Below are 72089 nucleotides of genomic sequence, written 5' to 3' on the forward strand. Positions count from 1 at the left end.
ATGCCAGCTATGCTTAATTATTAAATGTGACCCTTGTTTTTCCAGATGTTTTAGATATTTTGTTTTCAAGGCCATCTTCTGTTAGATTTTATATAGACTATTACTCTGCATCCAAACTCACTTGAATGATAGCTTTTGATATCTGCAAAATGTCTAAAGAAAATATTAATCAAGTATTGCCAGGAAACAAAACAAAAGTCCTTGTGTATCCTGGTTTAAAAACCACAAATTCCTCTCTCCAATATGGCATTACTATGAAACGTTAACTTCCAGAAAGTATTGTTCTCAAAGGATGGAAAAAAATAACATTCCTGAAATTCAAAAGGGAGAAACATCTAGTTTTATTTTTTTTATTTTTTATTTTTGCAGGCAGCAAAACTCCCTGCACCTCCTGATATGGGGGAAGGGGCAAGCCCCCAACATTATATATACCAAGTCTTGAAAAAGGGAGAAATCTCCATAAAGAAGTGAATCATTGTCAGCACACACATAGGAACCACAGCAGAAATGATTTCCCTTGGGGAAACAACATTCAGTATTATACTTTTCATCTGTTTATTTCTCCATGCTATTAGAGCTTGAGCAATTTCACTTACAGCATGTGTAGGAGAATCCTGATATATAGTTAGTTTTCCAAGAAAATTATTTAAACTCCTTTCTGTTTCACACCTTGTCTATTTTTTTCTTTTCTTTGTTTAGTTCTATGAATACACATTTTTTTATATATTTATTTATTTAAAAAAAAGTTTATTTGTTTTATTTATATATATATATATATATATATATATATATATATATATATATATATATATATATATAATTTGAAGTGCCATCAAGTAAATCAAGAAAGGAAGATGTGTTACCACCTAACAGTGTGAAGTAATGTTTAAATAAAAAAATAAAAAAAAAGTGAAATGCTTTATCCACTAGAAATGAACCAGTAAACCTCTGTGGAAGGATCTTCTTACATTTTGGGTCCTGAGTAATTAAATCTCAAGTTTTTTGAAACATCTTTATGATTTACTTACTAAGTGTTCTGTATTTAATTGTGTTCCTTATTACATTCAAAATAAGAGTTGGACTAAAATTCAGAGATGTTTTGGGTATGAAAACCATATTTTAAATACACTGTGCTATCTGATAACATTTTTTCCAGTATAGCCTGACAGTATTGTCTTCCTAATGCTATTGAAATTAATTTTTTTCAAAATATTTAGGGTAATCGATAGTGTTTTTTCTGACACTTGTTTGTGCTTTAACAAGGCTGTTTAAAGGGAGGGACTGACTCTCAACTGTATGCAGGCTGCACAGTTTTCTAAGCTGCACCACTTCTCCTTCTAGAATTCAGGTGCTGTAGAGCCTAAATTTAAGTATCAGCATTTATTCTTACAGACATGACTGGACTTTAACACAGTAGAGAGTCCTTATCCAGAACAACCCTGAGCCATCACAGAGACACATGTATTGTACCAACTACTGCTTTCTACCCTTATTTCCCACCCACGGCAGCTGAATAGGAGACCACCCATTCAATTTTCCCCTTCTAGAACTACCCGACTGATATTTGATCAACAACTCTATCCGAGTTCAGTACTGGAATGGGATGATACACCATTACGTATGGAAATCCAATCACTTTATTTTTGCTCTAAATCTACAGTAATTTAATACTATTAGGCCCACTCCTATTTTCCGTTTATATTGATGATCTTCAAACAGCTATTCCACACACCAACTGCATTCAATATGCGGATGACTCTACTATAATTTGTTCTGCCACTTCTCAATCTGAACTTCAGTCTCTTACCCAAAAAGCTTTCAATACTGTCAAACAATGGTTCTCGCACCACTGCCTCCTTTTAAACCCCCAAAAAACTAAACTGTTACTCTTTATACCCACCCGAAAGTCCACCCCCTTACATTTTACTCTCACATCCAACAATGGTACTCTTATTTCTCCTGACCCAACCACTAAACTCTTAGTAATAATAATCGACAACAACCTCAACTTTGATACTCACATAAACACCACAATAAAATTAGTTAACAAAAAACTAGGATCCCTTTACAGAATCAAACCCTTTCTTACACCAGTAGCCAAGACCGCTATAGCCAGAACTCACTTAATCTCCACTCTACTCTATGCTTCTCCTATATACACCAATCTCTCCAAAAACAACCTCAACAAACTAGTAAAATCCTATAATAATATTGCTAGATTTGCTACAGGCTCTCCTTTCAGAACCCATCACTGTTTGAATCTAAAACAACTTGACTGGCTAGAATTTTTTAACCAGCTCCAATTTCACCAACTTACAATAACCCACAAGACCCTTTATCAACCCAGCAACACTCCAATACTGTCTAGCCTCATTACCCCTTACAATAATCTCAAGACTCTATGCTCCTCAAATAAACTGCTGATCAATACGACCAAATCTAACAACTCAGCAGGTGACTCCTTGTTCTCTAACTCTGTTGGTAAACTATGGAATCAACTACTCTCTGAACTCACCACTCAGACTTCTCTCTCACTTTTCAAAAGGAATCTAAAACTATTTCTCAACAAACACTGGCTATGCTCCTGTACTAACCCTGACTAATTTTTTCCTTTTACTAATTTTCACCCCACATCCTTCACAATCTTCTCTTAATGTTTCAATTTACTATGTTATTGTATCTAAAACTTATGTATATATGTATAATGCACCCTCTCTTATACATTACTCTCTATGGAATTAATGCTTATGTTATTAATCACTACAAGTATTATAATTTGTACTAAAAAAAAAATTATTACTTATATACTTGTAAGAATTGCTGTTTTTTTTATATATTGATCTGTTATAACTTCTATATTAATTATTTTTTGTATGTTTCTTGGAGCTTTTCTCCCTGGGCCTCTACTGAAAATGGACATGCATCCAGCTAGACTAGCCCGGTCAACAAATGTAAAATAAAAAATAAATAAATAAGTATCCATTACACTGAACAATATTCTTCACTATGTCATTGGTAGACAAATTCATTTATATGTGATGCATTATTTTCTGACAAATCAGTCAAATCAGTGTTTTGAAATGCTGTATTAGTTTTGGACTAATTCTCAAAATATTCTCCCCTTATATTTACATAAGCCTAGTTTTTGCTTGAAGTGAATCCTGAGTGATGTGAAAATTTGTATTCTGGATACTGTTTTCCTTATTAGCAGCACCTTTTTCCCATTTTCTGATCTTGGCTGCTGTTATCAATAATTTGAAGTCATTAGTTTATTTAGGTGTATAATTCTGCAGTTTTCATCTGTATAAATAGTGACTATGAACAGTTTCAAGGTCACACACTAAACATTTGCTCTGTGGTGTCAGTGACCTATGCAGTTCCGTGGTGTCAGTGACCCATGAAGCTCAAATTATATGTTGTCTGGTTTTCTTCTAGGTTGTTTCTCAAGTACACAGCCAGTACTAGCCAAGCATTACTTCTCTGTTTGCATTTCAATCATACTGACTGCAATAATCATTAATAATCATTGTAGAAATTCCTACCTCTCAGGTTCTGTGATTTTTAAACAACTTGAAATGTATATCACAAACATTGCTAGCTACATTAGTCTGATGTGTGAACTGTGTTTTAATTAAATAACCATGTAAGTTACTTTTTCTCTGAATAACAGCAGTTACATTATTTTAAGTAATGGTTTACATTCTCGCACTGGTCTTGTCAAGATTTAAAGTTACACATTGAAATGCATCTTCAGCATATAGTAATAGGTTTCTTCTTAAAAGTGAAGACTGGGAGACAGAGTTAATTTGTTTTAATATCACAAGTTACTCTGAATCAAGCAAAATAAGTATTGTAAATACAAACATGAAGAAAGTAGTTACATATGTGGAAACAAATGCAGACATTATCAATCTTGTCTGTACAGCAGGACAGCAAAAGAAGCTATCCAATTCCGATTGCATTCATCCACGTTATTAAGATGTTAAAGTCAGGCACAAAATATAATGTAAGATGAAGAAATGTATTCGAAAAGAAGGAGACAAATGGAATGAGCTAATCTGCCCAAATTTCTTGTCTCTTCAGCTTAGATGAGTATACTGTTCTGAGCATATTAAAAATGGCTAATATCTTTAAATCTGTAAAATTGCTTGTACTTACTCTTGAGAATGTTCATGAACTTAATTAACTTTGAAAAATGTGATAAGACTGTACCTACCGAGACTGCCAAGAAGACAATGTTAGCTTAGAAGAAACACAGGAAATAGTTTAAAATGCTGTCATATATATTTTGAAAAGATTAAATGATATCCTCTCAGTAAAATATTATAAACTGCTGCAGAAAAATTTCTACATCTTGTAATAACTGGATGTAATAATAAAAAACTGTATAGAAAATCATTGGGATTAGATTGCTCAATCAGAATTTGCAAAATGAATTAATCGATTACATCGAATTTTATAAATTGTTGCCTGAATTGGTTTCTCTCTCTCTCTCTCTCTCTCTATATATATATATATATATATATATATATATATATATATTTTCTTAATATGCAAATATTATATTTCTTATGATGACTTAAAAAAACAGTTTAGATGCAGTATTAATGAAAGTGAAAGAACATTGGTATGAAATCCAGACCCTGAAATTCAATAAATGGATCAATAATATGCAGTACTCAATCACTATGACTTAACTAATAGAAAACAAGTAATTACAAAGGTGAAATTTTATTTTTTGTAAACAATCTTAAAAATAAATCAGATCTTAGAGTATAGTTCCATAAGTTAAGATGCAGTCCCACTCCAGTGCATACTCTGTAGATTAAATATGTTGCCTGTTTTTTGGCACTGCAAATATTATCAGACTACTTTTTCACTTTTAAAATAAACTTTCTATACCTCATCAGAGTACAACACTATCCTTTTTAGCAGAAATCTGACGGCTATTTGTCTATAGCTCATGCTAAGATTTGCAAGCTATGATTCCTACAGAGATCCCTGTAATAGCAGACAATTGGCAGAAGAAAGCTTAATGTGAGAAAAGACTGCAAAAAGTGATTACTAACAGTATACTACGTAAAAATTGTATACTGAAGGCAAAAACAAGGGTAAGAAAGTATTTAAAACAAACAAATAAAGCCTCATTGTACTTAATGTGTTGATAGTTTCCCACTGCTAGTCTGTCTGGATTGGCTGGTTTCTTTGCATTGCACCTGATTCACACCCTTTTGCTACCTCACACCCCCAATACTAAGTCTATATTAGATTCCTGCTTTTTATGGAACCATCTTTAAATTACTAGGCTCCCATCAGGGCACAAGTGCTCAACAGCAGTTGAATTCTGCTCACCGGTAAGCCATTAGACCTCCAGAATGTCTTAGTGTGTTTTTAGCTAATTATTTGGATGTGTACAACTGGTATTCATGTTTCTAATTCTTGACTACTGCTGTGCTTATTTGTTTATTTCACTGGTTTGACTCTGCCTTTCACCAACAGTGATTTACTGGCATTACCACTGCAGCTATGTTGTCTTTATGCAACTATGCTGTATTAAAACTGCTGTTTTAAATATAATTAATTTGGCGATTGGCTGCTTTTTTTAAACCAAATTGACACTATTTTATACTATGTAGACTGCGTTACTTCTTAAATACATGACTGCGGTGATGGTGCTGCGGTAGCGTTGTCGCCTCACAGTTAGATGTTGCCCATTCAATTCTCCGTTAGAGCGTCTTCTGTGTGACGACATGCGTGAACGGGCATTCCTTCGTTGATGGTTGTGCGTTAGGCCCGGCAAGCCAGCACGTAAAACTCTACTGCCAATCATTAGCGGACCGGAGTTCCGCTGTAGTGACCCCTAACCAGGAAAAGCCAAAAGACACAAACAAACTTCTTAAATAGATGGCTGCATTTAATAATACATGGCTGCATTTAATAATACTACCATTATGCTTTGAAATGTGTTAACTGCTGGGCTGCTCTGACTGTGTTATGGCCATTTTCTATGATTATTGCTGCTGTGCTGTATAGAAAATAAATGTTCTTAATAGTGCTATATTCTACTGGCTGAAGGATCTGCTACTTAGCACATATACTAACATATGTATCTATCATCAGGTTGTATCCACCTCTATCTGCTAGATCCCTGAAAGGTTTGAACACCAGAAGGACACCTCCCCTGCTGAAACCTAACTGGAAACTTTCCTGCACTGTCCCTCAATTCTGAAAAGATCTGCCAAGGTTAATATTATCTTATCCTGTCTGTATGTACTATATTGATTAGCCATACCGGGTCTACAGCACTACCAGTAATCCCTCAAAGACCCACAATCAACCCTAAAATACTAAACTGGGTTACTCCTATATCTAAGGATTACCTAGTGAACATATCTACGTTTCTAGGTATATTACTAGCATAAATTAATTCAGACACACAGAACAAAGCTCCTTTTTACTGTAGGGTCTGTAGCCCAGCTGTCTGCCTTAGATTTTAGCACTCAGAAACTGAGCTTAATCATACTAACTAAGGAAAAACAGTTGAGCTCCCTGCATAAAACATATAAAACTAGAAATTACATAGCATAAACCTGAAGCAGGGGTTTAAACCCTTGAGCTCTGTACAAAAATAGCAGACAATTGGCAGAAGAAAGCTTAATGTGAGAAAAGGCTGCAAAAAGTGATTATTAATCGTATACTACGTAAAAATTGTATACTGAAGGCAAAACCAAGGGTAAGAAAGTATTTAAAACAAACAAATAAAAAAATGCCTCATTGTACTTAATGTGTTGATAGTTTCCCACTGCTAGCTGAGCTGGTTTCTTTGCATTGGCCCCGCTACACTTTACCTTGCTCCGCAAGGCTCGTTCCGCAGCCCAACCCGCCCCTAAATTCTTCCCGCCCCTAGATGTGCTAAATTTATAGCCAAAACTGCCACTCCCTTAATTATAGAACCACTCAGTAATTGTTAGACCCACCCTAACCACACTATCCTCCCAATTTCTCTACTCTACCCTCATCTACTACCCTCCCACTCCATTCTTAAACAATTGTAAGTTGCAAAACCTCTTCAATGCCTCTACAAGCCTCAACCCCACCTTTCAATTCAAAGCCCTCCTACTACCTTTTACCCATGCTGATAATTACATATTTTATCACAGTTTATGAACATCTCTCCCTTCCAGGCTCCCACTACCCCAGATCACAGACCAGTACTCATGCTCTTTCACATAACTGTAATCAGCCACTACTCCCCCTCCCTTCCAACTGCAATATTACAATAACTCAACAGCTCATTCCAGTCAGTTATGTTAACCCTGGAACTAAACACTACTACAAACTATTATTCAAACTTCAAAAATGAATAATCTATTCTCAAATTAACCTCACAATGGATGGGGACATCCACCCCAACCCAGGACCAACCCCATCAGAAGCATCCAACCCAATATATAACATCCCCTCTAGCCTGCAAAACTTAAACATCTCCTCTACCTCTCTCCTCATCTGCCACCTAAACATCAGAAGCCTAAATAATAAAATCCACTACCTGCATGCCCTCTTAGCCATACACTCCCCAGATATACTATGTCTTACAGAAACCTGGCTTAAGCCATCCACCACTGACAATGAAGTTACTCCTCCAGGTTACAATATAATACGACTGGACCGCACCTCAAAAAAGGGAGGCGGGGTAGCTGTCTTATATAAATCTTCAATTAATGTAACTATTTCCAACTCTCCACAAGTTTCTCAAGCTGATAAAGCTGAAATACTCTTTACAAAACTACAAATTAACCAGCATAAATCTATAAACATCGGCTGCATTTATATCCCACCTGGCAACAGCACCAATATCCTTGAAGACATTCTACAGTGGCTGTCCATAAACTCCCCTCAAGAAACTATTGTTTTAGGTGACTTTAATATAGACTGGAACACCTGCTCCTCAGACTTCCCTACTACCCACATAACTCTATAAAAGTATAAGACAGGCACCCAACCTGAGGAAATAAGTGATCACTTCCTAACATATATACTCCGACAAAAAAATTATATCCCTCAAATACTTAGCTTCTGAACTATCAGGAACAATAAGAGCTTCAATCAAACCAAATTCCAATTAGAACTTCAAACATGTAACTGGAATAGACTAAAACTACTCCCACTAGATGAGGCAGTATCACACTTTAACTCCAGATTTCTTACAATCCTTAACAATCATGCACCCACCTGGACCATCAGAACAAAGAAAAAAGTAGCACCGTGGCTGTTTAAAGAAACTAGACAAAAAATCATGAATAGAAATAAAGCCTGGTCACCTTGGAAAACCAATAAAAATCCTAAGGAACAATTAGTATATAAACAGCTAAGAAATGATACTAAGAACTCTATAATGTTAGACAAAAAAGACTATTACTGTAACCTGCAACATAAACATCAAAATCAAACACAAAAATTTTGGTCCGGCTTAAATAATCTTCTCCATCCAGGTAATACTACTACCCCTACCCCTGCATTGATCCTCCAAAAACCTCCAGAAAATATTGCCAACACCTTCTTTATGGAAACTATACAATCCCTTGCCAACCAACTAGGCCCCAAAAACCTAGACCCTATTAACCCCATATCCACCCATCCTTTAACTTTCAACCTGTACCAACAGCATTTATCTGATCCTTAATCAAGAAACTGAAACCCACCACCCTTTCAGCAGACCTAGTCCCGGCTGAATATCTTCAAAGTGCTGCAAATGCAATAGCGAATCCCATCTCAATATTAATTAACAGAACCATCTCTGAAGCATATATCCCCTCCATCTGGAAAATTTCCTATGTAATTCCTCTCCATAAAGGGGTAACTCCACTGATCTATCAAATTACTGGCCCATCACCATTCTGTCCCCTCTGGCTAAAATTATGGAAAAATGTATCCACAAGCAACTCCTTCATTACCACAATTTGCACAATCTCCTAGCTCCCTCCCAGCATGGATTTAGACCCTACCATAGTACCACCACAGCCCTTCTATCCTTCTGTCAGACAATAAATCAAATCTGTAATAATAATACGCCCTCCTCTGCTGTCTTTCTTGACCTATCTAAGGCATTTGATATGGTAAACCACCAGCTACTCATTCAAACACTAAAACCTCTTGCCATAGACAGCCTAGCAATATGCTGGTTTCAGTCCTACCCAAGTGGCAGACAACAAGCTGTGCTATGGAAGGATAGCCTTTTTTCCCTACTGCCAGTCACCCTTAAAGTTCCTCAAGGGTCTATACTAGGACCTCTCCTATTTTCCATCTTAATTAATGATCTTCATATAGTTATCCCCAAAGTAACCTGCATTCAATATGCAGATGATTCTATACCCTAATCTGATGTTCATTGTGTTTCACTGTTGCAGTCATTACATTTGGGTAATCTGCTGGCAGGTTGCCCTCAGTCGGCCTGATTAACAAAGTCTTGGGTCCTGCATTAGTTGCTGTCACTTCTTCCATGACGTCAGGGGTATAAACATGCAGCCGATGCCATTACATCAATCTTTCTTGCCGTGCGGTGCCCAAAGCAGAAGCAGTTCGCAAGTGCCGGTTGGCCGACTCCTGAAATTTTGTTTTCGAGTTTCAGAGCAAAAGTCTTCAACTAAAAGCTAAGTACCCCATTGGGGAAACTTTTTCATGCTCCTTTCCGATGTCAGTAAAAGTTAATAATTGCGTTACTTGTGGGAAGCAAATACCACATAAGGATCTTCATTTGTACTGTATTCCTTGCCTAGGCCCTGACCACAATGTACCTTGCTGTCGGTTTTGTGCTTTATTTAACCAGCACACTATTTGTCGTCTACATTTTTGCTTCTAAATATTTCGGATCTAGGTTTAATTATCCAGAAATGACGTCAGTTAGCCATCCGACTACCGGAATACTGAAAAAACGCAAAGAAAAAGACAGAGACAGGCAGTTGAGGTCCAAAACTACCGACGATGCTTTTCCTAAGCCAGTCGCCAGTTCACCGGTACTCAGTGAGGCGCTTTTACAGCCCCTGATACCTGCTTCTTCTGATTTGCAGCCCTCTACTGAGACCCATTCAGAGTCCGGAATGCCATGAGATGCTTCACATATGGAACCTGTGGATGCCTCTATCTTGGATGGGTCCAGAGCCGCTGAGCAGGCACCAGCTTTTAAGGGTGTATTCAGGCCTACAGACTTGCATATTAAACCGACTCCAACTTCATTAGTAAGGCCTAAATCCTGATCTATGTCTAAAAAACTGACACTCAGGCCACATGTTCAAGCCCCTATGCCTAAAAAACAAATGATCAAAATGGCTGAAGATTTAATTACTCTAATCAGGGGTAGTCAATCCCCCCCTAAGAGGCCTAAATTTGAACTTGACTATGAATCTTCTGAACAGGACTCTGTTTCTTCTGACTCTTCTAATGATCTGGATTTGTCCATACATACTTATGAGGACTCTGATGCAGAGGATTCCATTCCCTCTGCCTCTCCGCCTGAGGATTTCTCTTTTGGGGAAACTTTACTTACCTTAAGGGAGCATTTCCACTGGGAAAGTCAGGATTTCTCTGAATCCAAAAATAAGCTTAGGTATTTCCTTCTTCTTCCACAGCATAGGCCTTTGGCTATACCTCCTGCAGTAGACATTGTTGATGTGTTTTTGGAATCCAGTATGGCCCCTGATTCCTTGCCTCCAGCTGCTAGCAAACTAGACTGGTACTACAGGGTTCCTGAGCCCCACAAATTCCTTTTCAAGAATCCTGTTGCGGACCCTGAAACCATTTCTCAGGGACCCAAGGGCATTAAGGCTTCTACTGCTAAAAATCCTACCCCTTCTGATAGAGACTCCAGGGCACTGGATAGATGGGGTAAAAAGGTTTATATTTCTGCAACCTTGGCAATCAGGGCTTTAAACTGTCAGTTCCATATGTTAAAGTATCAACAGAATATCATGGGACTGCTAAACAGAAAATTACGTGTGGAGAATAAAGATTTACAGGACTTATTGCATTCAGCTGAACAATTTGGCAAACATACTTTGCAATGTGGTTTTGATTCTTTAGAGGCCTCTTGCAAGGCTGATGTTACTGGGTCTGTGCTTAGAAGGCATGCTTGGCTTAAGGAGCAATCTCTGCCAGATCATGTTAAAGCAAAACTTTTGGATGCTCCTTTACAGCAGGACCACCTGTTTGGCAATAAGACTGAATAAGTTCTAAAAAAGATGGAAGATAAAGCTAAATCTCTGCAAACTGTGAAAGATTTCTTACAAGTACAACCTCCTAGATTTAGTAGGCACTGACCTACTAAGAACTGGTCCTTTCCAGCTCCTTCCAGAGCCACTTCAGCCAAACCAGACATTCCAAAAGCACCAGATTTCAGTCCCAAGGGACTTTCAGAACTAAGCAATGGGGTGCTTCCACTTCCAAATCTGGAAACAATAAGGCACCACCCTATGGTAAACAGTCTCTTTGACTTCCCTTTAAAATTACCAAGCACTTACCTCTTAGCCGCCCCTTTGGGGGGAAAACTGGCTCTTCATTCAAGCAACTGGCAACTTATAACTCAGGACAAATGGGTTTTAAATATAGTGTCCCAGGGATACAGATTTCATTTCCACACACTGCCAACTCCAAATGGGTGGCCAGACCTGCCCCCAAATCAGTGGGCAGAGGCTCAGAAACAAGTACTTTCCCTCCTAAACATGGGGGCTATTCAACTAGTACCAGAAGAGGAAAAGGGACAAGGTTTCTACTCCAGACTTTTCCTGGTACCCAGAAAAGATAAATCATGGCATCCAATTCTGGACCTGTCTAAACACCTTTCTGGACATTCCAAAATCCAGGATGCTGACTCTTCACCAGTTACTTCCTATGCTAGGCAAGGATGCCTGGTTGGCAACTCTAGATTTAAAAGAGGCTTACCTGCATGTTCCAATCAGGGAATCTTGCAGAAGATGCCTATGCTTCAAAGCAGGCTGCATGCATTATCAGTTCTCTGCACTGCCCTTTGGCTTGTCTACTGCACCCAGGGTATTCACAAAATGCCTGGCTCCAGTAATTGCCTTTTGCAGGCAAAGAAATATTCAAATATATTCATACCTGGACTATTGTCTAATTCAGGCAGAAAACCAGGCCATTCTTCTAAAACATCTGACATTTGTAAAAAGACTTCTAACTTGTCTGGGATACACCATAAATGAAAAGAAATCTCAACTGGTACCCTCTCAAAAAATTACATTCCTGGGTGCAAGCTTGAATACAACTGCCCAGATGGCTTTCCTTATGCCAGAAAAGCAAATTCATTTGGTGACTTACTTCAAACAGGTGGCCACAAAAACCCTGCTATCTGCAAGGCAAATACTGCAAGCCTTGGGGTTCATGGCCTCCTGCATTCTTCTAATTCCATATGCAAGACTGCATATGAGGAAACTTCAGTGGTACTTAAAAAGTTTATGGAGTCAACATTATCACAGCCTGGAAACAATGATTCCTATCCTACCTTTCCAGCACCTAGAGTTCTTATGGTGGGCAGAGGCTTGCCACCAAAACAAGGAACTGCCATTCACACCACCCCCTGCTGCCCAAACCCTAACTACAAATACATCAGACTATGCATGGGGGGCTCATCTGGCAGGGAAGTGGATTCAGGGCAAATGGAGCCCAAATCAAATGCACCTTCATATCAATCAAAAAGAAATGATAGCTGTACAGAATGCACTGACAGCCTTCAAGGACTACCTTCATCCAGGACAATTACCAATAAAGACTGACAACACCATGGTTATGTGGTACGTAAACAAGCAGGGGGGTACACATTCCTACCCCCCTCTGCAGACTAGCCATGGCATTGTGGAACATGGCCTTGAGCTACCAAGTACAACTACAAGCTCAATTCCTGCCAGGAAAGCTGAATGTTCTGGCAGACGAACTTAGCAGAAATCTCATGGACCCACATGAATGGAAACTGGAACCACGGATTTTCAACATGTTGACATGCAAATGGGGGAGCCCAGACATAGATCTTTTTGCTTCACTCCAGAACTACCAGTTGGACAAATTTTGCACAACAACTCATCAAAAAATGCCTGGAAAGTGGATACTCTGTTCTTCAACTGGAAAAACCTATCAGTCTATGCCTTTCCCCCTCTGCCTCTGCTCCCCAAAGTTCTACTAAAAGTCAAACAGGACAAACCAGAAATGATTGTGATTGCTCCGGACTGGCATTGCCAGCACTGGTATCCACTCCTGCACAGTGTGTCACACATTTCACCGTGGCACCTGCCTCAGACACCTTCCTTATTGTCTCAGCTGGAGAGCCAAATTCTTTACCCTCAGCTCCAAACATTGAATCTTGCAGCTTGGCTAATCACTTAAATTCCCCCTTAGCATCCCTCAGCAAACCTTTGATGGATGTCATTTTGGAGGCAAGAAGACCTAGTACTAGAAAATCTTATGTTGACAAATGGAAAAGATTCTGTGCCTGGAATCAATCTCAAGGGATGAGCACAGCAGTGCCCAATTTACCTCAGATTTTGCAATACTAAACTGAGATGCTTCACAAGGGCCTGTCTTTTTCTTCTATAAAAATCCATGCCTCAGCCATTTCATTTCACTACAACACAGAACCCCCCCCTTCTCTCATCCTCTTCTAAAGCGGTATCTCAGAGGGGCCAACAACTTGAGACCACCCAGAATTGCTCCAACCCCTGTCTGGGACCTTAGCTTTGTATTGGAGAAATTCACTCTACCTTCTTTCGAGCCAGCTGCTACTGCAGACTTAAAATTTCTTTCCTGGAAAACAGCCTTCCTTTTAGCAATCACTTCAGCTAGAAGGATATCTGAATTACAGGCCCTTATGGCAGTGGAGCCGTTCATCATCTTTCATGCGGACAGGGTGTCTCTCAGGACCAATCCATCATTCATGCCCAAGGTGGTATCCAGTGTGGCTCTTAATCAGTCCATTCATTTGCCAAATTTCTTTCCCAATCCACAGAACAAGGGGGAGCAGATTCTGCATTCATTGGATGTACACAGACAACTTAGATTCTACTTGGACAGGACTAAATCTTGAAGAAAATCTGAACTGCTGGTAGCATTTGCTGCAGGGGCAGAGGGGAAGGTTATTTCAAAGCAAAGCATTTCTTAATGGATAAGCCATTGTATTCATTTCTGTTATAAGCACCATGGAAAACCTATCCCCCAGGAGATCAGATCTCATTCCACCAGGGTTGTATCTACTTCAACAGCCTTTCTCAGAGGTGTTCCTACCAGGGATATTCTAGAAGCTGCTACCTCGAGTTCAGTTCATACTTTCACCAAACATTATCACTTACCAATTTTCTCTAAATCCAGAGCTGGCTTTGCCACTGCTGTTTTACAGGGCCTTATAGCTGGTCCTAATGCTGTATAAATCCATCCTCCCAACCATAGCTTTGGGAATCTACCCAAATGTAATGACTGCAACAGTGAAACACGATGAACATAGTACAGTTGTGTACACTTACCATAAAATGTAGATGTTCGAGTGTATTGACTGTTGCAGTCCTGGTTACCCTCCCTCCAGCCCCCTGTTTTTCTCTTACTACACCTCTACTTTCACCTTTTTGGTGTATTTGCTTTTGTTTGGAGGTATATTTTTGTGTTTCTTTATATATATATATATATATATATATATATATATATATATATATATATTTTGCTCCCCATTTGGGGGGCACCTGACATCTGAGGCAAGAAAAACTAATGTAATGGTGCCGGCTGCATGTTCTATACCCCTGGTGACCTGACGTCATGGAAGATGGGACAGCAACTGACGCAGGACCCAAGACTTTGTTAATCAGGCTGACTGAGGGCAACCTGCCAGCAGATTACCCAAATGTAATGACTGCAACAGTGAATACACTCGAACATCTACAATTATGGTAAGTGTACACAAATGTACTTTCTGCCAGCTCCCCATTAGACCTGCAGACCTTAACCCAAAATACTTTCAATGTAGTAGAAAACTGGCTCACTGACAGGCGTCTTCTATTGAATCCAAATAAAACAAAACTGCTACTCTTCACCCCCACCCGGAAAGCTACACTTCCATCATTTACCATAACATCTAATAATGGCACAATAATTTCCCCAGAAAGTAATACAAAACTATTAGGTGTAATTGTTGACAATAGCCTTAAGTTTGATGCTCACATCGACAAAACCATTAAAACAGTCAACAAAACGCTAGGATCTCTATATAGAATTAAGGCATTTCTAACCCCAACTGCTAGGACAGTTATTGCCTGAACAAATTTACTTTCAACCCTTCTTTATGCCTCTCCAATCTATACAAACCTGAGTAAATCTGACCTCAATAAACTCAATAGCTTTTATAACACCATAGCCAAATTTGCCACAAGCTCAGCATATAGAACCCACCACTGTATTAACCTACGATCTCTAGGCTGGCTAGAGTTTCCCTCTCATATCCAGTATAATCAATTAATAATAGCCCACAAAGTCCTCCATCAGCCTGAAAGCAAACCCATACTCAAAATATAATTACCCCTTACAGTAACCTAAAAACTCTCTGGTCTTCTGACAAAATACTGGCACAAACTGTTAAATCTAAAAACTCAGCAGGTGACTCATTGTTTTGCAACTCTGTTGGAACAATCTGGAATCGGCTCCCTGGCGAACTTACAGAAAACCAGACTATTAACCAATTTAAAACATCTCTCAAAAAATTCCTAAAAAGTCATTGGCTGTGCCCCTGTACCAACCCTGACTAACCAGCTTACCACTCTCTTCACTACCTGGCTATCTGTAAAATAGTCAATGTTTCAGACTTAGTCTCATTCTCATATGTATTGTACTACTGAATGACATGCTACCGTTTTCAGCCTTGTACCACTAAAAATGTCTAAGTTCGAATAAGAAAACTACAGTGTTAAGTTTAAGTATGTATGTATTCCAAGTATGCATATAATCCTATAATTCTGTACTGGTATCTATATGTGACTGTATAAAACTGCTACTGTTTAACTCTTGGGTAATTTTACACATGTGGAGCTTTTCTCCCCGGGCCTCCGCTGAAAATGCACCTGTGTCCTGTCGGACTATCCCGGTTAACAAATGTAAAATAAATAAATAAAAATAAAAATACTTACAGCAGCACCACTGCTGGGTGTTCCATGTAGTATTCTGAAGCATTCCAATTAAATAAGACTTGCACGATATCCTTTGTCCAGCACTGAATGTCACCATGATGTGATCGATGCATGGGGTGGGGCAAAGGTGCCTTGCCAAGAAGATTAATGATTAACAAGGCCTTTGATACGATTCCCCACTCAGGAATCCTAGAAAAACTCAGTAAGTTAGGCATCAACCCCCTATATCACTAGGTGGGTTGCAAACTAGCTCACAGATAGAATCCACAGAGTGAAAGTAGCTGACTCCAAGATAGACTGCTGACCAATCACAAGTGGAGTCCCACAGGGTTCAGTCCTGGGTCCTCTTCTTTTTGGTATCTACTTCTGTGAAGTCCAAGCCAACACAAAGGGACTCTGGCTGACAAAGTTCGCAGACAATTGCAAGTTGGGAGCTATTATTAACTCTTTAAGTGATACAACAAACTCGAAAATGTATTCAACCAGCACACATAAGCCAGCCAACAATCCAAGAAGACTTTAATATTTGAAATTAAAAGTTTAGCGCTTTCTTCCCCTTTAGGGACTTCCTCAGAAGTCCCTAAAGGGGAAGAAAGCGCAAAACTTTTAATTTCAAATATTAAAGTCTTCTTGGATTGTTGGCTGGCTTATGTGTGCTGGTTGAATACAACTCTTTAAGTGATGTTGACATCTACAGAAAGGCCTCACTGAGACCAACGACTGGTGTCAGAACAATGGCCTTAAGCTCAATGCCAAAAAATGTGTCGTCATCCCCTTTGGAAAAAACCTGGTTGCCATGAATTACCTTATCAATGGTAGTCCACTGAACACAGAATGCATTATAAAAGATCTGGGAACACAAGTTGACAGCAACTTCTCTTTCAACCACCGCATTGCCACTGTGGTCAGAAAGTCATTCTGTGCGGCACATCTCATTACTAAGGGTTTTGCAACCAGGAAGAAAGAGGTCATTGTCTCAGTCTACTCTTCCCTCATTAGGCCAATCACTGAGTACAATGCCCCATTTGGCATGTACTTCACTAGACATCTGCAACAACTGGTGAGACCGCAAAAGTACCTCACAAAGAGGATTATTGGCCTTAAACACTTGTTCTATGTGGACGGACTAAAAAAACCGCTAACTATTCTCTGTCTCATATCGCCTACTTATCTGCGTGACTTACAAAGCTATGTCTGACCCATCTCTGTTAGAAATGCTACATCTAAAGAAATCCCAATCCCTCCACACCACATGCTCCAGAGACCTCAACATCATTACCACAATCAACAGAACATGCTGGAGGGACAGGTTCATAACCCAGAGACTGCCCATGCTATGGAATAGACTTCCCATACATGTCAAACAGAGCACCTCACTGGCCCTCTTCTAGAGAAAACTTGATGAGTGGATGGGAAATAGAAAATTCACCCCGGGGAGCACTCCGGTGACTCTACTTGATAGAGGCACTGGGAACTAAGGTCGGGTGGCAGTAGCTCATTAGTGTTTAATGGTATAGAGAAAAATATATAGCATGATGTATAATGTTGATCAGCCAAAATCTCAATGGTATGTTTCATTGAGACAAGTGACTGGGATTGGAGGAGATAAGTGTCTGTGCTTCTGTTTGAGTTTTGGGGTTAGAGTCAATGGTAGTTGAAGAGAGAGGTTTTGTATGTTTCTCTGCGAGTATGAGCATTTTAGGGTTAGGGTCACAGTTAGGTAAGGCAATGTGCTGGCAGTGTGTGTTTGTGTGCCTGACTTTTGTGTAGTGGCAGTGTTACGGGAACTTTTTTTAAGGTAAGGTTTGGGGTTAGGGTTGTGGAAAAGGGGAGGGTTAGTGTTAGGGTTAGCATCCCTTACTAAGGTGGTGCAAGGGTATACTATGCACACATCCATAGATTTTGATAAAATTAAATCAGTTTCTCTTGCAAGCTTGCCTTTTCTTTTATAATTTCCTGTGCCACAAATTATTTAATATATGTTTAGAGAATTGTGCAGCTCACAAAATTCATAATGTTTGGATCCTTTCTTCAGCTGAGTAACACATGCACCTACAGTATGTGTAAAATCTTGTGATTCAGTAATGATCACATGTCTCATGAGTGGCAAGTCCTTTTTAGACTGGCATTGATCACTGGATTGTTCTCTAACAACTTTGCTGTTTGTTTTTGCCTTCATCATCACAGAAAGTAATAGCATTAAATACTTTTGGGTGTTTTCCAAGTAACATGCAGGCATGGTGTCTACTGCAACCATTTAGAATCATCAGCTAAGCCATTTCTCCTGAGGCTCATTTACAATTTCTAGAGCTACGATTTCATTCGAGTTTCCTTCTGACATTAAAAGTATTCCAGGTAGTTACAGATGTGCCATAATGCAATTATGAATTTTATTCCTGTAGTTTTTGGTATAATGTCTTCATAGCAAGCATATTTCTTTATTTGTGCAGAGGTATTTTTCAGTTTTGGTAATTTTCTTTCCACTTTAACTCTGTGACATTTAATAACGCAGAGCCAACATGTGTTGTTTGAACTCCATGTGGTTTAGATTGAAAATCTGGAACTAGCTTTCTAACAATTACATTTATATACTACACATCTAACACAGAACAATTAAAACATAGAGGCCAAATACAAGGTATACATAATGGCTTATAACAGCAAATATGAACCAGTGTGCTTCAAATGCAGGTCTGAGCTCTATTATAGTAGTTGTCAAGCAATTTTAATCAGCAGCAAGAATATCAGAATATCAAAGCAGGTGGGAAGTTTCTATAATATGAGCCCATATAAAATTGCCAGACATAACTACCATCCCATCAATGAAACTGTTCAGTTTAGCAAAACATAACAAAGTGATTTAAGAACCAAGATGCTTATAAAGTACATTAGTATACTACCATAATAGAGACCTTATCTGCCACCAAAGAAGGTATAGTTTAATGTTTTGCATTATTGTATGTTTATCCTCACCTTTGTTTCCACTTAATTCTTGTATTCTGTTTTGTATTACTTAATTTTCATAAATATTAATTGATCTTGCATCTATTAGGTTCATATTTTGAGTGCAGGCTTCAAGAAAAGTTGGGGCACCGATACATTTTATTAGTCTAATATTATTGCTTTCTGAAGTTTGAGAAAATCAAAGCAAAAAAAAAATATATCTCACAATACCAAAATGACTTAAACAGCTTCAAATATCTACAGAAGTGATTATACAAAATGTGCTGAATATTGTGAAAATGGTAGTTATATCAATAAGCCTGTAATTCCAGGTTTGCACAACTTAATTTCACTTATATAGCAATACAAGAAGTTTGTGTCAGATCAGGATCTAAAGCTTCAGTGTGTTGGAAGTCATGTGATTCTGCCATCACAGCCAGTCTGTAATATAGCTCCTTACAGGTTCATAGGTAAGTACAAGGATAACTGGTCTTGGAGGCCATTTTAAGCCTTGCCAGTTTCCCTTTTTGTTCCTGAATTAACCTATCCTATATGGTTAGAGACGAGCTTTACCCATCCCATGATCGATAATTATATATTAACCCTAATGAGAATATAGACAGTATAGATTTACAAAAATAAACGTCCACAACTAAGAGCAGTACAGAGAAATCAAACTCCTGTCACACTGCATGAAAGTTCTAGAGAGGATGATTGATAAACCAATACACAGAATAGCAGAAAGTAAGATGTGAGATTAACAGTTCAGATCAGGATGCAACACAAGTGATCTGATATTTGCAGTGATTCACATAGTTGAGAAGAAGCTAGAGATGAGGAAATGGTGTAGCTGGGCATTCCTAGACTTAGAGAATGCATATGACAAAGTCCCAAGAAAGGTGATATGGACAGTCCTGTGCTAGTTCGAAGTCCCAGAAACATTGGTGGAATTAGTTTAAGCTATGTACAAGAGCAAAATGACTCGAGTAGGAACAGCATTCAGTCTCACAGAAGGGTTCCCTAGGTGGGTGTGCATCAGAGTTTAGCTCTGATCTCACCACTGTCATACCAGTGATGGACTGCATTAGTAAACAGGTCAGAGTGGACAAATCAGTAAAGTTGCTGTATACAGATAATGAGGCATTACAGGCTGACTATGAGCCAGGACTTCAGCAAGGGATATGGGAATGGAATGCAAAACTGAAGGCACATGGGAAGTGACTGAGTAGAGATAAGATAATTGTAATGGCAGCAAATGGGGGAAATCAGAAGAAGCTGAGAAGTGAGATAGATGGGAAAATAGTGGACCAGGTTAACAGCTTCAGGTAACTGGGATGGGTGGTTGAGGAGAAGGGAAGTCTGCATGAAAAAAGTTAAAACTAGAATAAAAGGGCACAGAATGTCAAGGTTAGTGCATGACAGAAAAATGACAATGAACCTGAAAAGTAAGGTGTACAAAAAAGGAGTGCAAATATATATATATATATATATATATATATATATATATATATATATATATATATATATATATTTGTTTAATCTGTATGAATAGTATAAGCTTATTGTACGACCATTGTTATATGCTTTTAGATACAATATCAAGGAGCTTGTGTTTGAACTCCTATTGTAATTGTCATATGTACAAATGTATAATTATGTAATCTTCCTTGGAGGTTTTCTCCCCAGGTCTCTGCTGAAAACGGGTGCTTCTGGCCTAGTCAGACACTACCTGATTATCAAATGTAAATAAATAAAACATAAATTGTGAGACCAGTACTACTGCATGGTAGAGAAATATGGGCAGTAAAGGCAGAGCAGATAAGGAAGCCTGAAGTTCTGGAGATGAAGTGCCTGTGATCAGTGGTAGAATGCAGACTGTCGGACAAATGCGTAAATGAGGACATCAGTGCATAAGTCAAAGTAGCTCTAATTGCCATAAAGGTCAAAGAGAACAGATTACTGTGGTTTAGGCTCAGGTGCAGAAAAGCAGAAGTCAATCTGGAGAAAAAGATTTGGGACAGACAGGAATAAGACAACAGGAAACAAAGGCATCCAGTAAAGAGAACCATGGATTGTGTGAGAGAAGACTTGTGGCAGTCATGATGTGTATTACAAGGAAGAGGATGTGTTACTCAGTAGGGTTATGATTTATTTTTTCTGCACTTGAGAGAATAATGACAGTTTGATGTCAAAACATGGCTTGTTCCCCATTTAGGGTTTATGTTTAGTTCTGTCTGACAAAAACTGTCATTTTACATCCAAATTCAAGTAAGGACATTTCTTAAGCAATTTTGTCTACAGAGGCTGTTTCTGAAGAATGAAAAGTATACATCTAAATATATATGTTTAAAATATACAGTAACATGGCTCCTACGCTGACTTATGGAATTAATCCATAGGTTCATAGGTTGGTACTAGGCTATCGGCTTTAAGGCCTATGCAAGCCTAGCCATAACAATTCCCTGGAAATTTCTTCCCACAATATTTACTTCTCTGGATCGCTGTCTAGCAGTGCGACTGACATGATCCCCAGGGTGAATTTCCTATCTCCCATCCAATCATCAAGGTTCCTTTTGAAGAGGACCAATGAGGCGCTCTGCTTGACATGTATGGGCAGTCTATTCCAGAGTATGGGGAGTCTCTGGGTCAGGAACCTATCCCTCCAGCATGTTTTGTTCATTGTGATGATAATGTTTAGATCCCTGGAGTGTGTGGCTCTGAGGGACTGGGATTTCTTTAAGTGGAGCATGTCCAACAGCTCAGGGTTTGACATGGCCTTGTATGTTAGGCAGAGATCGCCTCTGAGTAGACGATATGCCACAGAGTATAGCTGGATTTTTTTAGACGGTCAGCATATGGCATCTGCTTTAGGCCTGTGATTCATTTAGTGAGGTATTTCTGTGGCCTTTCCAGCTGTTGCAGATGTCTTGTGAGGTACATACCAAATGGGGCATTATACTCTATAATGGGTCTAATGAGGGATGAGTACAGTGGGACAATGACCTCTTTTTTTTCTGGATGAAAAGCCCTTAGTGATGAGGTGTGCCACATAGAAGGATTTCCTGACTGTTGTAGCGATGTGGTTATCGAAAGTGAGACCACTGTCCACTTGTGTCCCTAAGTCTCTCATCACACTTTCGATGTTTAGTGTCCTGCCTCCTATGTGGTAGTTCATGGGTACATGTTTTTTCCAAAGGGGATAACTATACATTTCTTGGCATTAAGCTTGAGCCCATGGCTCTGGCACCAGGCATCTGTTTCTGTAAGGCCCTTTTGTAGAATATCCACATCATTTGGGGATTCTATAATGGCTCCCAGTTTGCAGTCATCTGCAAACTTTGTTAGCCAGAGTCCCTTAATGTTGGCTTGTACTTCAGAGAAGTAGCTGACAAACAAGAGTGGTCCCAGGACTGAAACCTGAGGTACTCCACTTGTCACTTGTCTGGAGCTGGATTCGGAGTCTGCTACTTTTACAGTCTGGGTTCTGTCAGTAAGCCAGTTGGCAACCCATCGAGTGATGTAGGGATTTATGCCTAGCTTAGTAAGTTTATCTATGATTCCAGAGTGGGGCATGGTGTCGAAGGCCTTGGCGAGGTCCAGATAGGCTGTGTGGACTGCCTTACCCACGTCCACAGCTCTGGAGACTGATTTGAAGAAGTCAATCAGATTCAGGAGACAAGATCGGCCCTTCACAAACCCAAAATGGTTGGGGTCCAGTGTTTGAAGGTTGCCCATGTCTTTGTTTATAAGTTCCATGATAATGCGTTCCATGCCCTTGCAGATCAGGCTTGTCAGACTGATGGGACGGTAGTTCCCAGGATCCAAGGCAGATCCTCCCTTGTGGAGCGGGATAACTGTAGCTGTGCGCCACTCAGTGGGCACGAAGCCTGAGGTGAGGCTATGATTAAACAGGACACTTAGGTGGGGTGCCAGTTTATTTTGTAGTTCATGTAGTACACAGCCTGGGATATCATCTGGTCCCATGGATGCTGTATTCTTAGCTTTGGAGAGTGCTATTTCTACCTGTGTGGCTGTGATTGTCGGAATTTGACAATCTTTTGGTATTGAGATGGGCCCTTTAGGGGGTGAGAGGGGGGTGAAGTTGGCACTAAATCAATCTGCCAGGATATTGGCAATATCCTTGGGATCAGTATATTTAATGCCATTCTGTTGTAGCTCAGAGCAGATCTGAGCATTGCCATTTAGATTCTTGACATAACTATAGAATGCCTTGTGGTTGTCTTTGGAATCATTGGCAATTTTATTTTCGCAACTAGCTTTTGAGGATTTTATGAGGGATCTCAGTTTCTTACTGAGGCTGGTGAGGGAGTTTTTTTTATCCTGGGATTTTCCTCTTTTCTGCAACAGTTTCTTCCTTCTGTTTTATAGTTTGTTTATAGCAGGGGACCATCAGATTGGCTTCCTTTTTTTGGAGAAGATCATCTTGGTTCTATTTGGGATGGCACGATCCATGCACGAGTGGATGTGCTTGTACAGTACCTTAGTGTAGGATTCTGCAGTCGAATTTCCAGATCCCGTCTGCGTGGGTGTTGTGAAGTTTGTCACTTCTGACTTCAGTAGCATGAAGTTAGCTTTAGAGAAGTTTTTTAAGGAGGTTTCCTTACTGGGTGGTGGTGGTGGGATGTGGATGTCAAGGGTAATTTGCTTATGGTCAGACCTGAACAGTGAGGGGGTGACCACTGGTGTGGAGCATCTCTCTCCCATGTTGGTAATGACCAGGTCTAGGATATTGGAGCCCCTGGTGGGACAATGGATTAGTTGATCCAGGGCGTTGGAATTTATAAATTCCAAGAACCGTTGGGAAAAGGAGTTGGTACCTGAGTAGTTTTCCCAATTAATGGCAGGGTAGTTGAAATCTCCCAGTATTAGGGTGTTTGGTTGTATCTTTATGTTTTCCAGTATGTTTAGAAAGGTGTATTGAGAATCTTGGGGTATGGTGGGGGATCTGTAGCAAGCTACAGTTTGGATTGTAGTCTTACCTAGTGTTAGTTGCACCTGGAGAATTTCAGATGCATTGTGTTGGGCAACTAGCCTGGAGGTGTGAATATCCTTGCTGAGTATGGACACTCCTCCACCTTTAGTGTTTCGGTCTTGGTTTTGTGGCCGAAAAGTGTGGTAAGAATTGTAGTCTGGTATTGCAGGGGTGCTCTCTGGAGCCTTGAACCAGGTCTCAGTTACTGCACAGGTATTGATGTTCTCCATTTTTAGGAGTGCCTCGAGAGTGTGCATTTTGAGGTTTAGACTTCTAGCATTACCTTCAGATTTTGCATGCTTGTATCTGTTACGGTGGTGGTTTTATCCTTTGAACCTTGCCTAAAAAAGGCACTATAGGGGTGGCAAGTGCTTTAGCCAGTAACCTGAATCCCAGGGGTGACAGGTGCAGACCATCTCTGGCAAAGCATCTTGGTTTGTCGATCATGTCTTCCCAGGCAGACAAATACTGGATCCCCTTTGTATGACATCAGAAGCTTAGCCAATTGTTGAAGTCAATCATTTTGTCCTTATACTGTGGTATCATTCTGGGTGAAGGCAGGATGCTACTCAGGGCTAGGGTCATACCTGCCTGGGTCACATGATCCAAGAGCCCTTCCATGTCTCTTTTCATGTAGTCCAGGGAGGTATGTCTCAAGTCATATACTCCAGCATGGATAATGACAGAGTTGTATCTGTACTTGTTGTGGAGTGACTTGAGTGCATGCGTTATGTGGCGGATCCTGGCACCCGACAGGCAGCTGACTGTAATTTTCTCCTTGTTCAGCCTGGTGAGTGGGACATCAGTGTGCCTGACTATAGAGTCACCTATGAATAAAGTCTTGGGTACATTGTCTTGCCTTAGGGGCTGTTGGGTTTACAAATTCATTTTATCTTAATTTATAGAAAACATTTCTTGGTGATCTGGCTGTTTGCTTACAATTTAAATTATGATAGAAAGCTGTAATGCATATCTCTTGTCAATAATGTTTTAGGTTGATGCCCTAGATGGTAGTATGCCTAGTGCTAGAGACAAGTAGTCTTAACTGTAATCATCAATCTGCGGTTATGTTCAAAGGCAAATACTAGGCTAAGAAAGGCCATTTTAAGTCTAGCCAATATCCTGAGGTCAGAGGTTCAGTTTGCTGCATCAACGTATTCAAATTTGACAGCTATTACTATCAAAATCATTATAATCAAAGACATATTCAAAATATTAGAAACTTCCAAATTTGGACTACCTAAGCATACAATATTTATGGAATCTGGCAATTTAGGCTACAGCATGTAGTTACTACAGCTTGTATTCTTATTTTTATTCCAAACAATGTCATTTTGTTGTACTGAGTGTTTTGTACTTTGACTCTTGTTTCACTTTACATCTATATAGCTACATTTAAAAATAAATGATGACAGCAGTTGGAAGTTACACTGAAAAATCACAGGTATAATGAATTTTATCTCATGTAAATGCAGTTCCGTTTTCAGTGATTATTATTAATTGTATCCCTTTATTAAGATATCTTAGTTCTTTTGTGAAAAATGGTATATCCTAGACAGGTGCTGAAACAGAAATGCTGTCTTCTTGCTCTGGGATAAAACATTTTTTTTAATGCAATAAAATATTGCACGAGGGATATTTTGTTATCTTGCCCTGCTTTTGTTTCATTTTTTCTTCTTTCTGAACTTAGTTCATATATGCACATTTCTTATCTAGGCTTTTTTTGCTCTAAGTATCCACTGGGAGAACTGGTGACTGGGGAATTAGAGGCTAAAGAAATACCCAAGAGAGAAAAAAGTAGGCAGTCTTGATTTGAAATTCCAAAATATATCTGCTAGCAACATATATGTCTTGCATATGGAATTGTTCTATCTGGCTTAGTGTCCTGTAGTGGAAAAAAAAGGATTTTTGTATTTGGCCTACATAGTGTTTATACATTTTTTTACTAGTAAAAAATTCAGATGTTTCGCTGTGATCTTCTAAGGCAAGGCCTCATCTATTAACAGTAACTTTTTTCCGTTATTGTTGTTTGTGACTGAATATTCCCACAGCTGTTACTGCTGTGCTCTCATGGATGATTAAGTCTTGCATGCCTTTTACCGATTTTGCACAGCACTCTACCTTACTGCTTCCATAGTTATATAGTTATCTATTGCAATAAGCTGTATTTCATGGCAGTCAGCCTAACCGTTGATCCTTGGAAGTTTTCATTAATTTTCCCCTTTGATCATATAAAGCACATCCCATCTGCCTCACCAATGCTTATCAGCCTGTTTATAATCACTACTTTTGTTTGTCACGTGCAGCATGTTCTCCAAATGTACTCTTATAGATGTTCTGACATTCCTTTAATCATACTTAGCCAGCACCATCTCTCACATTAATGCAAAGCACTGATTAGGAACATACAATGTGTGAAATGGAACTTTTTAAGCAGGTGTTTGCTGCTTACTTAACCCAGTGTGATGACAGCTATGAAATGTGGCACTGAATACACAGTTCTAAGCAACATAGCAACTTCAGTAATTAAATGTCATGACCAGTATTTACAATTAATGTCATGTTAATACAGGGGCCATGTAACAAGAAGTGAATACTCTGACAAAAGCGAAAGTGATAGAAGATAAATGTGAGGAGAAACACTCAAAGCTAATGTTATTTAACTATTACTTTTTATCATTATAAGGAGGATGAAAATAAAAATTAATACTGCTGGCCTCCTAAAATATTTACACATAATGATATATAAGTCAAGTATAAACAGCATGTGCATTAAGAAGTGCCTTAGATGGGAAGAATTTAACTAAGGGCTAAATCTAAACTAAAGGTAGTTTGTAGCACAGTATTAAATGTAAAAAGTTGAAAATGCATTTGTAGGACAAATTGTAATAATGTGAATCATAGGTTCATAGGTAGGTACTAGGCTATCGTCCCAAGGGCCTAAGTAAGCCTAGCCAAAAAAGTTCCCTGACTTACGCCAACCCAAGAAAGTTAATTTCCTGTGCCCCTGTTGAGCAGAGCCACAGAAGTGATCCCCGGGGTGTATTTCCTATTTCCCTTCCACTCATCAAGATTCTTCTTGGAGTGTTAACGAGGAACTTTGCTTGACATAGATGGGTAGCTTGTTCCAGAGTATGGGAAATCTCTGGGACAGGAATCTATCCCTCCAGCATGTCCTGTTTATTGTGGTGACAAGGTTTATGTCCCTAGAGCGTGTAGCTCAGATGGACTGGGAGTTCTTTAGGTGTAGCATGTCCAACAGCTCTGGGTTTGACATAGCTTTATATGTTAGGCAGAGATCACCTCGGAGTAGGTGATATGCTACAGAGTAAAGCTGGAGTTTTTTGAGACGGTCAATGTAGGGCATCTGTTTGAGGCCAGTAATCCTCTTTGTGAGGTACTTCTGTGGCCTTTCCAGGTGCTGCAGATGTCTTGTGAGGTACATTTCAAAAGGGGCATTGAACTCTATAATGGGTCTAAAGAGTTTCGAGTAGAGGGGAACAATGACCTCTTTTTTTCCTGGATGAGAACCCTTTTGTGATGAGGTGTGCCACATAGAAGGATTTCCTGACTACTGTGGCAATGTGAATATCAAAGGAGAGACTACTGTCCACCTGGGTCCCAAGGTCTCTTATCACACATTCGGCATTGAGAAGACTGCCACCTATGTGGTAGTTTATGGGTACAGACTTTTTACCAAAGGGGATAACAATGCACTTTTTGGCATTGAGCTTGAGGCCATGGCTTTGACACCAGGCATCTGTCTCAGTGAGGCCCTTCTGTTGGATGTCCACATCATTTAGGGACTTGACTATGGCTCCTAGTTTGCAGTCATCTGCGAACTTCATTAGCCAGAGACCTTCTGTGTTAGCCTCACACAGCAGCTCACTTGTGTAAAAGCGATAATATAAATAATAAAATAACTTTGTCATGTTAACATAAGCAAGAATGAATGAATTTAAAAAGCAAAGAGTAAAACAAATTCAACATGTCCGAATAAAACAAAGAAAATACTTTAATTTACATGTGTCTGCATTCCACTTTCACAAAAAACTCTTATCGCCGGCCTGCTAGATAGTGCACCGGTCCTATAAAACTTGGTTGTACTGGCCAACTAAGAACACAGGTAAGAGAAGAAGAATCTGAAAACAGGGATCTAAAGTTGATTATGCTGTATCAGATACTTCAGTTTCAACATAATCCAAGAAATCTTATTCAAGACTCTCTAAAGAGATTTTGTTAAAAAATACAGTACAAGAAGACCAACATGGAATCAAATACTTTAGCCTGAATCAGAAAGTGTAAAAATGTATGCTTTTTATTGTACTTACTACTTATATTTTGGCTAGATGGGTATCTATAATTCTTTGGAATTTAAAATGTTTACTTTTTTTTTTTTATCAGCCTATTTCTGTACATAGCAATAAATAAAAAGGTTAGATTCACTGCAGCATCTTGGAATAGAAGTGTAGCTTTCAATGACTATTACCATTCACAAAATATCAGCTAATGAATTTATAATTTTAATTTTGTTTTAAACCAGCATTTTTGATCACTAAATATAGTACATTCAGACTCTTTATGTATGCATTTGGAATGCTTAATTGCCGATACGGACCAATTGATGGGTAATTAGAAATTCACCCCTGGACTGGCTCCTATGTCTCTGATGGACAGTGGCAGTCAGTAAATCATCACCTATATAAACCAAATTTGTGGGTCACATTTGGGTTGCATAGCTAAGCTTATAAGGGCCCTAGTGGTCGTTAGCCAAATATACTTCTATGAACCTGTGTTAACTCAGTAGCCAATATTATACAGGCTGTGCTGAACTCCCTATTGACTGGATGTCACCAGCTCAATACTGTCATATGTCAGACACCAAAACACTTAACTAGTCTACTATGGGCATATGTCAGACACCAAAACACTTAACTAGTCTACTATGGGCATATGTCAGACACCAAAACACTTAACTAGTCTGCTGACTCTGCTTTCATGCGCCTAGAATAAATATTGCCAGTGCTAGTCATCCACTGCTTCTCTTGCTTTAGTTCTTGTGGATAAATGGAACTGTTTAAGCCTTTGACAGGGAAACATCATTAGCATGTTATACAGTCTTAGACCTCCTTCCTTTGATAGCAACACTTTTCTACCAGTTGCTTTAATATCAAGTCTGAAGTCTTTATTTGATTTATGTTAAACAGCTTGGGTGTTGGTTTAACATGTTAATTCTCAGCACTTCAAGCATGATGTTATTTAAGCTACCAAATAAGCATTTCAGATAGCAGTAACACAGCTGAAAAGAAAATAATGCATTTCCATGTTTATGCTGAGCAGATAGGTGAATTACACCTAGGACTGGCAGGTGCTATGTTGTTTAAGCTACGAAATAAACATTTCAGATAGCAGTAACACAACTGAAAAGAAAATAATGCATTTCCATGTTTATGCTGAGCTGATAGGTGAATTACACCTAGGACTGGCAGGTGAAATAGCACCTTAGGCAAATGGCTCCAAGGCACCTACCTCACTGTCTCCTGTCTTCCCACATTCATATCCTCCAATGGCCCCCATGTTCCTCTCTCTAGCCTGGCCTCCCCACATTATCCATATTACTTTTTTTTTTTTTTTTACCTTTTTGCATGTTTTGCCTTACTTTTCAGCTTTTCCCTGCACCTTTGCTATACTTATCTTAATTGGACTAGATGTTACTGTAATAGCTGTGGAGGAAACAAGGGAATTAAGCAAGGGATATTAGGGCTACTAAATTCCCAGAATTATACATTTTAGTGATTATTTTCCCATCTTTTTTGGATCCAATGAGCTTCTCAGGAAAAAAATTATGACTAAGGAAAGAATTTGGTCTTAGTCTTCAGCTTTGATTTTTTCCTGTGCCCTTTCAACATATCCTAAAGCATTTTGTTATAATGTGGACTGTTTTCTCTAGACAGAAAAAAATCTCACCTGTTTTGTCCCACAGGGCTCTGTCGTGTATCCCTTCTTTTTTTAGTATATATTTCTATGATATAAAAATTGATATTAAGGAACTCCTTTCCTGTATTGATCAGGTTAACAATCTCCCTTCTGTCCTTTAAAACCATTCTAAAAGACTTCCTAACCAAAACATCTGTTCTTGCTCAGTACCAGAAGAAAGTATAACAGTAGAGGTGAAGGAGTACCTATTCATATTAAATCATTGTCATATAAATTGTATTTATTCTTAACCAATGTTGTATGTCTAATTTGGTATAATTATTTAAACTGTAAATGTTGTTTGTATTATTTCTGAAGATTGTAAAATTTTGAATTATTTCTGAAGATTGTAAAATTATTGTTCTCAAAATGCTTTTTAATACTTTGGTGCTTTTCTCCCTGGGCCTACACTGAAGATGAGCTCCTACCCTGTCAGACATTCCCAGCTATCAAATGCAAATGAATAAATCAACGAATAAATATATAGCATACATAAATAACTACGGATAACAAGGCTTGCTGAGGATTTGCAATCTGGGGGTGGTTATCAAATCCCATTTTCATAGTCAAATTCTGGGCCAAAAAATATTTGGTGCATTGATCCTGAGCTTACTCTAAACACCAAAAAATGTAACAGTTTCCTTAAGTAAATCTAGAATCACTACTGTTCTAACAGATTAATAACATTCCAATTTAATTAAACACAATCATCAGGGACTTGGGTATATATTTTGATAAATTTTCCTTTGGCCAGCATATCTTTGTTTTGGAAAGAAAATCATTCTACCTTGTACATTGTATCCTTTGTGGTATCTCATTAAGGTTCAGAGAAGCTATACTCCCATTTTATTCATCCCTTTTAAGCCCATCATTTAATCTGATGCATGTTTTATCAAGTACCTCACTAAGAACCTAAACTAGCTTGACAGATCTCAGATCTTTGCATTCTTAACTACCATGACAGACTAAAAGCTCTTTCAATCTAGTCAGCGCTGCTCCACCTCCTTAGGGGGGTGATACCTACTAAACTTTCTGTGCTATGAATGACCCAACTCTCTTTGAACTCATTCACCTAAACAAAACCAATGATACATGAAAAAGACATAAACATATGCTATCACATAAACAATACCAAATGGTATGACCGATACATAACGCAACTTATACTCTATTTCTGGAATTGACTGTCTTTACCTAGAAACAGTGGCGGCTCCTCCCTTCGGACTGCAGGACTGCAGCCACCCCCACCCGCAAGAAATAAGAAAGAAAAATAAAGAACATTTTTAAAAACTAAAATATAATTATTTCTAAGTTGGCTGCTTACTTAGTTGCGAGTCCGACTGACTCGCAAGTCCCGGAACTCGAACTGCACATGCTCTCCGAGTTCCGGGTTTAAATTAAAAAACATATAGTTTCTGTAAATCCAGACTGCTGTAAAAGTAGTCTGGATTAAGGAACAAAGGCATCAGTGTGATGTCCAGAAGTCTATGTAACCGCATAGAAGTGGTAGGGGCTTGGACTGCCACGTCCACAGTCACGTAAGTGACGTGGATGGGCTGAATCACTACTGATTGTTTCTCGCTCTTTTCCCAGCACAAAAAGCCCAGGAAGAGAGCGAGAACCAATCAGTAGCAGACAGTTAACTTGTTTGATTTCTGTAATGCTGCTGCAAACCAATCATCCCAAGTTCGTTCGATCGGACACAGGCAGTGAAAGGCTCTAAGGTGAGCTAACAGCTAACTGAGACTGACTTACATATTATATTTTTACTCTTTTCTTGGTGGTATGTACCTTGTATGCAATGCAAGTACTAAACACTATATATTTCTAATGGATTGATAAATGATATGTAAAATTATTTACTGTAAAGGATAGATAACAATGCTGCAGCTGTAAAATAGCCATTTTGTAAAGTTCAGTTTCTTGTTTTATAAAAGTACAAAAAGGTCAGCACTTTTTCTGTGCAGCCTTAGTTGCAGATTCATTTTATGATACTCTGTGTATCTTATAGACTTTCAGTTAAAAACTAGTTAATCAAGCACACTTCTTAGCATCTAAAAGGCATGTTACCTTCAGGGATTTTAAAGTACTTGTGTAACTGCATAAACTCATTATATATATCAATCTGTAGTTGGGATAAACTAGCTTATTAATTATGGATAGCATATATTGTGTAGCATGGTGCTGCAGCAGATAACACTGTGGCTTCACAGCAAGAGGTTCTCTGGTTCAATTTCTCGGTTGGGATGCCTACTCCACAGAGTCTGCATGTCCTTCCTGTGTTTCCTTGGGTTTCCTCCAGGTGCTCCAGTTTCCAGTCACATTCCAAAGACATCTAGTAGATGGACTGGGCACTCTTAATTGGTCATATGTATGAGTGTGTGGTATGACAGACTAGCTGTGGCTCTAGATGATTCTCACTGTTGTAGTGATGCCCTGACCCCATGCGTAAAAATGGGAAAAGGAGTCATGGATGGATAAAGTTAAATGTTTGCAAGTACAATCATTTGCTTTCCTGTGTTTATATTCTGAAACCATTTTTCACACCTTCACATCTTCAATTAAACTTTATTTTACCTACTTACAAGTAATACACATTTCACAAAATCTGGATCAATAACCAGATCTATACAGCTTCCATTTTTTTCATAAGGATTTTGTATTTTTCTTGTTTCATTAGCTACTGGGGTTCATGTAACTATTTTGAATTAAAGCTGAGTAGCCTTACAGTTGTTTCATATTTTCCTTAACAAGTTGTCTTCTAAAACTGTAAAGTATTTAAAGATCATTGTTATATGCTTGCTGTTGCTGCTGCACTTGCATATATAAACCTATTTAAACCAGGTAGTGTAATAGTATGACAGGCATATCAGATCAAGATAGTCACAGAGTCACCTTTATAAGCTAAGTAATCTTATACTGGATCTTACATCACCTTAGAGCTTTAGTGCCCTTGCTGAAAAAAAAATAATAGTAAAAGAGCAGATACAGGAGGCTTGTCAAAAAGGTTTTTACAATTATATTACCACTGTCTTGTCTGCAATGACTAAATTAAATAAATGGGGATCCCTGTGCTGTTGATTCACAGATATCCTGAAGTGAACATTTTATATATTTTCCAGAGATCTGGGTATTTGGTGTGCCAAACAAGCAGTGCTTGGCCTTCCCTCCTTATTTATTGCATTTCGGGTAGTTTTTCTTATCTACAACAATACAACAGGCTGTTTTACTATTTCTGAGTCTCACTCCTCCACCTTTAAATTGAAGAACAAAAGACTATTGATCTGCCACCACCAGATAGTTGAATATGACCTTGTGATATTTTTAATTTGCATGTCATTATGAAAGGAAGGAAGTTTGGATTTGTGATCTCTCTGAAAGGGGATGCTCATTTTGGCAGTAAATGATAGAAATGTTTTTAGTGTATGATGATCACTGTGAGTAAACAAGTAAGTGTGCCTTGCACACTTAGCTCTGGCTCCTCTTCCTTTCCACTGCTGTCTTCACTAAGAGCATATGGCTAACATTATAGCTCATGTTCTGGGTTTCAGTGATGTCCATACATTTTAAACAGAAAAGGCAGGACTGGAATGTATACCCTCTGAACTGTCCAGTGCTGGAAGAAATTATGCATTGCCTTATAGATGTGCCTGTATACTTGCATTAAATATATATATATTTTTTTACATTCTCTTTGAATACTATCACATCCATATGAACTGGAGCCAATTTGAATGAAGACTTGTTGGCTGAGGAACAATTCTGCTGGTAAAAAAATAACTGTGTCTCAGGAAAATTAAGTGACATGCTATGCTACTTAGCAGGTGTTTTTATGCATATTTACAGTTTGTATATATATATATATATATATATATATATATATATACACACACACACGTGTGCGCGCACTTTACACGCTCTTATGCTGCATCCTTCTGTTGAGAGAGAAGAATGATGAAATGCATATGGAGGCAGAGTGTGTGTGTGTGTGTGTGTGTGTGTGTGTGTGTGTGTGTGTGTGTGTATACACATTTTCACAGAATATCCAGATTTTTGCATCATGATTTTGTTCCGTTTTCCATAAAAGTGTGTTTTTCTGGCAAATTAGTGGCAAATTGTTAAAGATTGAAGTTAGAAAATAATGACAGGCATTCGAGTTTCACATTTCATACCCTTCAGAAAATTTATACTAATGCAAAACCTACTATTTTATTAACTCTCTAAGTTTGTAAGAACCATACTTAAAAATTGTCCTTAATTTTGGGCCTTTGTCCCACTTTTATTTATGGCTTTGTCCAGATTTCTTGCTCTAAAGGTTGAGAGGGTATGACAAATGTGTCGGGCCAGAGCCATCACAGTCAGCCGAATACATTTCAAATTGTGACATACATGTTGTATCCCCCTCCCCCATGTAGTGACTTTGGATGTGTCCAAGCAAGGCAAGGAGCAGTTATGCATTGCGCAGACTGAGTATCCCCCCATCCAAGTTAGAAACAAGTACAGTTGTGGCTTTTCATCTGTCCTTGACTTTGCAGAATGTTCTAGTTTTATACTGTTGATTTATGCTTACTATTCAGAAAATGCTTGTTGTTGGCTGCATGTTACTTTTATAAAGCTGAATATAAATTATAATTAGAACTGCAACGCAAGGAGAAGGAGAGTGGTTTAAGTTCAGTGCTGCTTGTTTTTTTATACTTGATTTTGAGTGGCATTTTCAGTAATGTATTTAAAAAGTAATTTATTTTTTCATGCCTCATAACCTTTTTGTTTTGTTTCCATCTAGATATTAAGTAAGCTGTCATGTAGCCAAGTCATTGAAATATTTCTTTTTCTTCTCCACTTCATTTTGTATTGATTGGACTCTCGTAATGACGGTTTGTCACCCAGGGTAGCATATTTAATTAAAGTCCCAGTTTTTGTGGTTTTGAGCATAGCTCTGCCCCTTTCTAGTTGGCCACCCCTTCCCATTAGCCCCACCCATTCAGCTGTCTCCTGCAGCCCCCCTTTGATTTGAAGACATCAGCCGCCACTGCCTATAAAGCAGACCACTTCCCACCAACCTTTAAAACCAGTCTGAATGACTGGAAAGTGGATTGCTAATTTTTGCTGGGGATAGTGGGAGAAAGTCTACTTGATGGGGGGATACTGCACGTCTCTTATTGCATTGGATGATGTGGCTGAGCTTCTCGATACTCCTTTGATGATAAGCTTAGTAAAAACCTATGAACAGACCAAAAGTGCATTGCAATATGTGTGGCATAATTTAATGAATTGGGGGTCGGGGGCCATGAGGCCCCTGTAACCATGGCATTATAAATGATATAGTTTGCACTTTAGAGCTAGTTTTAACCTTTTGGTTTAATGTTGGCATGAACAAAAATTACAAGCAAAGAAATAAATTCAGTATAGGTTCATAGGTAGGCCCGAGAGCATTTATAAGCTTAGCCAGAGTGTGTTGGCTTTCACCGCCCCATTGATTAATTAACTGATCCTCTGTCAAGCAGAGCCAATGATCCCAGGGGAGTATTTTCAGTTACCCATCCACACGTCGGGCTGCATATGACATATGTTTGAGGCCAGTAATCCTCTTGGTGAGGTACTTTTGTGGTCTTTCCAAATGTTGGAAGTGTCTTATGAGGTACATCCCAAATTGGGCATTGTACTCTATGATGGGTCTGATGAGTGACGAGTAGAGGGGCACTATAACCTCTTTATTTCTAGATGCAAACCCTTTAACAATTAGATGGGCCACATAGAAGGATTTCCTAACTACTTTGGCAATATGATTGTCAAAGGAGAGATTACTATCTACCTGGGTCCCCAGATCTCTTATTACCTCTTCTGTATTAAGGGGGCTGCCACCTATATGGTAATTTGTGGGTGCTTTGTTTTTCCCAAAACGGATGACTATGCATTTTTTGGCATTTAGCTTGAGGTCATGACTTTGACACCAGATGTCTCTCAGTAAGGCCCTTTTGGAGGATGTCCGTGTCAGCTGGAGAGTCAGTTATGGCGCCCAGTTTGCAGTCATCGGCGAACGTGGTTAGCCATAGTCCTCCTGTGTCTGCCTGTACTTCTGAGAAGTATATGCCAAACAGTAGGGGTCCCAGGACCGAGTCTTGCAGGACACACTTGTGACTGGCTTAGAGTTGGACCTGGAGCCCACTATTCTTACCATGTGAGTTCTGTCTGTAAGCCAGTTGGCAACCCATCTCGTGACATAGGGGTTTATGTTCAGGCTGGTGAGTTTTTCTGTAGTACCCAAATGGATAATGGTGTTGAAAGCCTTGGCGAGGTCAAGGTAGGCGGTGTGAACCAACTTTCCCTCATCTTTGGCCTTGGTGACTGTCTCAAAGAAGTCAACCAGGTTTAGTAGGCATAGCCCTTAACAAAGCCAAACTGGGTTGGGTCAAGTGTTTGGAGGTTCCTAATGTCTTTGTTAATGAGTTCCATGATGATGCGCTCCATAGCCTTGCAGACCAGGCTAGTCAGGCTTATGGGGCGATAGTTACCAGGGTCAGTTGTGGCCCCTCCTTTGTGGAGAGGAATAACCGTTGCTGTGTGCCATTCTATGGGCACGTAGCCCGTGGAGAGGCTGAGGTTGAACAGCGTGTTTAGGTGGGGGGGTTAGTTTGTTCTGTAGTTTGTGCAAGATGCAGCCTGGGATACCATCTGGTCCCATTGCCGCTGTGTTTTTGGCTTTTGAAAGGGCTGTTTTCACCTGTGCGTGTGTGATTTTTGGGATACTACACTTTTCCGGTATTGTTGTGGGGCCTTTTGGGGGTGAGAAGGGGGTGAAGTTTGCACTGAATCTATCTGCCAGGATGTTGGCAATATCAGTAGGTTCAGTATATTTTGTGCTATTTTGCACTAGTTCAGTGCATGTCTGTGAGTTGACACTTAGATTCTTAACACAGCTAAAGAAGGCTTTGTGGTTATCTTTTGAATCCTTAGCTGTTTTTCTTTCGAAGTTAGCCTTGGATGATTTCATGAGGCACCTTAGTTTCTTACTGATACTGATCAGGGATGTCTTTCCTTCTTGGGATTTGCTTTTTTTTCTGAACTAGTTTCCTCCTCCTCCTATTGTATAGCCTGTTTATGGCAGGGGTCCACCAAACTGGTTTTCTTCTCTTAGAGGTTTTGCTAGGGATGGCACGATCGATGCATCCTTGTAGATGCTCATAGAGTCCATTTGTAAAGGTTTCTGCATCTTGAGCAGCGTTATCCTTTAGCGTTGGGGTTGTGAAACTTACCACCTCTGTCTTAAGTAAGGTGAAGTTTGCTTTAGAAAAGTTTTTTTTACTGTGGTTTCCTTATTTGGGGGTGATGGTGGGATGTGGACATCCAGAGTGATTAGTTTATGGTCTGATCTAACCAGTGACGGGTTGACCTCCGGTGTGGTAGTATTAGCCTACAACTTTTGCTTGTCTTTGCAGCATACCTCAACTGGCCAAGAGTGCACTGAATCAAATTAAGCCCAGATCTGGGAGTCACTAGGTCCCAAAAGCAATGTAATTATAGATTCTCTGAGATGCCTACTAGAGCTATTTTTTAACCTGATGATGCAATGATGGCTTGAGCAAAAGAAAAACAAAAATCAAAATAAAAAAAAAAAAAAAAAAAACACTGGCAAAGAAGGAATTTGTTTCATTTTTTTTTCTTTTGATGAAAATGCAAGTTGTGTCTGACATAACGGGAGTTCAAAATAAGAAATCTGTGAGAATACATGCATTGTATGTGGGGATGGTGTCTGCTTGCTAGTCCCAAAAAATATAGTTCTATTCTGTGTATATCTTAGGTGTTAGACTGGGATGGAGACACAAACCGTCAGTCTTATATTTCAAGTGGCTGTTGTTAAACATCTATACAGCGTGCCTTCTCAATTTTACGTCCAAAAGATGTTCACCTTCTATGTCTCTGATGTCAGATTGGCACTTAACTGAAAGAACAAATAGAATATAGTAACACAGTATACGTTGCTGCTGCCAGATATATATACCAGCATGCCTCCTTGCCATATCTCCAAACAATATGTATATGGGGACTGATTGTTAAATAATAATAATCATAGTAACATATTCTAACTTGCTGATCATAAAAAGTACTCTGTCCCTAGACAAGCTATAGTGACATTCCGTGTATTGTTCTCAGGTTTGGGGGGAGACACTGACCACAACCTGTATACAAGCTATATTGCCATTCTGTGCATATCTCTGTGGCTGATTCTAAGAAGAAATTAAAGTAGTAATGACCACACCATTCCCAGCCCACCCATAAAAGCTAAAGTAACATCCTGGGCACACTTTTACTTAAACAAGGACAGTTTTAGAATAGACTAGACAAGGTCCAGGGCACAGCCCATTACGAAGACTAGGCAAAAATCCACTTGTACAGAGTGGTGACCAAACCCCAGAAACTCTGAGGGTCTGAATGTTTTTTTTATGCATATTATGCCTTATTTTGAAAGTTAGTCACTTGCTAACTTTTTACAGTGTGCCTCAAAAGATTTAGGTATGTGTCTAACAATATTTTCCATATCCACAGATAGAAATCTGTGATACTTTTTTATTTTAAAAGGGACACACGGATGCTGTCCCTGAAATGCTGGTCCATCACAAGCTATACTGACAAGCACACAGATAATGGCAAGTCAGGGTTTTCACAAGATGCACAGGCATGCACACATACATGCACATAGACAAGTACACACAGACATGCACACAAACACACATATAAACACACTCCCCATGTTTACCTAAACATAAATTGGATGAATGCCAAATCACGTGTATCTTGTTTTTGGAAGTGCTGGAAGAAACCAGTGCATATGAATAAACACATAGTCACTAGGATGGCATGTAGACTACACACAAAAGAAGCAACAGCCAAGAACTCAGTCAGTGCTATTTGTCATGAGATGGCAGTCCTATTGAATGTGCCACTGTAGTAATGGTCAGATAGTCTTACTCTCATCCAATGTGCCACTGTAGTAATGGTCAGATACTCTTACTCTCATCCAATGTGCCACTGTAGTAATGGTCAGATACTCTTACTCTCATCCAGTGTGCCACTGTAGTAATGGTCAGATACTCTTACTCTCATCCAGTGTGCCACTGTAGTAATGGTCAGATACTCTTACTCTCATCCAATGTGCCACTGTAGTAATGGTCAGATACTCTTACTCTCATCCAATGTGCCACTGTAGTAATGGTCAGATACTCTTACTCTCATCCAGTGTGCCACTGTAGTAATGGTCAGATACTCTTACTCTCATCCAATGTGCCACTGTAGTAATGGTCAGATACTCTTACTCTCATCCAATGTGCCACTGTAGTAATGGTCAGATACTCTTACTCTCATCCAATGTGCCACTGTAGTAATGGTCAGATAGTCTTACTCTCATCCAATGTGCCACTGTAGTAATGGTCAGATACTCTTACTCTCATCCAATGTGCCACTGTAGTAATGGTCAGATACTCTTACTCTCATCCAATGTGCCACTGTAGTAATGGTCAGATACTCTTACTCTCATCCTGCTTTTGTCAGACAATCACAAATAGTCACTTATCGTGTGCACTGCTGATGCTTCTAATGGAAAGTGAAGCAAATGGCTAACTTGTTCTTATGTACAGTATACCTTTCCCCCTACACATGGGCATAAGCCATAGCAGTAGTAGTTTTGCACTGATTTCACCAAATACATTGCTTGACATTACTCTTGGGTCAGATTAGTGACAATTTATTTTAACTGTGATTAACCAACTCCAGGGGCAAGTTAAGTGTATCCACAGATAGCCTGTGTGCCTATCAATTGCATCCAGTTTTCTGTGTACACCTCATACAGGAGCTTGAGATAAAATAAATAAACATTATGATTACAAACTATTTCATATTACTAGACACATATGTGAACTACACTTGCAATGCCAGGCTGGTGACTGTTTAAACTTAGCTAACATCAAGGGGGTCAGTTACATTCATACACAGACAGCAGGCCCTCCTCATCCATCAGTCACAGTTACTTCTGTGTGCCAATCAGATGTCTAATTGTGATAAAAATGATGGCAGAGTCAGATCATTGCCAAATGGGGCCCTAGGAAGGGTAATGGGTCAAGGGCCCCCCTACCATGTGTGTCCCCATCCAGCAGCCATTCCAGTGACCTATTGTTTGCCTCTTTCTCCCTAGTTACCTTAAGACATTGCTTAAACCTGTCAGTGCGCATACTATTTCATCGTGTTACTGTATTGCACTGTTTAGCAAATGGCTATCAGTGTTTGTGCTATAATATTTGAAGTAAAAGTTTTAAATTAAATCCAAATATCTGTAATCATTGTAGACGTAAAGAAGAAAATAGTGTGTACCAAATTCACATTCATTGAAACCTGAAATATACCTATCCAGTGGTGGAGTAAGTGTACCTTTGGGCTGTTTTCAAACCATGCACAACTCCCACATATTTTTAGGACCATGCATAAATGCATGTATTCTTTCATTCACCGTCCTGGTTGCATTAAATTACATTCCTTGTTTAATACAGCACCACCTGTTAGTGTGTTTTACTTTTGTAGCTTCAAAAATTTTTCCAGTAAGCAGTCAAACAATGTATGAACCAATAATGACAAAGCTACTCATTTCAGAACATTTCAGCCATACAAGGTCACTCAGACTGCTGTCATTGTAATCCACTAATATCGATTAATATGCACAATACCTGCAGAACTACAAGTCATTTGAATAATTCCACATTAAATAAAAAGGTAACTAATGCAGAAGTTGCTGCTGGCACATAACTTTGTATTTCAGTGCTTCATTTGCAAATTCAGTGTCTGCTGCCATTGAAAAGTACATTGTCTATGTTGCATTTAAACCAAAATATTGTCCTGGAGATATGGAGGGGAAGGGCTGGAAAATTGACAACAGGTCCAGAGTCACTAAGCATGTCATCCAAAGGAGAACACCACCCCCCAAACTGTATAATCTACTTAACTGGTGTGGGAAGAAAACCCACAACCTTCTTATCCAAAGGCAAGTATGCTACCTGTTGCACCACTGACACTGAATGACACAACTAAGAAATTATTATTGACATGACAAACTGTCATCTTCAGTGATTTAAATAAATATATTAAACAGGACTTGGTAGTCATATCTCTTGACCTCATAGCACAAGAAATCTGGACAAAGGCAAAATAATGAGAGAATAAAGAACCAAAAATAGGGACATGTTTTAAATATTGCTCACATAAAGGTAGAAGGTCGTTAGAATAAAATGCATTGTGTTACCATTCATTTTAAGGATATGAATTCTGACCTTATTTAGTGAATTCAGTCCTCACTGACTTGCCATAAATCCACAAATTATATGTGGAACACATCAAAAATATTAGACAAAAATGTGGACTTTGCAGACAGTTCACCTGTATACTAGCAGTTGCTATGGAGGTTTAAGGCACTTGTTTCCTAAAGGTCAAGACTCAGGGTTCGACTCTGAGTAAAGTTACTTAACCAGTCAGCATTTTACACACACACACACAAGCTACTTACTGAATCACACATGCACACAAGCTACTTACTGAATCACACACACACAAGCTGCTTACTGAATTACACACACACACACACAGCTACTTACTGAATTGTACACACACACACACACACACACACACACACACACACACACACACACACACACACTGCTATTTATTGAATTGCTGGCTTGGATCACTTCAGATCTTTGCACTTATTGAATTACTTGCTCAGTTCAGTTACGGCTTCACACCGAACTGTTGCACTTAAATCTCTGGCCTCACTTTAAATCCTTGTTTGTTGGCCATAAATCAAATCTCTCACAGTTTATGTTAACTCATTACATCTGAGTGACACCTCCAGGTGCATCTGCAGTTTAATGCCTCTAGGCGTCAAATATTGCTTGTTCATATTTTCATCAATAATTCCAAAACCATGCTATGTACAAGGTTTTAAAAGATTACATCTTAAAACTTACACAATGGCAAACAACTGCATTAATATTTGACCTCTATCTGGTGTAGGTAAATAGATATTAACTGTCGTTTTTGTGATATTAATTTATATAGATATAATTTTCACATTTTTCTAAATACCTCAACAACCAAGTAACACAGATAGAACTCCTTAGCCTCATATGAAAGCTCTTATTTAGATGAATAAAATGCTGCTAGCTGTATGAGTATAACTTGAATTGTTGCTGAGTTAAGTTGTTTATAAAATATTGCAAATATAATAGTTGCTGTGTTTACTGTGACTTATAAAATTTAGTTTAAGACCTAGAACCTAAAGAATACTACCACTGTAAAAAAAAATAGTTTGTGCTGAACAGTTTGCCATTTATACTTCTTTCATAACCCCTATGGTTCCAGAGATATGAACATGGTTTGAAATGTGAGGGCACAGTTTGATGCCTTCAAAAGGCTCTGCCCATTGGAAGTTACAGTGCAAACTTCCTGAGCTCCGTTGGAGTGAATGAGTTAAGTTTACATTCAAATAAACTTCCTAGGTTTCTGGGGCTTATTTCTATATACAGAAGTCTCCCACAAGGTCCTAAAGCCCTGTTTTGTTCTAACAAAAAATTTCCTGAGAGGTCCTAAAGACTGTTGTGTTAAAGTAATTCTTCCTGTAATGTTAGTTATACTGTATACAAGATGTTATTTTTGTTGGGACCCCAGATAACGTGGTCTCTAGGCAGCTGCCTAGTGCTGCATCTAACTTTGGTGATATAATAATTTCACCTTTGTTTCACACATTAAAGTATTCCATATTGTTTCACACAAGTCACAGTAATCCTGCAAAATCAGAATAATGAGCAAATAGCATTTAGTAATTTTCTTCCTCGGACAACTATAGCAAGTATAACTGATTTGTGTGTGTGTGTGTGTGTGTGTGTGTGTGTGTGTGTGTGTGTGTGTGTGTGTGTGTGTGTGTGTGTGTGTGTGTGTGTGTGTGTGTGTGTGTGTGTGTGTGTGTGTGTATACATCTCAGATATGCCACTGTTATTTTAATGAGAAAATGTTCTCTCAACCTCTTAGTAAAAAAACAGGTCCAAACCAAAAAAGGCCCAAAATTAAGGGACTGATTTTAAGTACTGCACATACATGGAGAGTTGCTAAAATAAACAGTTTCACATAGGATTCATAAAAACTCAAATATCTGTTATTGTTTACTGACTAGAATGCATTATGATTGACCATAAATCCAGAGATGTTATCGTGAAGGCTACCAGCCTAGCAAGATAGAATTTTGTAGAAATTCAATGTCATTTGTAAATATTAATATAATCCACAGGTTTGGTTTACAAATGTAAAGAGAACAATATGTTATGATTAAACTATATGGTTTACTGAGCTTCAAAAATGTAACCACAGTGCACTCTGCTGGAAGAAAGCTGATAAGTCAAGCATTGTATGACTGTTTGATCTCAAGCTCAGAGACAGGATGTCTCGCCCAGGAAATTCTTTCTATTGTCTTGATTTAAGAGATAATTACTAAGGTTTTACATGTAAAATGTATTTTATTGCTGTGGCTGCCTGCAGGTGCAGATTAAAAAAGAACTGTACATTTTGAGAGAAAGATTGGACATTTTGTATTTTGTCTGAACCTGAACACATCAACTCACCAGCACTCTGCCTTTGCTCTGTATGTAAGTAAGATATTTATTTAGAACAGTGATTTGTCTCAGAGATAGATGGAAATAGCCAGATTAGTCTAGCCGTTTTCTATATTTATGTCAGACTATTCTACAGTATTATTTTAAAGCATTTTCCTGTGATTTCTGAACTCTGTAATGTCATTGAGTTTGGAAGTAATAAGTATTGTCTTGTGGTTTTATTATGTATTATTAAATATTTTTAAACCTTTCAACTGTGGCTGTTTTGTGTTGAGATAATTTAAGCTTTTAGAGTTCATTGCATGTATTCAGTGATACTGTCCAAGCCACACCAATAGCTTTATCCCTGGGTCATACTTACTATTTGGATAACAGTAATATTGCACAGTGAAATTGGTCACCCTTTGGGAAGGGACTTATTATTAGCTGATAAGAGTAGTTGGTGGCAGTGATTACTACCTTATAGACTGGCAGGAGGGGGCATAGCTGGAGAACCTGTGTCAGCCTTCCCCAGGAGTGTCTGTGTGTTAGTATATAAACCAAATCTCAGAGTGTGTGTGTGTGTGTGTGTGTGTGTGTGTGTGTGTGTGTGTGTGTGTGTGTGTGTGTGTGTCAGCTACTTGGGCAGGGACACAAAGCACTGGTTGGACAGAGAGGATAATGGAAGTTTTGGCTTGACTACTCGGCTGAGATCTGGACCCTATAGCTGTGCCAGTGGGGAGTCTTACTGGGGATCTGGAGAGAAAGGGAGAAACCAGTCCCAGACTGACTGTGATCTTTGTGTGCTCTTAAGGGAAATTGTACTTTACTGTGTGTGTACTTGTTATCCTTCCCAATGTGCATGCCCCTCACTGGTGTTAGTCGTGAGGAATGAGGCTCCTTGATTACTTGGCCAGTGCACAGACATCACAGTTATGATGAAAAAAAATATGACATGAACACAGAAACATTCATAGGTCTCATCATATTTGCCTAAGAATCAGAAATACTAGCAACAACAAATGGAGGCGGCTCATAAATCAAGGACAGTTTTATTATATTAATTAATTTAAAATAGTAATATAACAACACACTTTGCATCAACATGCATTTTCTGTATAGTACAGTGGTGGCGAATCTTTTGGGTTTGGCGTGTCAAAAGCTCCTAGCACAAAATAATTCAGTGCACTTCACGTGAGCAATGAATGTAAAAGCAGTGTCTTTGGTAACTCGGGCATTGGTGATTGCTGGCGTGTCACCCAAAACATTGTGGCATGTGTCACCTTTGACACTCGTGTCATAGGTTCGCCATCACTGGTATAGTAAGTATAATCAAACCCTACTGTTTGGCATTATTGACTGACTGCAGTCCTTAGCAATTTACCAGAAGGGACAGTACAGAATATGAAGCAATAGCAGCAACATTTTGCAAAATCATTTTGACTGTTCACAGGGTGAAATTAGGGACATGTGACAGTTACTCTAGCTGCCCTGCAGATGGAACCAACACTTCATATATCTGGCCTTCCCTCCTGCTCTCTCTCTCTCCTGCTGATGCTACCATTGACAGAGCTTACCCATTTCTCCCATTTCAATATCTGTGGGTTTTCATTTTTTTTCACTTGGGATGGCAGTGAGTTGAAAGCTCTGAAAAATTACTGGCCAGATTCATGGCAAGAAATAGACAGCACATTCTCCATTGGACACCATTTGGCTAGGGACTCTTTTCTGCCCTTTAGTTATTTATTTTTCTACATAAAGGACTGGGTGTGTTTCTTTATTTAGCAAAAATAAATAAATAAAAGATTTTAAAGCTCCCCTTGAAGAACATCCTAGACAGCCACCTTGTTCATGTACGGGTAAGACAGGCCATGATTTTACACTGCATAATTCATTTTCAGTTAAGATCTACTTATAGAATCAAAGAGAAGACACAGCATAAAAAGTATTTCATACTAAATAACTCAGTGTACCTAAAATGGAGATAACTGAATACATATATGATAATGCCAGTATCCTAAAAATACCAAATAAACAAAGCAAGATCATGATAAAGAATGTGAAGCAGGAGTTGTATAGAATAAAGTTCATAGGCAGTCACTAGGCATGACATCATGGGCACCATTCAGGAGACTTGCCCAAATTCCCAAATGCCCTAGAGTACTGTCTGGGTAAGTGACTTGCTCACAGTCACATAGGAAAATGGAGGCTGAGGGAATCGCACACTTTACATGAAGCAGATCATTAATAGCTCATAGCCTTTTCCCTCTGCACGTTGCCAAGCAAAATAATAGCATCGATAAGAAGAAATGGCTTTGGCCGATTTCTATAACAGTGGTGATATTTGAAACCACGAAAAGAAAACAGGAGTGCACCAGGAGCCACCAAATAGAGCTTTTGTTTTTTTCAAGTGACTTGAAAAAATGAAAGTGCTCAATAAACAACTTTTGGTGGCTCCTGGTGCGCTCCTTCTGTTTTCTTTTAGTGGTGATATTTGGCTCTGATGGTGAAAATAAAATAATCCATCCTAAATTAAATTCAGATCTCATCATGCAGTTTCCATACAGCAATGCCCACCAGCTTAGATACTGTATTTATCAAATCCTAGACTCCGTTCTACAATGCCTCAGATATTTGATTCACTATATTTTATAATATTTAGTTTGGTTTATATAGATGTGCAACAAAATGCAGTCTGTGTGAATTATAAAACTGACAAAAGTTATTGTTGCATTCAGTGCTATTACATCTCTGTTTAGGAATTTTGCCATATTTTGTGATAGGATTAGAAATTTAGATGCCATGATGGCTTCCAGAAATATCCACACAATGCATTCTTTCCATTAAGCACAATAGACAACATGGGTAAAAGAAAATCCAGGGATACAGCTACGAATTGCATTTAAGAAGAATCGTATATTGCACATATTCTCTGGGAAATGTCAAATTTGTAAGTCACTATTTTGATCACAGTGAACTGTCTGAAAGGGCAAAGAAGTAAATGAGTCTTGATAAGCAGACCGGATGAAGTGTAGATTAATGATTTTTTGATAAATTAATTTGATAAGAGGATTGCTGAGGTAAAACTGATAAGCTGCAGTGATGATTTCTGCAGCAAGTCTGAACGTCTAGAATTAAGCATCAGTACATCATTGAATTATGCATTTTAAAGCAGAAGTATGGTATATCCTTTTGTAAGAGTTAGGTACTGTCGTTGAGTATTTAATTTGTTGTCATCCATTTAATATATGCTCAATTGTAATACACAGTAATAATAAGATAAGACCGGATATAATCTTGTCTGCTGAGTGCATGCTACGATACCAGAGATGTGTTCTTTCTGATGTGCACAGCCACCGTTTCATTCATTTTTATCACCATATTTTTAGTGCCCTTGTCTTGATGAATAACTCTTATTTTTTAACTCATCGTGATCTACCCCACATGTCAAATATTCACAGCACTAGCACCCACAGCATCTGTTAGCAGATCATTGCTTCTCTGCCCTGTTTGCAGTGTAATAGTTGCCTGCCATTTAAGTACACTAATGATAATACATTCCTTTTTCCCTGAAGCTACAATATCTGTTTATCATGTAGTTTTAGTCGGGAAGTTTAAATTCTCAGTCATAGTCTTTCTGTCATTATGTTTTGAAGGAGTTCTTGTTCTCTTCTCTTAGCCAGTTCTTACAGGAAATGATATTTATGCCCTGAATAACCATGAACACTGACAGACCTTTATCAGCTAAGCCTTGCTGTTCTGATGTGAACTTCATAACCACTGACAAAAATTCAATATTAGCATACATATAATTATATTTCATGTTTGTGTGCCAGATTTTAAAAAAGGATTTATTAACTACAGACTTCTTTTTGCATGGGAATTTGAAATAATGCACATTGGGTTCATAATATCTACTTTCCTGTATGACAGAACAGCAACAATCCACTACAATATTTTGATAAATGTTTTCTATAAGAATAGTGTAGAACTTTAACTCACTCTGTTTCACTTTTCACACTGTACCAGTGTTTTGGCCTTGGCTGACTTCTTTGTATTCTTTCTTTATTTACCCTCTTATCATTATAGAATTTAGGAAACATTTTAAAACTAATCGTAAATGAAAAAATACAGCTGATTGTGGGTTATGAATGCATCTTAATTAATAAATAATTGGAAGTAGAATGAATAATTAAATTTTTTTGGCATGCCACCAAAAATCTGTCTCTTCACATAAACACTTTTCATTTGCCTCATTCTGTTTTCCCTCACTCCTGAAGTTCCTGATAGCATTTTATTTCTCACACTATACTCGGAGCACACTATACTCAGAGCTACTATTTTTCCCCAAGTAGACATTGTAATGCACTAATCAAATGCTTTACAGAGTTCAGGGATAAACATCCATATTCCATGTTCTATTTCAATGACTATAGTTATATGATGAACACTGCTTGCCAAAGATCTGACCTACTAATTATTGTGAAGTGCATTTTTCCAGTATTCTTTTCTGTCTTCATTTGACTACCATTTTATCCCTTATGTTGTAGGGTCATCTAACCTGTTTGAAAAATTTCTGTCACTCCTCTGTCCATTGATCATATGTAGGATTATGTTGATGTTCATCGTGTTTCACTGTTGCAGTCATTACAATTGGGTTATCCTGCTGGCAGGCTACCCGCAGTTGGCCTGAATTCCAAAATCTAGGTCCGGCGTCGGTTGCTGTCGCCTCCTCCCTGACGTCAGTGCGCCAGGGGTATAAAAGGTGCAGCTGATGCCATTGTCTTCTGTCTTTCTTGCCGCACGGTGCCCGAAGCAAAAGTAGTTGGCAAGTGCCGGTCAGCTGACTCCGGATCTGAAATTCGAACACGAAAATCTCAGAAGTCTTCATTAAAAGCTAAGTACCCCGTTGGGGAAACTTTTTTTTTGCTCCAGACCGATATCAGAAAAAGTTAATAATTGTATTTCTTGTGGGAAGCAAATACCTCATAAGGACTTCCATTCCTACTGTATTCTTTGCCTAGGCCCTGATCACGACATTGCTAATTGTCGATTTTGTGCTAGATTTAACCAATGCACTATTAAGCGTCGGTATGATTTTGCATTTCACTATTTTGGCAGAAGATTTAATTACACGATGTCATCAGATAGCCATCCGACTACGACAATTCAAAAGAAACGCAAAGAAAAAGGACAGGCATCCAAGGTGCATGAAAAGAGACATAGAGGAGCTCTCTGATTATGTAGCCCAGGCAGCAGGTATGACCTAACCCTGCAGTATCCCTCCTTCACAAGAATAGAATGATGCATATAGAGAGAGACAAGATGATCAGCTTTATTGGCTTAATGTCTGTTGTCATTCAAAGGGAAGGTCCCAGTGTCTGCCTGGGATGATGGATGACAAGCCAGATTAAGCCTGGCTAAGAGGGCACCTGCACCTGTAACTCCTGATTCCGGATATTGATAAGGCTCTTCTTGCCACCCCCCCCCATAGTGCCTTTAGGCTCAACTCATCAACCTAAAACCTAACCTAGAAAGAAAACAAAATGGGAAGAAATTGAATGTCATGCCAGAAGTCTAAATCTAAATCAAAATGCCTCGAGGCCCTTCCTAGGCCCTTCTCAGTATGGATGTCTGTGCTCCTGAGCAAACTGCTGAAAAGGCTGAGAGCACCTCGGCACTAACCGGTTTTATTAGGTTTTACCGTTCATCCCAAACCCGGCCCCAAAACCCGACCACTCCACACAAAAGGAGGGGCCACCCTATTCACCTCACAAGCGATATGAGCCATTCCAGGCAAAACAGTCCAGGTGCAGCTAAACAACCATCCAACTGCAACTATGCATAGGCAAACTACAGCTAACTCGGAGACACACCCCACTAACACTCCTTCCCTCAAAGATCAGGGAACCCCACACACCCTTCCTGAAGACACTGCTATTGGGTGACTTCAACTAACGCACCATCATATTGGGTGACTTCTCAATCTAGCCCTACTGGGAACATTTCATGTTTCTAACTTTCTAGGGGAAATGCCATGGAACAGCTAGTCACTGTTTCAACAGCTAGTTGAAAATAACTTGAATACAAAATGTCAATGTATATCCATTCATTGGTGACATCGGATCATAAACTAAATCATAAATCGAAGTCTATTCACTCAAACATCCCCAAATCATAAATCCATCCCACTGGAGCAAAGAATCCCTTATAGTGAAGAACTTCTGTAGATAGTGAAGAACACTACTCAGAAAACTTCAAGAGGACAAGGGAGCCCTTACAAATCCCTTCTAACCCCACCTCACGGAGTAAAACCCCAAGCCAAGCTGAGAAGCTTCTTACAAAATTTTTCTAAAGGGCAAGCCAGGACAATATGGGATAAAGACAAGAAAAATAAAACCAAAGCTCTTTTCCAAGCGCCACAAACGCCCAACACAGCATTAACAAAATCCCCACAAACTTGCCAAAGAAAAAAATCAAGCCATTAAATGATAGACTAAGGCCCATTATTAGGAAATCATCCCTGACTCAAATTAGTAATAAGGCCTTCAAAATAGGAAAATTTGCCAACTAAGGCCAATTTTGAGATAAGGATGTTTTCATATGTAAGGAATCACATAAGGCCTTTTTCAACTATGTTACTAACCAGACAGGCTTACATACATAATCACAAAATCACCAAATGATACAAACATCCTAAAACAGCAGTACAGCACCAACATACTGGCAGAATGGTCCCCCTAAAGGAGATAACTATATCCCTAAAGGAGAGAGCCAAACTATCATAGCAATGCTGTGTGCTGAGCTACATCTGGAATTAAGCCAAGAAAGCTGCTCTCTAGTAAAGCTAAAAACACAGCATCACAGGGGACAAATGGTGCAGGGGGCCAAAAGGCAAGGGAAGCAATGAGCAATTGTTCAATCACAGCCAAGGCAGTTGATCCACGTTTGGAGACAAGTCTAGTCTGCAAGCCCCAAGGGACTCTGCAAAGGCTTGTGGTCCCACATACTGGTTAGTGGCGCCAAACGGACCAGCTTAATAGCTTGTCATAAGAAGGACAGTAAACAAACACTTGGGGGAAGAGGATCATAATGGAGCACCACAAACAAAGATGAGACCCAAGAGCATTGTCAAGGGAAGATCACTTGCTGGGCTTCGACTGTTTCTTCTCTTCATAGTCACAAAGGCCCTACATGCTTCTTAGGCAAGTCACCATAAGCATTGGATGAAAAAAAAGCAGTCCACACAATACACCCTCACTTGGTTAAAACAAAAACACAATACCCCAAAATGTATTGTGAAAGACTTACCAGATTAAATCAAAACCCACCCTAGTGTTTTGAGGTTGCAACTGGCTATGAGACTCACCCAGTCAGACTCCACAGGCCTGGCGCTTGTGTCAGAGATGACTGCGGTCTGGGGATGTGTCCCACAGGGCTCGGCCCTTGGCTCTACTACAACATGCATCTACTTGAGCTGAGGCTGGTGCCAGGCCATTTGCGAAACAAAGCGCCTTGCAGATAGTCTCACGGAAACCTGTCACGAAAGAGAGAGCTGAAAAAGTGTAGCTGGTGCCAACTCACGGTTATCATAGACCTTGCCAAACAGATGTTGACCAGTGTGCTCTTGAAAATACCATGAATACTGCCTTCAAAAAAACAAATCAACCCTAACCTAAGAAATTATCAGGGACATCAGGCACCTTAGAGGTGACAGTTCACCTGGGGACTTCACCTGGCAGATTGCTTTCCTGTGAATGAACATTTAGGGATCCATTCCTATCCTTCTGGGATTCACTGATGTATCTAGGGATCTCGCCAATGATGACTCTAGTGAGGTCCATGTGCCCTGTACTTGAAGATTATCAGCTCAATGATCTGGTATAAAGTTCCCCAGAGGTGAGTATCTCCTGACAACATTCGCCATGTCCAGAGAGACCAGAAAGTTCCTCTATTCAAGCGCATACCGTTCCACCAAAACCAACTTGGGCCACTGACATGCGTGACCCCAAACTATTCATAGGCACGTGCTGACCTCAGAGGTCAAATCCATAAAAATATATGTGGACCCATGTCCAACCCGATGAGCTGGACATACAAATGGGATAGAAATGAAATCTAGTGGACCTATGACGACAAGGCTTCTTCTAAGCCAGTCGCCGGATCTCAGTGAGGCGCTTTCGCAGCCCCTGACGCCCGCTACTTCAGAGCCGCAGGCCGCTTCTGACTCCCATGTGGAGCTGACTAGGCCGCTGGAAACTCAAGGTATTGGAACCTCGGAAACTATCCCCTCAGATGGGGCTGGAGCTTCTGAGCAGGCATCGGCTTCTGAGGGTGTTTTCAGGCCTACACAGTTATATGTTAAAACAACTTCAGCTTCAAAGGCAAAGACTAAAGCACCTCTAAAGACAAAGAAACAAATACAACAGCCCCATGGACAGGCCTCCATGCCTAAAAAACAGATGCTCAAAATGGCCGAAGACCTAATTACTTTGATCAGGGGTTCCCATCCCCCTCCTGATAAGAGGCCTAGGCAAGACACAGAATATGAATCTTCAGATGAGGTTTCCATTTCTTCTGATTCCTCTTCTGATCAGGAATACCCTCTTCCTCCCTATGAGGATTCTGATGCTGAAGAATCTACCCCTAAAGCCTCTCCTCCTGAGGATTATTCTTTTGGGGAAACTCTGCATACTATGAGAGACCATTTCCACTGGGAGAGCCAAGATTATTCAGAATCTAAGAAAAGGCTCAGAGACTTCCTTTTACTACCTCAGCACAGGCCCCTTGCTATTCCACCTGTGTTAGACATTGTAGATGTATTTTCAGAGTCCACTCTGACTCCTGACTCTCTACCTCCAGCTCCTGTTAAGCCAGACAGATACTACAGGGTTCCTGATTCACATAAATTTCTTTTTAAAAACCCTGCTGCTGACCCAGAAACTATCTCTCAGGGTCCCAAAGGGGTCAAAGCTTCCACTGCAAAAAACCCTACCCCCTCTGACAGGGATTCTAGGGCACTGGACAGATGGGATAGAAAGATTTACACTTCTGATACCTTGGCTATAAGGGCTTTAAATTGTCAGTTTCATATGCTTAAATATCAGCAATATATTATGTCACTGCTTAAACAGAAAATGTTGATAAATTCTGAATGTGCAGAAAACAAAGAAATGCAGGATTTATTGCATGCAGCTGAACAAGTGGGAAAGCATACTTTGCAGTGTGGTTTTGATTCTCTGTAGGCCTCCTGCAGGGCCACTGTTATGGGTTCTGTCATTAGGAGGCATGCTTGGTTAAAGGAACAGAATCTGCCTGATCATGTTAAAGCAAAATTATTAGATGCTCCATTACAGCAGGATACCTTGTTTGGTGTTAAAGCAGAAGAGGTGTTGAAGAAAATGGAGGACAAAGCTAAATCTATGCAAACAGTCTAGGATTTCTTACAGGTACAGCCTCCAAGATTTAGCAGGCACTGGCCTACAAAGAATTGGTACTTTCCAGTGTCAGACAGGCCACAAAGAGGCAGATACAGATGCCCTAGAGGCAGATCCCAGCCCCAAGGCTCATACAGTCTAAACAATGGGGTACTTCTACCTCCAAAAGCAGAGAAGACAAATCATAGCCATAAAGGAAACAGTCCCAATGACTTCCCCCTGCCTGCCCCAATCACTTATCTTCTGGCAGCACCTTTAGGGGGAAAACTAGCACTTTTTTCTCAAAATTGGCACGTAATAATCCAGGACAAATGGGTCTTGGATATAGTGTCACAAGGCTACAGATTTCACTTTCACACCCTGCCAAGGGCAAACGGTTTGCCAGACCTTTCAAAAAATCAATGGGCAGAGGCACAAAAGCAAGTGTCATCCCTCATGGACATGAAGGCCACTCAGCAAGTACCACAGCAAGAGCAGGGACAAGGATTTTACTCAATACTGCTCTTGGAGCCCAGAAAGGACAAAGCCTGGAGTCCAGTACTGGACCTATCTATTCTAAACACATATCTGGATATTCCAAGATTCAAAATGTTGACTCTGCAGCAGCTTCTGCCCATGTTGGGCAAGAAGGCTTGGCTTGTGACTTTAGACCTAAAAGAGGCATACCTGCTGTCCCAATCAGACAATCATGCAGAAGATACCTCAGATTCATAGCTGGCTTAATGCACTACCAGTTCTCTGCACTGCGCTTTGGCTTATCTACTGCACCCAGGGTCTTCACAAAATGCCTGGCTCCAGTAATTGCATTTTGCAGATAAAGAGGAATACAAATATATCCTTACTTGGACAACTGCCTTATTCAAGCAGGGAACATGGACATTCTACTACAGCATCTGACGTTTGTAAAAAGATTACCAACATGCCTAGGGTACACAGTAAATGAAAAGAAATCAAAACTAGTACCCTCTCAAGAGATAATATTCCCGGGTGCAAGCTTAAATACAACTGCCTTATCTCACGCCAGACAAAGGCAACTGACTACTTATTTCAAAATGTTGGCAACAAAGACCCAGTTATCTGCAAGAAAAATTCTGCAGGCTTTGGGCTTCATGCCATCCTGCATTCTGCTAATTCCATATGCAAGACTGCATATGAGGAAACTTCAGTGGTATCTAAAAAGTGTTTGGACTCAACATTGCCACAGCCTGGAAACAATAATTACCCTCATTCCCAGCCTGGAAACAATAATTACCCTCATTCCCTGCCTGAAACAGGAGTTTTGATGGTGGGCAAAGGCCTGTCACCACAACAAGGGGCAGCCATTCGCTTTACCCACAGCCAGGCAGATATTAACAACAGATGTATCAGATTATGCCTGGGGGACCCACATGGCAGGAAGATGTATTCAGGGCACATGGTCCGCAACCCAAATGCATCTACATGTCAACCAAAAAGAGATGCTAGCTGTTCATAATGCCCTGACAGCCTTCAAGGATCTACTTCATCTGGGACAACTACTGATAAAGACGGACAGTACTACAGTCATGTGGTACATAAGCAGGGAGGCACTCATTCCTACCCCCTATGCAGACTAGCCATGACTTTGTGGGACACAGCATTGACTTACCAAGTACATCTGCAGGCAAAATTCCTGCCAGGAAAGATAAATACTCTGGCAGACAAACTAAGCAGAAACCTCATGGATCCCCACGAGTGGAAATTGGATCCGCAAGTCTTCAGCATGATAACAAGGAATTGGGGATGCCAGGACATAGATCTATTTGCCTCCCCTCACAACTGCTAACTGCAGAGATTCTGCACAAGGACTTATCACAAGCAAGCATGGAAAGTGGATGCTCTGTCTTTCAGCTGGAAAAACTTAACAGTATATGACTTTCCTCCACTGCCTCTCCTCCCAAAGGTACTCCTAAAAGTCAGACAAGAGAAGCCAAAAATGATACTGATTGCCCCAGACTGGCCTGCCAGCACTGGTACCCAATCCTAAGGAACTTGTCTCAATACCCAGCCTGGATATTACCTCAAATTCCTCACTTACTGTCCCAACACAACAATCAGATCCTGCACAGCCAACTCGAGACCTTAAATATGACAGCATGGTGGATAATGTAGTCATTCAAAACACACCTCTCTCTAAAGCGGTGATGGATGTTATTTTGGAGGCCAGGAGGCCTAGTACCAGAAAATCTTATGCTGAAAAATGGAAGAGATTCTGTGCTTGGAACCAGGCACAAGGGATTGACATGACTGTACCAAATATTCCTCAGATTTTGCAGTATTTAACTGAGATGATGGACAAAAGCCTATCCTTTTCATCAATTAAGATTCATGCCTCTGCCATTTCAGGTCATTACAATACAGAGCCACCTATTTTTTCTCATCCTTTATTAAGGCAGTACCTCAGAGGAGCCAAAAACTTAAGGCCTCCAAGGAGATCACCAATACCTGCATGGGACCTCAATTATGTCTTGGAAAAACTCACCCTGCCTCCTTTTGAGCCAGCCGCTACAGCCGATATAAATTTTTATCATGGAAAACAGCTCTGCTCCTAGCAATAACCTCTGCAAGACGAGTCTCAGAGCTACAGGCACTCATGGCTGTGGAACCTTTTATCATTTTCCATCCAGATAGGGTTTCTCTGAGGACAAACCTGACATTTATGCCTAAGGTAGTGTCCAGTGTGGCCCTTAACCATACTATTTATTTGCCTACCTTTTACCCAAACCCACAGAATAAGGGTGAGAAACTTCTGCATTCTTTGGACATACACAGACAGCTGCGCTTCTACTTGGACAGAACCAAAGCTTTCAGAAAGACTGAGCAATTACTAGTGGCATATGCTGCAGGATCACAAGGAAATGCTATCTCAAAGCAGACTGTTTCAAAGTGGATAGGCCACTGCATTCGTTTCTGCTATTCACAACATGGCAAATCAGTGCCTAAGGGCATTAGGCCACATTCAACCAGAGCAGCAGCCACTTCAGCAGCCTTCCTCAGAGGAGTACCAACCAAAGATATTTTAGAGGCTGCAACCTGGAGTTCAGTGCACACACTTATAAAGCACTATCACTTACCACTCTATTCTAAATCCAGGGCAGGCTTTGCCACTGCAGTTCTGCAGGGCCTCAGAGCCGTTCCTAATCCTATTTAGCTCCAGCCTCCCAACCTTAACTTTGAGATTCAATTGTAATGACTGCAACAGTGAAACACGATGAACATAGTACAGTTGTGTACTTACCATAAATGTAGATGTTTGAGTGTATTCACTGTTGCAGTCCAGGTTACCCTCCCACCATCCCCCTTATCTTTGCAGTCCAGGTTACCCTCCCACCATCCTCCTTATCTTTGCTGGAACTTATCTGTACTTCTCTATTCTATACAACCTATTTGGTGGATTTGCTTGTAGATGAAGGAAAAAAATTACCTTGGTGCATGCATGCTTTATTGACATATCTTTAGCCTACCCTTTTGGGGGCACCTGACATCTGGGGCAAGAAAAACTGAAGAAAATGGCGTCGGCTGCATCGTTTATATCCCTGGCGCATTGACGTCAGGGAGGAGGCGACAGCAACCGATGCCAGACCTAGACTTTGGAATTCAGGCCGACTGCGGGTAGCCTGCCAGCAGGATAACCCAATTGTAATGACTGCAACAGTGAATACACTCGAACATCTACATTTATGGTAAGTACACAACTGTACTTTCATTTTAAAGAACATGGGGCCTACAGATCCTAAAAAGATTTGAAAAATTAAACTGCGGCCAAAACAATCCCTAGTTATAATACCTTTGATTGCCTTTTATTCATTCTAAGCATTACTCATTTTTAAAGTTGTATAGCCATAGGTTTCTAAGGATCATTAGTGTACTTTGGTTTCTTTTCCCAAAAGTCAGTACTTGTCTTCTTTGTTCCTCTCTTTTGAACTGTTCAGTACAGACTATGATTGTTCAGTACAGACTATGGGAGTGGGATGTTGGCATAATGGTTAAGGTGTTTACCTTACAAACACAAGGTGCAGGGTTTGATTCTCACATGGTGTAATTGGCTAGGCTAGAAATGGCCCCCAAGGGCAGTTAGCCTAGCACTAATCTATGAAAAAACTGTGTAAGAAAACTAGCATCCAAATATATTTGCTTTTTATGTCTCTCCCTTTGCTTCATTAGTCTATTAGCTTGGTTTAGATTTACCATTCAGAATTTTCATGCCTCCCTTCGACAATGATTAAAGAAAAATATTTTGGGCAATAGAGAATAATCTTTCCTCTCAGATTTTAGAAATTTCATAGCTCTTTATCTGAGTTAAAATCACCATTGTCCCATTATGATATTTGGCTAGATCATCACACCTTGCCTCCAGTTCCGTCTGTCCAGAGTATCCTGGCAAAGGCTGCATTAATGTAATATAATTTCTGGAGTTATCAAGTTTGGTAGACTCAACACTGATCATGTGAAGCATAGCCCTTCCCTAACCCAATTCAGATGGAAACTGGACCAGTGGATGGGAAATCAGAAATTTACCCCTCGTTTGACACCTGTGTTTCTGATGGACAAAGGCAGCTGTTAAATGATGCCATAACTGGCATACTCTGCTTAAAATATATACATACAAATATTTCAAACACGGGCATTAATGCCCTTCTAGCTTGCCAATATACCAAAATGCTTGTTCCCATGATGAATGTCCTGGCAGTTCTTAAAAATATGTAACAACTGCAAATCACTCAGAGCACACAAATAAGAGCCCAAGTCACACGAAGAAATTTATTCGGTCAGGGTAGTACACACAGATTAACACTGGTTATATAACTTGGCGTTTTCATCAGCAAAAACTTCATCATATACAAAATGAAGTACCCATACATCATTTAAATAGTAGAACACAATCAAAGACACAATACCATTGGACTAATTGGACAATACCATTGCTCTGAGTGATTTGCAGTTGTTACATAGTTCAAACTTCACTGCCATCATTTTCCGTGGTTATTAGTTCTTAAAAATATCTAAACCAGTACTTGCTTTAATGTAATTTGGTAGTCTGTTCCGTGCATCAGCTACTCTGTCAGAGAACAAATTATTACACTTCTTATTCCTATACAACCTTCTACGTAGGTTGTCTGAGGATTCTCTAGTACATTTTGATACCCCAAGCATTCCCAGAGGTAGTTGTCTCGAAATGCCATATATACCTGAATAAGATCTCCTCTTAGATGTCGATAACAGACATGGTACAATTTCCAGTTTACTCATACTTGTTTTCTTCTAGGGTTTCTATATTCTTAATCCATACTCAAGTTTGGGTCTAATGTAACTAAGAAACAATGACTATATCATTTTTGATTTCCTAGACTTTACAAATATTTTTATACAACTTCTAGTTCTATAAATATCATTAACCAATTGGTTGATATGATTAGAAAACCTCATAGTTGGATCTACCCATATACCCAAGTCCTTAAATGAGTCTACAGTTTCAATCACTGTGTACTGTATTAATTATTCACCTTTCAATTTCTGTTTCCCAAATCTCATATGCTTAGTTTTTGAGGTATTTATCAGCATATTATTCTGATGTGCCCAAATGGGCAATTTAGTCGAGTTATTTTGCAGACATGCCTTATCTGTAACACATGTAATATGTTTACCCAGTTTCAGGTCATCTGCATGTAGACTGTAGAACACCTCAGATGAAAAAGTTAGGTCTGAAAGATGCAATCTAAACAAGTAACCTAGTACAGAGCCCTGTGGGACACCTTGACTGTAACCAAGGATTTCACCTGTCCAGTTGCTGTATGATACTTGACATGTCCTATTTGTAAGCCATGCAGCTATCCATCTTATTAAGAGTATGTCAATACCTAGTTGTACTAATTTATTGATCAGTGTTTTGTGTATGACCCTGTCATGTTGAAGTTAAATCTATATAAATTACATCACAGCACAATTTTTCATTCATAGCTGTTACTATATTATTATAGAACATCATGTTACAGGTGGTAATATATCCGTTTTCAACATATGTATGCTAATATATTGTTTCAAGTCCCAACCTATCAAATTCTGACAACAACTTATCCAATATTACCTTCGCCATCATTTTTCACAACATGAAAGTAGACTTAAGAGTCTGTATGACTCTAGGCTTGTCCCACTCTCCTTTCCCTTAAAAACAGGTTTCATAAGTGCATGTCTCCAAGCTTGAAGAATCTCCCCATATTTATATGACCTAGTGAATAATAGACATAATGAAACCATAAGTTCTTACTGAAGTGTTCTAAGGTCATTGCTACTAATTCCATCTCCTCCCTGTGCTTTGTTTGGAATTCAGTATGCACAGTTCTTTTTCAATATAATCTAATTTGATTCCAATATCTGGGGCTACCCGGATATCACTAGGACAATTTATCACCCCTTTTGTGAAAACAAATTGTTTTGCAAAAGATTTTGTAAATATATCTATAATCTGTTGTGTCTGTGAATAAATTTTATAATTTGCACACAGTTTATCAATTTGTATGTCTTTATTCCTTCCACATCTTATGTATCTATAAAAAGGTTTCCTATTTTGCTCAATATCTTTATATAAATGTCCTTTAAATATTTCTTGATCTTGTCTCACACTATGCTTAATCTGTTTGTCCAACTTGTTTATTTCAATTTTCAAAGTTGTAGTTCAACCTCTCTTCCATTTCTTATGTTTTGTCTTTCACCTTAATCGGATATCTTGTTCTTAAGGAAACATATCCCCCTGATGTTATATGACTAGATCCTGATGTTAAACCATTTTTTTTATTTTTTTTGCACTCAAACAATTTCACTTTCAAAACTTTTCATATTCCATCTGCAGTTTTCCACTGAATGCCTCACTCCAGTTAGTTTTACATAGTGACTGTTTTGCTTCCATATAATCTGTAATTAACCTTCTGTGCATTGGTTTAGACTTCATTTTGGCAGAATTATCTGACAACAAATTAACCTTTATAACCCCCTGATAAAATAACCTCTAAGGAACAATAACTTGTGAGATACACGAGTGCAGCGTTTATAAAGCCCCCAGTGTACCTTATCCTTATATATACCTATAAAGCTATAAATGTTATTACAGGACAAAATTATTGCTGAATCTTAGCTACTCTGTATTGTGCTATGTGAAATATTACATATTATACAATGACTGGCCATTAATATTCAAAAATGAGCACACCGATTGGCCAGCCAAACCCTCATGCCCTTTGTAAATCCGAAAATGTACTAACGGAAAAAAGTCCAGTCGCTAAGACTTTTTCCCATTAGTATATCTCCTCATTTTTTTTACTTTTTCTTTTTTTTTTCCCCCAAAAAGGAAACCAAAGACCTGAAAGGAATGAGGGAGATGGCACAGACCAAAATAACAGGATAATCAGGTACGTTCTGCAAAATTAAAGAGACTTGCCTAATTATCTTTTTATTTTGTCTGTCCCAGCAATCCCAAACATAAAAAGTATCCAGATTTCTTTTTTTTTATTTTCAATTAAAAAAAAAAAAAGCAACAGAGATCTTCCTTTCTCCGTTGCTACGTCCACACAGCAGTGATGTATTGCATAAGCATGGGAACACAAGTCCCTTACGCAAGCGCAATACATCAGAAATGCCCGAGAATACCGGAAAACTGCAGAAGGGCAGCACGGAGGGATTATACAATGACATTATTTAAGAAAGGTAAGTATTTCTTAGGTTCATAGGTAGGTACTAGGCTATCTGCCCGAGGGCATTTATACGCCTAGCCAGAGTGTGTCGGCTTCCGCCTCTCCATTGATTAATTAACTGATCCTCTGTCAAGCAGAGCCAATGAAGTGATAAATAATGTCATTGTATAATAGCAATAACCCATGGCTGGGTGTGGGCAATGCTGGATTTACCCACGGTTGGCTTTGTTCTTGGGATTCACCCTTGTGACCACACCACACCAACCATGGGTAAATCCAGCATTACCCAAACCCAGCTGTGGGTTATTGCTTAAGGAAACAGCTATTTATTTAGAAAGTTCTAGACCTGCTGTATGATTGAGTATTAAGGATGGAAAATGCAAATTTAAGGTACAACAAAGTCAAGTTTAGGAATAGGCTATATGCTTACCCCTAATCTGATTGCAATCTCATGTACTAAAACTTCCATTCATGATAGCAGTATAACTTGTATTCCTATACTGTTAGCCGAGTAAGAAGGAGAGAGAACAAAGGGTTATAGGAATAATTACCTTTTGGGGGATGGTGACAGCAAAGCAGATTTGTCTTGTAGGCAAGAAGATATGCACCATATTAATGGGATACAAGACATTCATGGGAAACAAGAAAAGCAGTAAAATGTTTAGTTCACAGCTGACTAATAGCTCTAAAACACTGCAGAAAAGGTCTGCATGGGGAGGCGTGTAACATACTAGCTTCTTTTTCTTTAAACACCAGGTTTATATAGGTATTAACCAAACAGAAGATCTGCTTCTCCAGAGAAACATCATTTATTTGTTTCAGTTAGCTAAAGTATGAAATGTTGCCACCTGATAATGTAAGAAATGTCTGCTACTCCTTGTTAAAAGGATGGACAACTAGTAAATCTGAATGATCTTCGGCAGGCTTCACAAAATAACATAGATTAATCTATATTTACTTAGGATAACAACATCATATATGTGAGGATGAAATAACAAAGGACCTATTTTTTTTTATGCAACTTACTAAATTCAACAAGTGGTGAGGCAATGGAGTGGTTTATTTGCATAACAATAGTCTCAGTAAATGCAGGGCATTTTTCTACAGTAATATGATTTGGTCTTTTTCTTTATTTATATTATTTTCTAGTTTTGTTTGCTCCTTTATTGAGAACAACTTGCACATTCTGATATAAGTAGTTTCATATCACAGAGTACACATGGTTAATTTGAAATAAAGCATGCTCTGACCACAGGCTGGTGTAAACCAGAAAATTAGATGAGATTTAATTGTTATAGCATTGTTGGACATAGCTTTCAGAGCATAGTGTGGATTTCATAGTTACATATTATAGACACTAGTATTATATAAAGACAAGCATCTGTTACAGTAGTATTAAAGTAATAAGCAGCTATTATAAGAAGTAGTTTCTAAACCTTTCTTGAACTCAGAAGTTCTTATTTCTTATGTACCTCAGCAAGGATGCTTTATTTTTGTTTTACTAATATTTATTTGCTTCTGCTTATTTGTGGTTGATTGCTACATAATATTGCATTGTGTTTTACCTTCATGCCACTATTTCATTATTTCTGAAGACCAAAAAACTGCTTGGAACCACCACGAACAAAGTATAAATCTTGTTTATTAGTAAAAACGAGCGCTTTCACGCACACAGGTGCGCTTCATCAGGTTACAATCTTCACTAAAAGGCTCACCATTTATATACAAAAAACGTCATCAATTATCCAATTAATTAATGAACAATCCATGCAGTTAAAATAACTGCCAATATAACACTTGTGTAGATACGTACAATAAAATACAAGTGCACTTCATCTTTACATTAAAATATTAAAATATATATACCTTCTGATTATACAATATGACATGAATCAGCAGCGCAAGTCATATTTGATGCGTTCACATTTGCAGTTTTTGATTAATATCCAAATTGGACTGTACTCCTTTAAACAGCCCAACCTTGTTGTATCAAGTTAAATTCAATAGAGGAAATATTTATCTTTATAATTCGTTGTCGCTCCAAAAAACTATAACCATTAGACAATCCTATATAGCAATGCAACGCTGGAAATATATAGTTTAGCATATCTTTCCTCCAGCCCGATGCTAAAAACAGGCTGGAAACATTTTTCTGTCAGCTAGATATAAGACATCCAGCACAATCTCATTCTCAGGCACCCAGCATCTGCAAATCAGTCATCAACAACCATAAAATATGTTTTATATGGTCCGGAAATTTCCTGGCAGCCATCATAACAATGCTAAGCCGAAAAACTACAGGCGATGCTCCTATCGCATATGCATTTCATAATACTTGTATTGTAACAGTACTATTCAGTTACTTCTTATACTATGCGTTTGCTAGTTGGAGACAGATAATGCAGTTCTCTAGTATATGCTGGTCTAATTATTCAAAATATAATAGATATAAAGCATAGTTCATATAAATTTCATTATTTCTCTGAGATCATGGTACCCCCAGAAAATAAGCAAGTACTGCTACAGTGAAATATAACCTTATGCATGGGGAGGGGCAGATGTTCTCCATATTAGAGGTGTGGAAAGTGGGTATGTAAACAAAATTACTTGAATGTTATTCGGCATATCCTTGCACAAAATAAGCGTTTTTTTTTCTAGTGGCATTTGACTGATCATTTATGCACTCAAGTAACCAGTTTTGTGTTATTGTAGAGTCTGATATATTTCAAGGAATGGAAAATGAAGGTGACATAGACCACCTGCTTCGGAAGTTAGTACAGACATTTCTGTTGGTTTTGCGATACTATAGATGCACAGAAAAAGTACAGTCACTGACCAGATGATTTCCATAAGTGTAAACAGAATATGGTAGATCCAGTAATGTATAATTGTTATGCAGCTGACAGAGGGCTACATTGTAACAATTAGTAGAGTAAGAACAACAAGAAATTAACTCTAAAAATCAATTAATGACTATTTAAGCACAGGCTGAACAGAACTACAGTCAACCAAAAGTCAAAAAGATATCTGAATGTCGATTATCAGAAACGTCAATTATCCAAATGCAACCTTTCAAAGTTTTCGGGTGGGAAAAATCATAGTCTGAATATGTAAACATTTTACGTATTCGCTTGTGAGTGCTTTTTGAGCTTGTAGCCCACTTGTACGTGAACAATATTCTTTATTCCCCATTGGAATGTCTGAATGGTTGAAAAGTGTATTCCCTGCATGCAGAAAAAACAAGATTTTTATCCAGTTCAGTGTATGTTTGATTATCAGAATAGTTTGATTATCCAAACTACCCCAGGTCGCTATTAGTTTGGATAATTGACTTTCTGCTGTAGTTTAATTATCATACAATAAAGAGTGTTTAGTATTGATAAATGTGCACTCTCATTCAACAGCTCAGTCATCACAGCCATTTTAAATAAAGCATACCTCAATAGAAAGAAGCCAGTCCTCTAAAATCTTTGTGTGATACTGGAATTCATATTCAGATATGCTGAGTATTGCTGCGAGAGCGTATTTTACAAGGCACAGGACAAAATACTAGAAAAATTAGATACATTTTGCAAGAGTCTGGACAGTTGACATGTATGAAGATCATGCTACCTGTAACCATTAATCTCGCCTGTTTAGACTTTTGCATATAGTCCTTTATTTTCCTTAGATTTTAAAGAAAAACTTAATTTTTAAAGTAAGAAATCCTTAGTCTGAGCATTTTGCACAGGTTGAATTTCACTTTCTGGTAAGTGACTTGTTCAATATCACACATTAGGCAAACAAGAGCAGAGAGAAACAAACTCTATACTACAAATAGTACTAGGCTTATTGCCTTAACCCCCTATACCAATTGCGAGATTTGATAGCAGAAAGAACAATGCTCTGTTAACAGAAGATTAAAAGCCCAAAACATAATATAACTATGCTTTGCTCATTTTAATATGGGCACAATTAGGATGCACAAGATAAATTTTACTTACTTCTTAATTTGGAATGGTATATCTTATACTATGTAGCTTATATAATTGTATAGGCTGCAGAGTTTCTCACAGAAATTCAAGTACTTTATGTTTTGATCCTTGTAATGACTGTAATATTGTTTGGAAATGTAAAACCTGATATATATGTATATATGAAATAATATTTTGTAGTATGTATGTAGTATATAGTTTGGAGCTTTCCTCCCCCGGGCATCCACTGAAAATAGACATGTATCCAGTCGGACTATCCCTGTCAACAAATGTAAAATAAATAAATAAATAAATACATACTTTAGAAGAAACTACCATAACGTATTACACATTTCTTGTACTCTGCATGACAACATGGTAAGCAGATCTTATGGATCTAATTAGGCAGGGAAAAAAAGATATCACAACTCATATAATATGGAAAATACCTGTTCATGTCTGCAAAGTTTAAAGTACAGTATATACAGTTTAAAAGAAATGCAGAAAATAAACTGTGCTTAAATTTTACATAGCATTCATAAGAAAACTAAACTATAGCTTTAATAATTTCCAGTCAAGCATTTGTTTGCCTGCTGTCTTTGGTTTGTGATTAAATGAGGACTGATCCTTTCAAATAGCTGATGACATGTGCTGACTTTCCTCCAGTTGCTTCTATTGGTCAAAAGTTCACTGGAGATTTCAGACACCTGTGGTTTGCTTTAGCAATGTTGTTACTAGCTGTTCAGTTATCGTGGAGAAAAACATTGACCCAAATGCATTAAAAGCATTACATTTTCTGACAGTGAAGTAGTGGTTTTCTTTCCTGGTGTTTGTGTGAAATGATCTGGTAAAATAGATGCTATGAGAGTAATGCATTACTGCACCTACCATCTAAAATGATAAATGATCTTGTCTAAGAGCTGGATTTCTTATCAAATGCAGATTTTTGAAATAGAAAGAACATGTTTTCCAGAACTCTGTCTTCACTTCTGCGTTATGGAAAAAGCAAAGGTCCATTAAGCAGTATTTACTTCCACTGCACAATGCAATCTGTGTCTGTTATTAGTTAAATGAAGAATGTTAGATGTTAGGCACCCCTGTGTGTTGTTACTGCTGAGTAAAACTTGAATCTGGAATGCTTTGGGACTTAGCTGCGGATATTACTTTATCCAACTTTTATCAAATACTGCCTTCATCAGCATGAATATTTTTTGCACAGTTTGATTTAGAAGTATGAATAAATGGAAACTTAATACTAAGGGGAATTACATATAATATGGCTAAGACAGAGTGGTGTTAGATTCGTTTGTAAAGGAAAAGGGTGTAGCTAAGTACCTTCTCTGTGTGATAAAATAAGTACATTTTTTTCTGAGCATCATTCTACAACATTGTGTATAACAGAAGAACAGAAGGCTAAACATGTCAATAAAACAAACTTAAAAGGCCAGAAAATAACCACAGCCATATAAGTAAAATGGATGCCTACAAACATAAATCTCTTCACAACTCACTTGATATGATTATATAGCTACAAACAGATATCACAGTAGTGCTGGCAATGTGGGCAAATGTATACATTTCGCTGAGTGTACTGGTCTGATACTTGGACAAGTGTGTACATTTTTAAACTATGAAATTGTTGAGGAATAACAGGATGAGGCAGTGAGTACAAAGTGGAATATTTTATTTACACCTCTGGTAAGGAATAGCATATTCTGATGAGCTGACACTTGGCTGTCTAGCAATTTAATGTAGAGTACTAAGGCAATGCGTTACTAACAAGTTTTGTTCTCACAACACTGTTGGGTCATGGGTAAGAACAATGCCTCATAGCTCCAGGGTTCAGTCCTGACCTCTGGACAATGTCTTGGGTGGAGTTTGTATGTTTTCCCTATTTCTGTGTCTCATGGTGCTCTGGTTTCTTTCCACCCCCCACCAAAAAAAAAAACCCATGATGGTTAATTGAGTACATACATTGCCTGTGTGCTGCAGCTCTGGCTAAAAAAGGTCTGAGGAACAGTTATCCAATTAACAGATTAATAAATTAAATAAAGAAAATGTAGTCCATAGTTTGATTATCTCTGTCTCAAACTGCCTCCTGTATTACATAAAGTCACAAGAAAAAACAGTGCTGATGGGTGTGACGTGAAAAGAGATCTGTTCTTTGTGGGTTTATAAGGTTAAATATTAACAAAATGGAAAAAAGAAAATATTTTAAGGTTTAAATGCTGTCATGTTAGAACACTATTTACTGCTGACATAAAATCTATGTGACACATCTGCATTATTTTATTCAGTATAAAATGGCCTCTAAACTGTAATGGTGCAATTGAATTAAATATATTTTCTATAGCTGCTGTATATCAATGTTATTTTATTTCATAAATTATATGGATTCAGTTTGAAGATAACTGTGGTCTTTATGTAATTGGGATATGTTTATTACCTAGTTGTATTTTTATGATAAACGGCGTACATTGTTGACTCTTAAAAGTTCCGAAAAATGTGAATAAACACTTGGATAACATTATGTGCTTGCATGAATAACACTGAAATAGAGGGATGCTTTGATATAATCATAATGTAACTCTGATTCAGTAAAATACACAGAATAACATGATATGTTTTAGGAAACAGGTATACAAATGTGACAGGATATTAAAAGCTAACCGACTACCTATGAAGCAGCGTGTTGACTTTCTACTCACCTCTCAGCTATTTAAACTTATCAAAAATTGGACCTTTCCTCCACTAGCCTCCAAAGAATTCAAAGATACACCAACATACAACCTTAGAAATCTTAACTACTCACTAATGAAAGAGGCTCACTAATGAAAGAGGCTTTCAAATTAAGTATTAAATATATCCCTTTTAAAAAATTATTTTATATGCAACTCATGATCACCAATAATGCGTATTTAACACCTGCAGTCATTAATAAAATTCATCCCAACTAGTCTTCTCTGTGTCCATTTTGTAAGGATCAAGTAGCCGATATATATCACATTTTCTGGAGTTGCAAATGTGTGTACAGACTATGGTGTGCCCTTAAAGTTATTCTGGAGAAAATGGGATACGAAAAATCAACACTTTCTTGGCAATTTGCTTTATTACATATCCCTCCTGATAATATTCCTAAAGCTCAGCTCAAGGTGGTGATTTCAATTGTCATATTTATCAAATATTATATCTCATTGCATTGGAAGTGCCAAGCCGCACTAACATGGGAAGGTCTAAAGGAATTGGTAATTAGGCATATAAGGGCACAAAAGTATCTCCTTTATAAAGGTAATCACAAGTTCTGTTCTGAAAATTTTTGGAATGTATTCTTTGATTGTCTTTTAACCTGAAACACCTTTCATTTTGTATTATATCTCCTTAATTTATTATCTGTTGTATATATTGTGAATGATATGGGCAATGTATAGTTGTATATAGTTTTTGTTGATGTTTGTACAGTGTTCTTCTGTGGTTTGTATTGTCTATAAGATAATAAAATAAAAAGATTTAAAAAAAAAAAAAGAAATCTTAACTACTAATCTACTTTCATCCAGAGCCCCCCCCCCAAAAAAAACTAGCCTTCACTACACAGACCATACACTCTGTTATTGGTCCCAAACTATGGGAATATCCCCCTTCTTTTCTTAAACATCATTTCTCTTACCCCATATTCCAAATAGAAATAAAAGCACATTTCAAGTCTCTAGGAAAATGCAACAGCTGCTTCTCTGGTTATATAACCTCTTCCTACCCTTCTTTCCTCTGCACACTTTGCTCTTACTCTGTGCATCACTGTCAGTAATTCAACATGCCAACTCTGATTTCTAGTTTGTATATAATGCACATAAATATTATATTTTATCCATCACTCTCTTTCAGTATATAATATTATTTATCTGTTGTCTTTATGCCCTCAAGCCAATTCTCATATTCACTTTGTGTATTCATTCTACATATAATGCCATGTATCTCTTGCGTTTACCTTAGGGTGAGAAATAGGTCCAATAGGATCAGTAAAAATAAATAAAAGAGATAAATCAATGATGTGCTTGGGGACAATGCTGCATAAAGAAGTGCTTTGATCAAAATGGCAGCCATCTTACAATTCAGTGGACCACACAATGAGTGATCAAATGACCCAAGCATATTGTCATGCTAGTACTGCTACAAACCTGCAAAGCATGTACAGCTGGGCCCATACTAAGGCTTCAGGACAAAGTGCCATCCAGTTTTATTATATAAATGAGAGGTAAAGGGGGTATTAAGACAGTCAAAATGAGGAAGAGCAAACAGAAACAAAGAAATACAAAGATAAGGGAAGTGTGTTATGGGTGTGGAGAAGAATGATTTATTTTGGGGGCTAGATGCCTTTTGTTACTTTTTTAGAAAAATGGTAGAGGGTAAAAGAGGCATGTGAAAGTTTTGGGTAGGAAGGTTGTTCTGAAGTGGCCGCAGGGGCAGTCACAGAAACATGTCCCACTCAAAGATTGACCAAAGACTGACCAGTGAAGTACTGACATGAAAGAGAATCTACTGTAGAGACACAGACAGACAGGCTAGATAACTGGTTATAGGGAGAATGGAACTACAAATAGGGGAGGGATAGTGACACACAAGGAAAGGAACACCACGATGGTGGATAAGGTGGCATGAGGAAAGCATACCAAACTGTATCAGAGGAGATCCCCGTCAGAACTCACTTAGGAGTGGGACCTGTCACTGTTGGCCCATTGATTGGTGCCAGCTGAATCTACAACTCGGCTACTGTGTAGATATGAGCATCAAGCAGCTAGTCTGCATCAGGCCTTACCAGCTTCTCAACTCATGCCAGGTGATGTAGGGGCAGACATCCATGAGAAGCCTATGTCACCCATAACAGAAGGAGCTACTCCTTCTATGTTGCCTTCTATGGGATGACCATCAAACTGCATGGAGTCAGGCATGGGGACATCTGGTGATTCAGCCATTGGCATAGAGGTCATTTAAAAAATTAGGTAGCTGCTCCTCAACACCGCATGTTCCACAGATGATTCTGCTGGGGAAAAAAAAAGATAATAGAAGCAAGAATGAGAAAGAGAAAATAACAGAAGACAAACATAATTGTTAATGTGACATGGTACTCTATGTAACAGTCAACACAGTAATGTAAAATAATGTCTAGGAAATAACTATTATAATGCTGGATAATGCAGGGGGGTCAAATGCAGCCTAAATGAAACAGCATGTGAATGTGGATTAGTGACATATCATATGAATGGAAACTGATGTGCACAGACAAGGAACAATAAAGATATGTTGAAATTATGGAGATTAAAAAATAATGCTGAATTCTATGATAAGCAGGTTAAATACAGTTGTAATAGACATTATGGAAATGTAGGGAAACCTAATACAGTTTAAGACCTTAGCGCAATAAAAATCAAGAGAAAATATGACAAACAACAAAGCTAGAGAAAATGTACACAATGGTGTAGTAGTCAAATGCTCAGAACTTTGTTAAATAAGTTAAAGACAGTGTGTAATAGCAGTAATACAACACACTTGTCCTACTCTCTGGACAGTCTGATCAGCAGCCCCTGGAATGCTGTCCAGTTTGCCACTATTTCTTTTTCCACTCTAAACCAGAAATAACACATTTCATTAGCATATTATACCAGTGACAGCAAGGACTCAGCAAAAACAGAAATTTATTGTAATAAGGAGGATTTCTCTCCTTATCCTCTTCTTTCCATTGGTGGAAAAGGTCTGGTTTGTATTCTCGCAGATCACTACATCTAGGCTAACACTGCTGCATGGAGTGATTGAAGCATGTGGCATCACTCACTGTCTCAGAAAATATATGCCAAGTATCCACTTTATGTATGGGATCTTTATAGTACAGATGGTCCCTCTGTTGTGTACAGCAGCTCTAAAATGATTTTGTTCCCCTGCTGCACCTTGTGAGTCCTCTGTCACAGTCAGATCCTTCTATCGCCAGGTGCACTTACAGCTCAATTCCATTAGTGAAAATGATAACTGTTCCCAATGCCACACATCGTGAACATCATCAAACTTGTATCATTGGGCAGCACAGTATAGTTATGTCCACATATGACAGTGAGATGCACATGGTAAGTAACACAGGAAAGGGTGACCTCTGTGGTTCCAGGTTCCACAGGCATGAATATCCTACATGACCTAAATACCTGGACATGGGCATGATATGCAGCTGTGTGGTGCAATGATCATGATCATTAGTATAGTGCAAATGCTTTTTGGTGCAACTGGACTACAAAGCTGCATACAGCTTAACTTGTTCTATATTACTATGTCGAAAGACCTTTATGCCAAACACCTCTCCATCGACACTAAACAATCGAAATGCACTTCTGTGAATTGTGGAATTTTTCCAGTGGAGATAAATAGACACACAAGCACTTAAATACACAGACAGACACACATACATACAAACATATGAGCACATGCATGACTATATACACACACACACACACACACACACACACACACACACACACACACACACACACACACACACAGTAGCACTGACTTGGCCACACACAGACAAACATCCATATAGACACGCACACACACACAAATACACACACATGCAAAACAACTGCTGCACTGAAGCTAAATTACTGATCCAACTAGCAGCGATGGTCTGTTCTGACATTAGTGTAGCCCAAGGGATACACCTAAGATGCTAGAACTCTTTCTTTCATGCTAGGACTCTTTCTTTCATACTCATAATCTGGAATTATGAAGTTCAAATGGAATGAATATGCACAGGAAATATGCAGAAATGGTTAACAAATGTAGTCATTCCCTTATGTCTGTGAAGTGCATTGCATATTTGTATACTAACTCAAGTCATCTGCACGGTTTCGTGCTGACCACCTGTATGTTAGGTGTAATGTCATGCACGGAATTGTCAAAACATAATGCACAGATGCATTTGTAGCTCATACACTAGATTTAAGTACTAACATGTCCTTCTCATTCCTTCTGTACTATAGAGTTTTGTTGGACACTGTTCTATTACAGTGTCCATCCTGTAATCACAACCCATAAGTAGCTTGAATGATGCACACTGCTGTTTAGCTTTGCGACTGATACAAATCTTGTGGTGTCATTTTGGGCGCCTTGTATATTGTGGGTTTCAGACTTGTAGAGCAGCCAGTGCTGTTGTATTGTGGTGCTTAAAGATGCACTTTTATACACATTGAGCTTCTGGTGCTCTGCTCTGCTAAAGGTCACACCATGTTGTAATGGAGTGCAGTATACTTAACATTCATTAAC

Source organism: Protopterus annectens, chromosome 7.part1 (assembly GCF_019279795.1).
Source record: "Protopterus annectens isolate FY-2018-M chromosome 7.part1, PAN1.0, whole genome shotgun sequence".
In the NCBI taxonomy this organism is placed as follows: Eukaryota; Metazoa; Chordata; order Ceratodontiformes; family Protopteridae; genus Protopterus; species Protopterus annectens.